Raw genomic sequence first — 72,089 nt, 5'->3', positions numbered from 1 at the left:
TTTGATATATTTTGTGAGTTTGTCCAAAATGGACCCCGAAGTCGAGTATAAATTCCACAGTGATTCCAAGTTAAATGACTCATGTTCCAAGTTTAAAATTCCACTTTCTTACATGTAATAATCACAAAAAATTAAAGACCGTCGCTTTATCCCAATTGGTCTCTCAAGTAGGTAATGTGGGCGGGGCACAAGATATCTTCCATAATGACAATACAAGGCTTTTTGACCAAACTACATATGGCTTGTATCTTTCAATAGCGTACGTGTAGTTATTCATACACCAAACTTGTCTGCAGAATTAATGAAATGACGACGTTCAATTCTAAGGTTGGTATGAACTTAAATCAACACTATGTGTGCTTACGTGTTTGACCGGTAACTAAAATTTAGAGTATATGCAAAACTGGTATATATTGTACCGCAAAGTTCGGAAACAAATGAATCTCTGATCAGGCTCGATCGAGTAGAAATTTGGTTCACGTGTTTGACAAACGCAATTGTTTTTAATAGAAATCGAACTCGAGTTGACGGGAATATATTTTTATGAAAGAATTAAGACTACAATATCAATAAAATGATAATAAGTTTAGATATGTGTACAAAGCCAATAATCCAAATGTTTGCTGTATATACATTACCCACCGTTTGTCCAAATGCATATAATCCTATTATCATGTGCAGCCTATCATTATTATTTAATATTATTTGATTTTATTTTTAGTAATAATATTATTAATTAAGAAGATATAAAAATAAAAGAGGTAGTAGCATGTGCCACTGGACACGGTCCATAGAAAGAAACAGACGCGAACAAGCAAGCTTCACAAAGCTTCGTGGAGTGGACACGTGTCATCTCACGAGCGGCTGTGCACATGGCTTAATACCTACCTTACCATGTGCCGCCGCGCAACAAATTAATATTTTAGTTTTCATGCATGCATTCTTGTGTATTATGTCCCATTAATTAATTCATTAATTAATTAACTTGATTTTTTTTTTTTATGGAGTGTGTGGGGGATGATCTTTTTCCATTCTAGGAGCGACTGGAAGATATATTCAAATTTTGTGTACAATATTTTTAAGGCACTAATATAATTTTAGGAGGTTTGTATAGTTTTATTTTCAATTTATGATTCTAATATTCCTTCGCGAAATATTGGCGTATTATTTATATTATTTAATTATTCGATTTTGGCTCTCAATAACAGTGAAATACAATTAAAGTTAGAAACATCCAGATGAGTTTTCTTATTTATCAAATCTTATCCTATTATTTTAATAATAATAAAATGTATTAGATATTTGTTATTTATATTATTTAATTATTCGATTTAAGGCAAAATTCCCACTGTCTTGTAACATAGACTCACATTTATTTGTGAAAAAAAAGTGTGGTATTGAAGCTATCCCTGCAAACAGTTAAAGTCGTTACCCGTTAGGGACGTTTAATTAAGTAGAAAATGGTACAGGTTTGCTTCTGCTTTTCCAGACCGTTGCGTCGTTGAGCTCAAAGGATCTTTAATGAATGCATTACATAATAAAGTATAATTATAAATGATAAAAGTTCAAAGGTAGGGGAGGGGGCCTATCGCTCCAATGCTACATAAAATCACATATTCTTTTTAATTATTTGCCTTTAGAGAATGCCCATTTTCCAATATAAAAGTGATTTTATCCAAAAAATTCCAACTTATTGATATTTTTTTGTTATGTTAGAACCCCGTTGTTATTTTTCGATCACGTGTCTGTAAACCACATCAATTAGATGAAATATATTGGACAAGTTCGCTCGAAATGGTGTTAATAAGAGAAATCGAACTTCCGGCCATTTACCGAATGTTAACCTACTCTATTAACTCGAATTTAAGTATTTTATTTAACTTTTAAATTTTTGGGAAAACTTTGGAGGTGGGGAATTATAATGCGTTTACTATGTATACGAGAATGTGCATATTTGGATGCGTCAACAGCGTATATATTGAGAAACAAAGCACGAGACTAGATACACTGTACACAGATAAACTAGTTTTTGTTAATTAAAATATGTATATTTAACTTTGTCCTCTTCTTAAATATATTTAATGTTCGTATATGTAATTAACAAATTAATTAAGCCTTGATATCCAACATTTCCTCATACGTATATGCCATCGAAACAATATTCGAACTGGCTTCGAAACGAACTTTTTATTTATTACGGTATATAATCGGTAACCTTATGCATTTTTGGTAAAAACTTGTGAGAGATGGTCTCACGAGTCGTATTTTGTGAGACATATCTCTTATTTGGATCATTGATGAAAAAATATTAATTTTTATGCTAAAAGTATTACTTTTTATTATGAATATCGATAGGGTTGACCCGTCTCACAGATAAAGATTCATGAGACCGTCTCATAAGATATCTACTCTACATTTTTTTGCCAAAAATGCATTATTAAATTATTTTTTAAAAGAAACAAGATAGTTAAAGGATAAGAATGATAAATTGGTGTTTTTTTTTAAACATTTTTGAATCGATACTTTCACAAAAATTATTTATGTATATGGACTTTTATTTCCAAGTTAATATCACATGTCGATGATTCACTTATTAACATTTCACCCTATCATAGTAAGAAATATTCGGGGCAAAAACTTGTATGAGACGGTCTCACGGGTATTATTTGTGAGACGGATCTCTTATTTGGGTCACCCATGAAAAAGTATCACTTTTTATGCTAAGAGTATTACTTTTTATTGTGATATATTCGGATAAAAGAGTCTCTTAAGTCAAAGATTTTAATTTGTAAATTTGGCGTCATATTATCATTAATTAATTCTGATGCAATAAATGCTAGGTTAAATTATTTTAATTATAATTATTTAATGGGACGGTTCATAATCTAAGGATGGGGCTTGTCGAGGATTAATAAATTTATATTGCTTTTATTTATTGGAAAACCTCATCCACGTTGTCTTGTCATATGTTGAAACAAATCAATCTGAGCCGAGTTGATATCGGGCTCGAATTTGACTCATTTAAGGTACATAGGAGTGAGCTCGGCTCGAGCTCAATTCGAGTTATTATCATGAGAATTGAGATCGGCTCGTTATAAAATTATTAAGCTCGTGAATATCTCAAGTACAGCTTGTTATAGTTCGTTTATCATGTGTTAACAAGTCTTACTCGAGCTCAACTCGTTAACGATCATTTTTTAACTTGTTTTCGAGCTCGTCCAATATTCTTAGCCAAAAGGTCAACTAAGATATAATACTTTAAGGCACCGTTTGGTTTGTGTGATAGGATAAGTAATTATATATAATAAGAGTGATTATAAAATTAAAAGTAAGGATAAACAACATTATGATAAATTATATGATGTTTAACATTATTTTAACTTGCTTGATTATTTTTGTTAATTATTTATTAAAATGCCCTCATCATATATTAATTAGTAATATATTCAATGATTGAATAATTAAATAAAATTTCTAGAATTAATTGATTTAAAAAATTATAAATAAAATTAAAATATTATATTAATATTAAATTTTCATTAATTCCAATTTTCGAAAAAAAAAACTAAAAAATCGATTAATATTATAGAAAATAATCACATTTTGATCATAACATAAATATGCATTATTGTGATAATTAAAATATTAATACAAATTTGAATAATAAATTTTAAACTTTATGATATTAAAATAAAATTTAAATTAATCAAACATCATCCCTTCTCTCCCAAAGGATTAATAATCACCAACAAGAGGATAATAATGTATACAGTGTGGCCGGGTGAGGGCTGAACGGACCTATCACAATCTTAATCATGCACACCAAACAAATGATAATTGAAGGATTAAAAATCAATCCTCCCTTATCATGCATACCAAACAATGCCTGAGTAACTAGACTTCTCATTTTATAGTCTTTCAATTGCTTCACTTACATTCAAATTTCAATATGATATAATGCAAGTTATTATTGTAAACTCAATGTCCAACAAACTAGTAGAGATCGATCTCGACATAAACAAGCCGAGCTCGAGCTCCCGAGCTTACGAACCAAATATCCGTAAGCTCGAGCCCGATTCGGTAAAATTGTATAACTCAAAATCGAGCTCGAACTCAGCTCGATAAGTTTAAAGAATGATCTCGAATAATTTTTCTACTGAGCCGAGCTCCAAATAGCTCGTCAGCGACTTGATTTTTTTACATCCCTGCGTACAATAATAATAGAGAAAAATTAAACTTTTGTTTACATATTGTTTTTTAAAAAAATTTAAAGTCGGGGGACTCAATTTACCTACTCTCTAGTCAATTAAACTTGATTAATTGATCTATCTCTGTGAATACCATGTCAATAATTCTAATTTTAATGCTTAAAACCATAGTCCAGTTGCCTAAATATATGGAATCAACTTACATAAATAAAATAAAAATAAACATAAAAGTCAACAAAAAGTGATCTTTTCGGATCCTGGTTTTTGTTGAGATTATTTTGTAGTGTTTTTAGGGATACATGGACATATAAATATTTTACCGTCGTTTTCATCATATAAAAAAGTATTATTTTATATTATAGAATTTATACGCGTTTATGATTTTTAAACGAGTCGAGAAAACGACATAAATTTTCTGTAGCTAAAAATTTTCTTTAAAGTTTTTAGTTACAGAAAATTTATATTTTTACATTTCAAGCATCAGCAGCTTAACCCAACATTATCTTTTAGTGTATCTTGAAAAAAAAGTGAAAAAATTATATTAATGTTTAGCTATAGCTATATATATATATATATATATATATATATATATATATATATATATATATATATATATATATATATATATATATATATATATATATATTAAGTGGAATAATTAATTGGACGGTGCCGATTATCAATATGTTAATTATGACAGGCGAAGGTGCTAACCTATTCTCCATGGCATCCCAAATCCAATCCAAAACGTTAAAAGGTGGTGCCACATGTTTGCATTTAAAGACAAATTTAAAAAGTAGACACAAAAAAATACACAAATTAGAAAGGAAAAGAAAACAAAAACAGAGAAATTATAAATATGATACATTCATTATCCACACCTATATATAAAGTATTTTATATAAATTACTTTTATTTATAATGTGCAAGAACGAGTGTTTGGCATTTTGTCGAAAATTATAGCTGATAGTAATTATGCAATTCAAATATTTTAAACTGTCAACAACCCAAGTATCACGTTTCGATTGCTCTACCTAATAAGGACAATCGATGAAAATCGAACATGTCACTTTATCTCTGATACCATTAAAGGATGGATCATTTGTCGTTTTATTAAAATATATAGTTGGTTATAACGGTAAAACCAAAGTGTAAATAATATCTTTGTCGCTTATCATATCATATATTTTAAATATGCATTTATAGATATCAATTTCATAGGTAAAAAATGCATTTTACTTATGCAATAAATGTTATCTGTGAAGCAATATCAAATATGTAAACAAAGTGATGAAATAAAATACATTTTTTTTTATTTATTTCAGAAGTAGTTCGATTTCGAACCGGTTTTGCCTCCTTGACCGGTCAAAGATTTTGATTTTTTATTGACCCCGACTTCAGTTTTAATACAAAGTAAAATATATATTTTTATTCTACGGAGTCTACTTTGTGTTGGAAATTTATAGAGTCTTCGGAACTATTCCGGCTATAAAAATTATTTTGATCAGATCAGAAGCACAGCGGAAACGATTACATAATTTCATAAATTATAATCAAACATATGAATATAAATTAATGATGAATTTAAATAAAATTAGTTTCTAGAAAAACTAATCTTTTTGTAGTTTTTCTTTCTTTTTGTGAATCCGAGATCTGTAGAAACCACAGTCTTCCAGTACAATCTTTTCTATCGATACGGTAGTGTGTGGACACTCAGAAATATACAAACTTAGAAATCAGATTTTATTATTCTCTCAGAGAATATATCATGCTCGAATATATTTTCATCAAATGAAAAAAAAATATATATATATATATATATATACTTTAAATGGCTTTTCTTCAATTGGTTTTTTTCTTTTCTCCGTATGAACCAATTTCATGAATTGTTCTATATATATAATTGTGATTCAGAAAACAATTCAACAATTAAAAACCAATTTTTATACGTAATTTAGATTGCATTGATTGAAAATATTTTACACATGTTAAATTCAACAATAATAATATACAAGTTATCAAATTTGATTTTTTTTATTCAATTGAGTTGATCAAATTTGAAAAAACGTGTATATTTTATGATATTATCATGATAATTAAATTTATAATTATATCATAATTATAATTTAAATATAATTAATAACTCATATTAATTATATTTATATCTAAACATTTGATGATATGGAAACAAATTTCCATTATCTCCAGTGATTTCTAAATTGCATTTCTTATCCGTCATTAATTTGAAAAACGTACTGGGGACCATGGACTCATAATTAGAAGCTCCAATAAATTAGATAAATAATTAAACTCTTTAAATAATTTACCCAACTTATTAATTCCATAATTACTCCACTAAAAATATGAAATTTCACTCTTCTTCATTATGAAATATTTACTCTACAAAACGAGTAGTCCATTGATATAATCATTACATATGAATTAATCCTCCATAGACAATTCATAATTGAAGCTAGGAATTTTCCGTTTACCTCTTCAATTACTTCTTATCCTCATTTACCATTAATTCACTAGTGAGTGGTTCAATCTATAATTCAATTATAAATTAATTGGGCCCACACTCAGTTCTAGAATTAACAAATGAGAGAATTATCTTTCTGCTTCTCGCAAGAAGGAATGGATTCCATGTCTGTGAATTCATATTCCCAGCCATTAATTTCAAATGTAAATCTAAAATGCAAGTATTGAGAATGCATAATTGCAAACTTTAAACAAGCAAATCAAGAATCACATTGAAATGAACAGGAGTCTATAATCACTTCAGGATTCAGATTTATTCATATATGATCATCTTTGTGATTTAATTTAAATTTCATAGTAACGGAATTTATTATGAAATGTTTAATTAAACCGGTCCAAGTCCTACATAATCTCATTATATATAAATGTCCCCATCTAGATGTCTCTACATCGACAGTCCGGATAAGACGGTCACATTCTTAATGTTCATGGGTCACATTAGTGATGCTTTAATTAAAGATCCCATAATTTAATTAATTTCATCACGGACTTAATTTAAGTTTATTATCCATAATTTTAATCCTCTTGTATATATAACTTTTATATATACTAAAATCATGGTTACATCCAATAAACTAGGGATTTTTCTATGATATTTAAGACAATAAATTTCATGTAAATATGTTCAATAATAAATGTCACTTTTATTAATAATATAAAAACATAGTCTAATAACAATGCTTTTAGGACATTATTCCAACAATCTCCCACTTGCCCTAAAGCATATGAGACATGTCTTTAAGTCCCATATTCATCATATGCCTCTTAAACACTTTTGCAGGAAGTGTCTTAGTGAATGGATCGGCGAGGTTGTCACCAGACGCAATCTTGAGAATGGAAACGTCACCTCTTTGTACTATCTCTCGGATCAAATGGTACTTTCTTTCTATATGCTTTGATCTCTTGTGACTGCGAGGTTCTTTTGAATTAGCCACCGCACCATTGTTATCACACCACAAAGTGAGTGGATTATCCATATTTGGAACAACTTCCAAATCATATAGGAACTTCTTAAGCCATACAGCCTCTTTAGCAGCTTCGGAAGCAGCTATGTATTCGGCCTCCATGGTCGAGTCGGCTGTGCTGGATTGTTTTATGCTTCTCCAGACTATGGCACTGTCACTAAGAGTAAACACTGATCCAGATATCGACTTTCGAGAATCTCTGTCTGATTGAAAATCAGAATCAGTGTAACCGTCTATTTTAAGGTCTCTACCCGAATAAACAAGCATGTAATTTCTCGTTCTCTGAAGATACTTGAGAATGTTCTTTACCGCTATCCAATGATCCATACCAGGATTTGATTGAAATCGACTGACTATCCCCACAGCATAACATATGTCTGGTCTAGTGCACATCATTGCGTACATAAGGCTGCCTACTGCAGAGGCATAGGGAATGCGTCTCATGTCCTCAACTTCTTGCGGTGTCTTAGGACACTGCTCCTTGGAGAGGATAATTCCATGTCGGGTTGGTAGATAACCTTTCTTGGAATCTTGCATTCTATAATGCAATAACATCTTATCAATATAAGAAGCTTGAGACAATGCCAACAATTTGTTCTTACGATCTCGAACAATTCGAATTCCAAGAACATAATTTGCTTCTCCCAAATCTTTCATTTGGAATTGCTTGGCTAGCCAATCCTTTACTTTAGACAATTATCTACATCATTCCCAATGAGCAGAATACCATCTACGTAAAGCACTATGAATACCACATTTCCATCTTTAATGTGCTTGTATACACAAGGCTTATCAACACTTTGATCAAAACCATAAGATTTAATTGTTGCATCAAATCTATGGTTCCAAGATCTTGAAGCTTGCTTTAGTCCATAAATGGATTTAAGTAATTTGCAAACTTTTTGCTCTTTACCTTGTGCTATAAAACCTTCTGGTTGCCTCATGTAGATTTCCTCATCTAGATGACCATTTAGAAAGGCTGTCTTGACGTCCATCTGCCATATCTCATAATCAAAATGAGCAGCAATTGAAAGTAAGATGCGGATAGATTTAAGCATGGCTACAGGAGAGAAAGTCTCTTCATAATCGACTCCTTCTCTTTGGGTATAACTCTTTGCAACCAATCTTGCTTTAAAAGTCTCTACTTTCCCATCTGCACCTCTCTTTCTCTTATAGATCCATTTACACCCAATAGGTCTAACCTCTTCAGGTGTATCTACAAGAACCCAGACAGAATTAGAGTACATCGACTCCATTTCTTGGTTCATAGCTTCAAGCCATTTTTTTTTGTCAGGATCTTCCATTGCATGTTGAAATGACAATGGATCATCTTCCACCCCATCAGTGACTGCAACATTTGCCTCTTCGTCTTGACGATAGCGGAGGGGTAGTCTCACTACTCTCCCACTGCGTCGAGGTGAGATTATATTTTGACTTGGTTTAGTGGTATCGTTAGTGGTTTCCTTAACAAAATTTTTTGTATGTGGAATGATCTCATCATTTAGTAACTCCTCGAGTACAATCTTACTTCGAGGTTTGAAATCGGTCATATAATCATTTTCAAGAAAAATGGCATTTGTCGATACAATTACCTTTTTTTCTTGAGGATCATAAAACCAACCTCCTCTCGTTCCCTTGGCGTATCCCACGAACAAACACACTTTTGAACGTGGATGCAATTTCCCAGTCTTTCCTTCAAGCACATGTGCTGGGCACCCCCATATGCGAAAATGAGATAAACTAGGTTTTTTCCCGTTCCACAACTCTAGAGGTGTCTTTTGGATTGACTTAGATGGCACTGCATTCAAAATGTAAGTGGTCGTCTCTATTGCATAACCCCAAAACGAGATTGGCAGTGAAGAGTAGCTCATCATAGATCTCACCATATCAAGCAAAGTGCGATTTCTCCTTTCAGCAACACCATTTTGCTGAGGGGTACCAGGTGCTGTGAGTTGGTATAAAATACCATGCTCTAGCAAATAATCTTTGAACTCAGTATCAAGATACTCTCCGCCTCGATCGGATCGAAGACATTTCAAATATTTTCCTAGTTGCCTTTCGGCTTCCACATGAAATTCTTTGAACTTTCCAAAAGTCTCAGATTTTCTATGCATGAGATAAATATATCCATACCTTGAGTAATCATCTATAAAAATGACAAAGTACTCATAACCACCTCTAGCTTGTGTAGTCATAGGACCACATATATCACTATGTATAAGCTCTAGTTGTTCTTTGGCCCTATTGCCCTTTACAGAGAAAGGTCTCTTAGTCATTTTTCCTTCTAGACAAGATTCACAAACAGGAAGAGTGTCTGTAGTAACCCGATTCCTAATTTGAGTTAATTATCGGATTAATTATATTTTCGGTGGGATCGGAAGGACCGAACAAGTTCGGATCGTCCGATGAGTTCGGATCGTCCGAGCCAGTGTCGGACCGTCCGAGACAGGTGGCTGGACACGTGGAAGGGTTCTAGACACGTGGTAAGGTTCGGATCATCCGATTGGGGTTCGGATCGTCCGAGACAGGTGGCTGTACTCGTGGAAGTCATGCAAGGATCGGATCGTCCGATCAGAGTTCGGACCGTCCGAAGTGTGCCGGATCGGAGCTTCCGAAATGGTTCGGATCGTCCGAACATTAGCTATAAATAGAGGCGCGAGGCTTCATTTGTGACTCGCCAATTCAGAGAGTTCCATAGCATTTCAGTCGTTTCTGTGAGATTCTAGTCTTTTTCCGAGGTTCGGGCACTAGCGGGGAGCTGCTGGTCTTGTAGCGGAGCTGTGCTCTAGTTGGGAGCTAGCGGCATCAGTGGGCTAGCGACGGACGAAGGTTTGGAATTGTATCAGTATTATCTCAGGATTATCTAGTTAAGTCTGGTAGATAAGTTTTAGTGATGGTTTTCACTTGATGAATAGGCTTGGACTAGACCTGTTGTCTGGTTATTCCAGTGGATTAAGATTGCTGTGATAGAGGTACGAAAGTACTATCCGAGATATCCTGGTTGAGTATACATTCTTATATGTGTTGCATGATTATGTGGTGCATTGATATATGTCATATGATGCATGCTATTATGTCACGTTTATTACTGCACGTTGCATTTCATGTTGAGCCGTATCTCCTTCGAGATAGCCTTTACTGTTGAGCTGTATCTCTTTCGAGATAAGCTATATATCTTGTGGGGCCGCTCAGCCCTGTCTTGTCTTGTGGACGCATGGACACCGAGAGTACACAGTGGCCGACGGGTCTGGAGGGCTTCGGTGATCCGGGACATTTTAGGTCCACGTCTGTTCTTGCAGTGGATGCAGTGACCCAGAGGTAGGACCGCGCGGCACTATCCACTTGGCGCCTCTAGACTGAGCATTTTGAGATCTTTTGTGATTCCTGTTTCTTGACTACCCTGGTATCATATCATAGCATGTGCATTTCATATAGGTTTGTATACTCATGCTTTTGTACTGGGCGTTCTTATCGCTCACGTCCTCGGTTTTGTTTATCTTGGACACCCCATTTCCACGGGGCAGGCCTCAGGTTGGATGGCTCAGGAGGAGGAGGAGGACGTTGAGTAGCCGGTGGAGTTATTTATTCAGTACTCTTTGATTCGATATGGTTGTACCGTATACTTTCTTTTCATTCTGAGTTGTTATGGATTTTCGATGGGGTTGTATAACTATCATTTGTTGACCTTTTCCGCTATTATCTCTGATTGTTATTAATTAAGTTAAGTTGCATGCTTAGTTCTTGATTAGTAGGTGATTCTGGAACGGGTCACTACATTTATGGTATCAGAGCATGCTTACGATTTTGGGATATAGATTCTGTTTTGGGATTTTCGTTGACCATTTTACCATTTTTCCCCATTCTATCTTGTAGCGATGGCTGACCACTTTGGTGATGAGAGTAGTCAGGGGAGTGTAGGTCGTTGGGGCGACCAGGATGATCATAGGCGTCATCGTGAGCATCGTCATCGTCGGGATGGTCCTAGGCGTTTTGATTTGCATCGTTTTATTCAGATGGGGCCTAAGCCTCTAGTCGGTGGAGAGACTCCCGATGATGCTGAGGACTGGTTAGAGCGCATGGAGAGTTGTTTCCGTGCATTTCAGTGCACCGAGGAGCAGAAGATAGAGACCCTTAGCTTTCTTCTCGAGGGCCGTGCGCGCAAGTGGTGGCGATCGACTTCTGCGCCGATAGTCCAGTCCCAGGGTAGGGTGACTTGGGCCGATTTCCGTGCAGCTTTCATGCAGCTGTATTTTCCTCCAGCCCTTCGCCAGGCGAAGACGATTGAGCTCCTGAATCTTAAGCAGGGGAGTATGTCTGTTGATGAGTATCAGCAGAAATTCTTCGAGTTGTTACCCTTCGCTCCTCATATCAGTGGCAGTTCTGAGGCCAAGTATGACCATTTTTTCCAGGGTCTTAACCAGGAGATCTTTGACCGAGTCACTGTCTGTGATAATCCTACTTCTTATGATGGGTTAGTGAACCGGTGTCGCCAGGCAGAGATCAGTCTCCAGCGTGGTAGGGCTATTCTTTCTTCTAGACCTCCGAGTACTTTGAGGCCTCGATCTCAGTCGTTCAAGAAATCTGGTTCGTCTTCTTCTGGATCTGGATCTCGATCTAGCGGTGTTTTCCGTTTTGGTAAGAAGAAGGAATCTTGTGCGCATTGTGGGAAGAACCATCCATCGGAGCAATGCCGAGCAGCCGCAGGAGCTTGTTATCAGTGCGGAGAGATGGGGCATATTAAGAAGAATTGTCCTCAGTTGCGAGGTGGAGCAGGATCCAGTTCTGGATCTCAGACGACTGTTCAGCAGAGGAGGCAGGGTCAGGCAGTGGGTAGTTCGAATCTTCGACCTCGTGCCCAAGGTCAGGTGTTTGCGCTGAACCAGGATCAGGCTGCAGATGAGACCGGGAGAGTCATAGCAGGTACTTTTTGTTTATGCGGTATTCCTGCTTTTGTTCTTATAGATACCGGAGCATCTCATTCATTCATTTCTGCACGATTTGTTAAGCGTCATAAGTTACCGTATGTTTCTCTAGACGTTATTCTTTCTGTTTCTACCCCGATGGGTCATTCGGTTTTAGCCAAGCGTCTAGTGATGGGTTGTCCTTTAGATTTCGAGGGTAACGAGTTGACTGCGAATCTTATGATTCTGGAGATGGAAGACTTTGATTGTATTTTGGGTATAGACATTTTGACTACCTACCGAGCTACTGTGGATTGTTACCAGAAGCTTGTTCAGTTCCGTACGACTGAGAGCTCTAGTTGGTTTTTCTATGGTGAGGGAGCGCGACCTCCGATGCCAGTGGTATCTGCTCTGAAAGCCTGTCGTGCTTTAGAGGCGGGCGGGGAAGGCTACCTCATCTATGCGATTGATACATCCACAGGTAGTGTTGGTATAGAGGATATTCCAGTGGTTTGTGAATTTCCTGATGTTTTTCCAGATGAGATTCCTGGTTTTCCTCCGGTTAGAGAGGTGGAATTTGGCATTGAGTTAATGCCAGGGACTGCACCGATTTCTCGTGCCCCCTATCGTCTTGCTCCGTCAGAGATGAGACAATTGAAGCAGCAATTACAGGATCTTCTTGATAAAGGTTATATTCGTCCGAGTGTTTCACCTTGGGGAGCTCCAGTTTTGTTTGTCAAGAAGAAGGATGGATCGATGCGATTGTGTATTGATTATCGCCAGCTGAATCGTGTGACGATCAAAAACAAGTATCCATTACCTCGTATCGATGACTTGTTCGATCAGCTTCAGGGTACCTCTGTTTACTCCAAGATTGACTTGCGATCGGGTTATCATCAGATGAGAGTCAGAGATGATGATATTTCCAAGACTGCATTTCGTACTCGATACGGGCATTACGAGTTTCTAGTTATGCCATTCGGATTGACGAATGCGCCAGCGCTGTTCATGGATCTGATAAACCGAGTCTTTCGTGATTTTCTAGATCAGTTCGTTGTGGTTTTCATCGACGATATCTTGATTTATTCTCACAGTGTGGAGGAGCATGTCCAGCACTTGAGGATTGTGTTGCAGATTCTTCGTGAGAAGCAATTGTATGCTAAGCTGAGTAAGTGCGAGTTCTGGATTGATCGTGTAGTATTCCTTGGTCATGTGATTTCCAAGGAAGGAATTTCTGTGGATCCCAACAAGATTGAAGCAGTGCTGAATTGGTCACGTCCTACGACGGTGGCCGAGATCCGTAGTTTTCTAGGTCTGGCCGGGTATTATCGTCGCTTCATCGTGAATTTCTCCCAGGTAGCTAGACCTTTGACGCAACTTACTCGGAAGGATGTTCCATTCGAGTGGTCATCTGAGTGCGAAGATAGTTTCAGAGAGCTTCGTCGACTTCTGACTTCTGCACCTGTTTTGGCGTTACCGTCAGGATCTGATGGTTTCAATGTTTACACCGATGCCTCTTTCCAAGGCTTAGGGTGTGTGTTGACACAGAATGGTCATGTGATCGCTTACGCTTCCAGGCAGCTGAAATCTCACGAGGAAAAGTACCCTATTCATGATCTAGAGTTGGCAGCTATAGTGTTCGCACTGAAGATCTGGCGTCATTACTTGTACGGGGTTAAGTTTGAAATCTTTACTGATCACAAGAGCCTGAAGTATCTGTTCACTCAGGCTGAGTTGAACATGAGACAACGTCGTTGGATGGATCTACTGAAAGATTATGACTGCGAGATCAAGTACCATCCAGGCTCTGCGAATCTCACAGCCGATGCTCTTAGTCGTAAGGTGAGAGCCTCTGCACTTCAGACCAGTGCTATGATTAGTACTATTCAGGATTGTTGTTCGTTGGGATTTAACTTCAAACATCGGAAAGGTATGGAGAGCATTCGTGTTGCTACCATTTTATCTGAGCCAGTTTTGTTCGCTCGGATTCGAGATGCTCAGATGTCTGATCTGAAGACTCAGAGATTAGCTCGGTTAGCGGGTGGAGATAGCGGTTTCCATTATCAGTCTAATGGTCTTCTATGTTTGTCTAATCGGGTTGTAGTACCAGAGGATGATAATTTGAGGGAAAAGATCTTGTCTCAGGCTCATCGAAGCAAGTTGAGTGTCCATCCAGGAAGCAATAAGATGTATAAAGACTTGAGGACACGATTTTGGTGGAAAGGGATGAAGCGCAGTGTTTATCAGTTTGTTTCCAAGTGTCTTGTTTGTCAGCAGGTTAAGGCAGAGCACCGTCGACCTGGAGGATTATTGTTGAATCTACCTATTCCTGAATGGAAGTGGGAGCATATCACGATGGATTTCATTACTCACTTGCCATTGTCTTCGAGGAATAGTGATGCTATTTGGGTAGTGGTGGATCGACTCACCAAGTCTGCTCATTTTCTGCCTTATAACCGTGACTTCACTTTCGATCGGATGGCTCGCTTGTACATTCAAGAGATTGTACGTTTGCATGGAGTGCCAGTCAGTATTGTTAGTGACAGGGATCCTCGTTTTACCTCACGATTTTGGGGTAGTTTCCAGTCAGCATTGGGCACTTCACTAAGTTTGAGTACGGCTTATCATCCAGAGACCGACGGTCAAACAGAGAGGACTATCCGTACACTTGAGGATATGTTGCGAGCTTGTGTTATGGATTTCGGACCCGCTTGGCAGGATCATTTGCCTTTGATTGAGTTCGCGTACAACAACAGCTATCATCGTAGTATTGGTATGGCACCATTTGAGGCGTTGTATGGGCGACGTTGTCGTACTCCATTATTCTGGGACGAAGTTGGGGAACGACATGTTGAGGGACCGGAGTTAGTCCAGCAGGCTATTGATAAAGTTGCAGTAATCAAGAAACGGATTAAGATCGCTCAGGATCGACAGGCTAGTTATGCGAACACCAAGCGGCGACCTCTTTATTTTCAGCCAGGTGAGAAAGTGTTTCTCCGAGTTTCGCCTTTTCGCAGGATTTTGAGATTTGGTCTCAAGGGTAAGCTATCTCCGAGATTTATTGGTCCTTTTGAGATTCTGGAATGTGTGGGAGATTTGGCTTACAGGTTAGCATTACCTCCGTATCTGTCTGGGATTCATGACGTGTTTCACGTATCCCTTTTGCGACGATATGTGGCAGATGAATCACATATTTTACATCCATCTGAAGTTCAACTTGAATCGGATTTGTCTTACGTGGAGCGACCAGTTCAGATTCTCGATCGCAAAGATAAGGTGTTGCGGAATAAGATCATTCCTCTTGTCTTAGTTCAGTGGTAGCGTAGAGGCACTGAAGAAGCCACTTGGGAGCTAGAGAGTCGTATGCGTTCGGAGCATCCAGAGCTCTTTTGAGTTGTACTGTAGTTGTACTATGGATGTAAGCATGTTTTCCGTTGTAATCCAATTATCAGTTGTGTTTGGCAACAATTGAGATGTAATAACAATGTTGTTATTTCAGTTTTGTTCATCCTATAAACTTGATTTCGAGGACGAAATCTTTTAAGGGGGGGAGAATGTAGTAACCCGATTCCTAATTTGAGTTAATTATCGGATTAATTATATTTTCGGTGGGATCGGAAGGACCGAACAAGTTCGGATCGTCCGATGAGTTCGGATCGTCCGAGCCAGTGTCGGACCGTCCGAGACAGGTGGCTGGACACGTGGAAGGGTTCTGGACACGTGGTAAGGTTCGGATCATCCGATTGGGGTTCGGATCGTCCGAGACAGGTGGCTGTACTCGTGGAAGTCATGCAAGGATCGGATCGTCCGATCAGAGTTCGGACCGTCCGAAGTGTGCCGGATCGGAGCTTCCGAAATGGTTCGGATCGTCCGAACATTAGCTATAAATAGAGGCGCGAGGCTTCATTTGTGACTCGCCAATTCAGAGAGTTCCATAGCATTTCAGTCGTTTCTGTGAGATTCTAGTCTTTTTCCGAGGTTCGGGCACTAGCGGGGAGCTGCTGGTCTTGTAGCGGAGCTGTGCTCTAGTTGGGAGCTAGCGGCATCAGTGGGCTAGCGACGGACGAAGGTTTGGAATTGTATCAGTATTATCTCAGGATTATCTAGTTAAGTCTGGTAGATAAGTTTTAGTGATGGTTTTCACTTGATGAATAGGCTTGGACTAGACCTGTTGTCTGGTTATTCCAGTGGATTAAGATTGCTGTGATAGAGGTACGAAAGTACTATCCGAGATATCCTGGTTGAGTATACATTCTTATATGTGTTGCATGATTATGTGGTGCATTGATATATGTCATATGATGCATGCTATTATATCACGTTTATTACTGCACGTTGCATTTCATGTTGAGCCGTATCTCCTTCGAGATAGCCTTTACTGTTGAGCTGTATCTCTTTCGAGATAAGCTATATATCTTGTGGGGCCGCTCAGCCCTGTCTTGTCTTGTGGACGCATGGACACCGAGAGTACACAGTGGCCGACAGGTCTGGAGGGCTTCGGTGATCCGGGACATTTTAGGTCCACGTCTGTTCTTGCAGTGGATGCAGTGACCCAGAGGTAGGACCGCGCGGCACTATCCACTTGGCGCCTCTAGACTGAGCATTTTGAGATCTTTTGTGATTCCTGTTTCTTGACTACCCTGGTATCATATCATAGCATGTGCATTTCATATAGGTTTGTATACTCATGCTTTTGTACTGGGCGTTCTTATCGCTCACGTCCTCGGTTTTGTTTATCTTGGACACCCCATTTCCACGGGGCAGGCCTCAGGTTGGATGGCTCAGGAGGAGGAGGAGGACGTTGAGTAGCCGGTGGAGTTATTTATTCAGTACTCTTTGATTCGATATGGTTGTACCGTATACTTTCTTTTCATTCTGAGTTGTTATGGATTTTCGATGGGGTTGTATAACTATCATTTGTTGACCTTTTCCGCTATTATCTCTGATTGTTATTAATTAAGTTAAGTTGCATGCTTAGTTCTTGATTAGTAGGTGATTCTGGAACGGGTCACTACAGTGTCAACATTTAACTCTTTTAAAGGACCATCCTTTACAAGTCTGTTTAATCTTTCTAAGGAAATATGTCCTAACCTTAGGTGCCATAAATATGTTTTATCTTCATGAGAAACCTTTTGCTTTTTAGTTTTAGGATGTTCTACTTTAAATATTTCAACATGAAGCAATGGTTGTTCATTTGGTCTTAGAATATATAACCCATTTTCCATTAATGCAGTACAAATCATACGTCCATTTCTTAAAATAACAATCTCATTATTATTAAAAGAAAGCGAATAAAATTGTTCATGCAATTTTGATACAGAAATCAAATTTCTCCGAAAACTAGGTATAAAATAAACATGGTTTAAAACCAAATATTTATTATTAAATCTGAGTTTAATAACTCCCACTGCTCTTGCTGAAACCACTGCACCATTGCCTACTCTCATCGTGAATGACCCATCGACTAGCTCTTCATAAGAACTAAGTATCTGCAAAGAAGAACAAACGTGATTAGTAGCACCCGAATCAACTATCCATATAGAAGAATCTATAGTTACTAAACAAGATTCTAGAACAAGTAAATCATATTTACCTTTCTTCTTCTCTTTTAGGTCAGCGAGATACTTGGGACAGTTTCTCTTCCAGTGACCATCAATCCCACAGTGAAAACATTTTCCTTTGGGCTTTGCAGTATTGCCTTTCTTTCTGTCATTGGAACTCTTCCAATTCTTTTGCTTTTTCTGAATTCCCTTTCCTTTCCATTTATTCTTCTTTTTCAAACTAGATTTGGAGGAAGATGGCTTATTCTCGACAACATTTGTCTCACCTTCTTGAACTTTTCCAATGGAAATAGCCTCAAAGGTTTGCAACTCGTTGAGCAATTGTGTCATGTTATAATTGAGCTTATTCATGACATAGTTGCTCTTAAATTGCAGGAAAGTAGGAGGCAATGATTCTAAAATCATACTCACTTGTGTACCATCATCTATGGTAGCACCATGAGTTTCAGCTTCAGTGAAGTAATTAACCATGTTCAAAACATGCGCACCAACTGATTGCCCTTTTTTTCATTTTAGCATTCATAGCATTCTTAATGGCCTCATGCTTAGATTGACTAGATCGCTGGCCAAATATTGCTTGTAGAGAATCCATTATCCGATAAGCATTATCTACATGCTCGTGCTTTAACCTAAGCACGTCATTCATTCCAGCTAATAAGTAGCCTTTTGCTTTATTGTTTGCCGCGATCCATCGATCATAAATTTCTCGTATACTACGAGAAGCGTTCAAAGAGGGCTCAGGAGGACATTCCTCTGTTAAGACAAACTTGAGGTTCTCACAGACGAGGGCAATATTAATGTTACTCTTCCATTTTAAAAAATTTTCGCCAGTCAACTTGTCATTAAGTAAAGCAAGAACGGGACCGGAAGACATGATTGCTGAAATATAAAAGTGACATTTAATCAATTGAACAAATATCATAAATATGGGAAAAATAAATATGATGTACGATACAATATATTTATTTCACCAATTCCGAGGAAATTTAATCTCGCATTTAACAAGTAGCCTTTGGGTCATACAAATTAAATGATGATTAAATTGAGACTATCTCTATTAATAAATAAAACACTAAGATATCTCATATCTTCACTTTTATTTATTAATTACCATTTAATTTAGTCTAGATACATTTAAACAATTTAATTGCATCTTTATGAGTGTAACCCACAATTTCAGATTTTAAAACTCAATTCATAATTGCCACCTTAGGGTAGGTAAAATATGAATTTAATTAAAAATCTTATCCTTTCGGAAACTAAGCCTTGAATTTTGATTTAAATGAAAACCTTCTTTAGGGAGGACGTCTTATGCATCACTAGGCGCCATTTAAATCTCACTGTTGCTTTTGTTAATAGTGGAGGCCGTAGAATTTATTGTCATATATTCTTCTCCCACTCATTATAATAATTAAAGTTTCTCAAACTTTAAATTATTTAATTAATTAAATCATCTAATGATTTAATTATAAAAATTACAATCTTATTGTTTTTTTTTTAATAAATACGTTGCATCATCTTTCTTCTTCCTCAAGCAGCTATACTGCCATTAAAATATTTTTTTTTTTTTTTTTTGCAGCAACTCATTTTGCAATATGGAACATAGGTTCCATCTTTCTCAAGAATTCCATCAAATTTTATGATTCGAACAAGTCAAGCTTTTTACAAAGAAGAACTATTCTTTCTTCTCTTGTACAAAATAAGAATTGTACTTCCATCTCATGAAGGACACGATTCATATTTTATATGTAAAATTACCATTTGTTATCATAATTAAGATAATCAAATATCCTCGGCAATCAAAATTTTAACAACTAAACTTATTTGCTTCAATAATAACTCATTATCATAAATTTAAATTCTCGTGATTTATATTCATATGAAAACAATGGTTCTGATTTCATTTGTTGGAAATTTATAGAGTCTTCGGAACTATTCCGGCTATAAAAATTATTTTGATCAGATCAGAAGCACAGCGGAAACGATTACATAATTTCATAAATTATAATCAAACATATGAATATAAATTAATGATGAATTTAAATAAAATTAGTTTCTAGAAAAACTAACCTTTTTGTAGTTTTTCTTTCTTTTTGTGAATCCGAGATCTGTAGAAACCACAGCCTTCCAGTACAATCTTTTCTATCGATACGGTAGTGTGTGGACACTCAGAAATATACAAACTTAGAAATCAGATTTTATTATTCTCTCAGAGAATATATCATGCTCGAATATATTTTCATCAAATGAAAATATATATATATATATACTTTAAATGGCTTTTCTTCAATTGGTTTTTTTCTTTTCTCCGTATGAACCAATTTCATGAATTGTTCTATATATATAATTGTGATTCAGAAAACAATTCAACAATTAAAAACCAATTTTTATACGTAATTTAGATTGCATTGATTGAAAATATTTTACACATGTTAAATTCAACAATAATAATATACAAGTTATCAAATTTGATTTTTTTTATTCAATTGAGTTGATCAAATTTGAAAAAACGTGTATATTTTATGATATTATCACGATAATTAAATTTATAATTATATCATAATTATAATTTAAATATAATTAATAACTCATATTAATTATATTTATATCTAAACATTTGATGATATGGAAACAAATTTCCATTATCTCCAGTGATTTCTAAATTGCATTTCTTATCCGTCATTAATTTGAAAAACGTACTGGGGACCATGGACTCATAATTAGAAGCTCCAATAAATTAGATAAATAATTAAACTCTTTAAATAATTTACCCAACTTATTAATTCCATAATTACTCCACTAAAAATATGAAATTTCACTCTTCTTCATTATGAAATATTTACTCTACAAAACGAGTAGTCCATTGATATAATCATTACATATGAATTAATCCTCCATAGACAATTCATAATTGAAGCTAGGAATTTTCCGTTTACCTCTTCAATTACTTCTTATCCTCATTTACCATTAATTCACTAGTGAGTGGTTCAATCTATAATTCAATTATAAATTAATTGGGCCCACACTCAGTTCTAGAATTAACAAATGAGAGAATTATATTTCTGCTTTTCGCAAGAAGGAATGGATTCCATGTCTGTGAATTCATATTCCCAGCCATTAATTTCAAATGTAAATCTAAAATGCAAGTATTGAGAATGCATAATTGCAAACTTTAAACAAGCAAATCAAGAATCACATTGAAATGAACAGGAGTCTATAATCACTTCAGGATTCAGATTTATTCATATATGATCATCTTTGTGATTTAATTTAAATTTCATAGTAACGGAATTTATTATGAAATGTTTAATTAAACCGGTCCAAGTCCTACATAATCTCATTATATATAAATGTCCCCATCTAGATGTCTCTACATCGACAGTCCGGATAAGACGGTCACATTCTTAATGTTCATGGGTCACATTAGTGATGCTTTAATTAAAGATCCCATAATTTAATTAATTTCATCACGGACTTAATTTAAGTTTATTATCCATAATTTTAATCCTCTTGTATATATAACTTTTATATATACTAAAATCATGGTTACATCCAATAAACTAGGGATTTTTCTATGATATTTAAGACAATAAATTTCATGTAAATATGTTCAATAATAAATGTCACTTTTATTAATAATATAAAAACATAGTCTAATAACAATGCTTTTAGGACATTATTCCAACACTTTGATCATTATATGCGTATAATTTCATTTAATGTATGATGTATACAACCTAATTTCTACTAGTGGTGTAACATATATATATTTTTTATTCAAAACAAGTTCAGGTTCCCGAACGAGGATCCTTATTTGTTCTCATACTAAAGATTTACAGAAACAGTCATGGATCGATCCGATTCTGATTCAAATCAAACAAATTTCCATGTTTCGAAGCAAGCGTAGATAAAATTTGCAAGAACAAAAAAAATTACAAATCACAGAAATTTTGTTTTCACTTTGTCTTTTACAGAAATTAAGTGCCAACTTTGTCTTCTGTATTATTAATTTAATTTTGAGGGATAAATGCATCCAGGTTTTCACAATTTGTGTAACATTTCCAAAAATTAACTTACGTTATTTTCCCCTTCAATGAAAACATTAAACCGCAGAAACTTATTTATTTAAAACCCAATTTACCTTACTCAAGAATCCAATTTCAAATCCGCACTTGTTTAGGACACAATAATTGGAAAAGCTAATGTCAAGGTAATAATTAAGGAAAATCTAGTTGGATTTAGCCATTCACTAAGACGGAGATATTTATTTTAAATACTACATTGAAATGTAAACTATATTTTTAAAATAAAAAAAATCGCAAAAACTCTTGTTAGACGGTCTCACGGATCAATTACGTGGGTCAAATATCTTATTTGGGTCATCAATGAAAAATTATTACTTTTTATGCTAAAAGTATTATTTTTTATTGTGAATATCGATAGGGTTGACTGGTCTCACAGATAAAAATTCGTAAGACTGTCTCACAAGAAACTTACTCAAAAAAATTTTGTTACCGAACCATATTTACGAGTTTAAGCTTCCAAAAATATTGGCATATAAGTTGCTATTGAACCAAAGCAATGAATTTTAAAATAAGTAAACCCAATCTCTTCTATATTTAATTTAAGTTGATATTGGATTCTTATTTTTAAATTTTGATTGTTTCATTCCCCATCAACGGTATGTGTTTGTTTACCTTAATTAAAAAGTACGAGCCTATGCTTTCATATTTTTCATTTATATGTGACAAAAAATATATTTATTAATTTTAATTTATACATATCCATTCACGTATGCATGCATAATTATTATTGACCGTATGTACATATTATTTTGTTCATTACAGGTTATATTATATAATAAAATATAGAATATATATAATTCTGCAATAAATTGATAAATAAAATATCGAATAATAATTCTACAATAAATTGATCTAAGTAGTAACAGAAGACAAGGTTCCTAAAACGAGGGAAACTTCAATTTTTTCCTTGGCAATTTAAAGGAAAGTGAGCGATGGGGTTTCCATTATTTATTTTAGAAACTTCCCAAGATTCCGTATCAGTTTTTTCTTTTTTCTTTTTTCTTTTTTCTATGCGGGAAAATGTAAAATATTCAAATGTGAAATGGCTTGTTTTGTGGCTTCTTGCGATAAATTATTTTAATTTTATCATATTTTAAAAAGCCATTGTTTTATTATAAGTTTGCTGATTCTTTGTCTTTTAGTAAACTTTCCATTCTATATAAGCCTCAAATTCTTCTCGCTCATACTGTTAGTCAAGAACATATCATTTCACAAAGAAATGGCGATGGGGGATATGGCAAATTTATGGGGATACGAAGAGGTGAACCCCTGAAAGCTATGCTTCGTTTCTTGATTTTTTTTGGTCACTTTTTGTCTTGAATTGAGTCCCATTTCTAAGTTATGGTTATTGTGTTTTGTGCTAAGTGACATTTAGTTTCAGATTTCTGTGTCTTTGATGGCATTTTAATGCCCAAAGATGTTTAGAATTGGCTTTAATTCAACAATCCTCTTGAGTCCCATTTTAATTGAAACTTAGTTGAGTTGTGTTTGGAGGAGGAAACCACCCCTGTATCCTTTGTGTGTGTAAGTGCAGATCTTGTGCAAGTATTTCTATTTATGTGAAGCTTTGAATGTTTTTTGAAAAATTTGTCGATGATTGACTGAACAAAACTTGTTCTCCGTCTTTCATATAGGAATCAACGTTCTTTTCTTCTGTTTAAAAATAACCACTCTTCTTTATGCAGTATCATGAAGCAGAGCAACTGGGGCACAAGCTTCTTGTAACGTCCCTCGAAATCGAAAAGTTGAAGGCCGAAGCGAAGGAGGAAGTGAGGAAGAACAAGGAGTTAATCTACCTACTAAAATTTACCTTAAGAGAAAGGGATGAAGCCAAAAATCAACTCCAAAACCTGCTCAACACCACTGAAAAGAACCTACCCTCCATTCCCCATTTCCACGTCGATAGCCCTATCCCAAAACCTGCAGCAAAGGCCAATTCAAGCGTAACAGAATCCAATAGTCTCTCAGAAACATACAACTACCACTCACACGGGTCCTCCCCTGTGGACTGCTTTTTTGATTCTGTCCCGTCACCTGAATTCACAAACATCAACTTTGTTGTCAGCAACAACCCTTTGGTCCAAGAACCAAGGTGTACTATTCCTAACAGCCGTGTCACGTCCGAGGTTATGCCAAGGTTCGACGAAGGCTCGTTTGTGATAGACAATCTTGTGAGGGGGAGACCATTGCCTCAACAAGGGAGGTTTCTGCAGGCTGTTCTTGATGCCGGGCCACTTGTTCACACGCTTTTCATGGCTGGGCCGCTGCCTAGGTGGCGGAATCCTCCACAGCTTCAGCCGGCTCAGATTCCTCCAGTGTCGATCAAAGGATGTGACACCGATATTTTCGCTCAGAAACCGCCAGCTAATTCAGGACTTTTGCCTCAAAGATTACTAAATCTTCAGCCTTTCCCACAGATGTCTTGTGGGTCGTCCCAAGTTTTTTCAGCACCTATGTTGAGTTTCTCTAACGTGGCGTCCGGATCATGTCTGAATAATAGTTCTGCGATGCCTTCTGGGTTAAATGTTAGTTCCTGTGTCCCTTTTGGTAAGAGACAGAGGCTATGCTAAATCGATAGTCAAATTGTTCCAACAATTTTTGTACATTTCAGTGGGGATTGGTGTAAATGATGTAGTTTTATTCTGGTCTCACGTAGATTAGGGTTTGAATTCTGTTAAATGTAGTTGATTTGAATGTTTGGCAAGTTAAGATTAACTTTTCTTCATCGTATCCTCCTTAGTTTAGTTATCGTATATTTGAAAATCTGTATGGATAAATACTATGGTAAATAAACTACATGTACCAGTAGAATAAATGGAGAATCTCCATGACTGGTAGACGGCCTAGATTCAATATCATTTGGGATTTTGGTATTTGAGCCATTGGATATCTATGCTTGGGACCCATTTTTTTTCTTTTAAAACATACTGGGCCAGCCCGTATATGCGAACAAGCCTTGTTACTATGAGTTGGGTTAAGTCTTTTTGAATTCCCTCTCGTATCATTGGGCTTAATTCCAACCAATTGCTCATAACTATGGTCCATGAACTTTTTATTGTTCAAAAAAAGATTATGTATTACACACAAGTATATATAATTCGTAATCCAAAGATGGAAGAATCGGGAGAAATTTGGATTTTATAAACTTGTTCAAACATTATTCAAAAAACAGTAAAATCAATTTAAAGTTTAGATCTCTAAAAGACGACAAATGATTTGGGCTCTGCACTGACGTACGCGAGAGAACATCTTGACCAATCAATCTTATACTTTCATAAAGTATAACAGCACTTCTATATCACCTTAATATAATTTTCCTATCTGGGACAAATCCATCGTTTCCAATTCCATTCACACATATGAAAAACCCATTAATACACACAAACCTATATATATATATATATATATATATATATATATATATATATATCACCTTAATATAATTTTCCTATCTGGGACAAATCCATCGTTTCCAATTTCATTCACACATATGAAAAACCCATTAATACACACAAACCCATATATATATATATATATATATATATATATATATATATATATATATATATATATATATATATATATATATATATATATATATATATATATATATATATCACCTTAGGCCCTGTTTGGTAAGTGTGATTAAGTAAGGATTATTAAATAGTCTTCTGTTTGGTTCCATTTACAAATCTGACATTGATTAAATGTAGGACAATTTATACTGTTTCACTTGGAAAATGGATCCATGCATTCTCGGTGGATTATTTGTATCCGCATGGACTGAAAAATAAAATGACTATAATAGCCCTTACTGAGAAATATAATAATGCAAGTGGGTGAGTAGACGCTGTTGTCTACTATTTATTCTGAAGAAAAAATCGCTGCACATGAAGCTACTGTAATGCATTCTTCTTCCCAAATTTTCTCTATAATCTCAATGCATTCTTTCTTCCCAATAATCACACTTTCAGAGTGATTAATCAATAATTGATCAATGGCTGTTGTTCGGAAGCTTGTGGTTGAAGTTGTTGATGCAAGAAACCTTCTTCCAAAAGATGGCCATGGAGCTTCAAGTCCCTATGTGGTTCTTGATTTTCATGGGCAGCGGAGGAAGACGAGGGCCATGATTCGGGACCTGAATCCTGTGTGGAACGAAACCCTTGAGTTCAATGTTGTTAAAGCCTCCGAGTTATTTGGTGATATGCTGGAACTCGATGTTTTTCATGATCGAATTTTGGGGCCGACAACGAGGAATAATTTTCTGGGCAGGGTGAAGCTGAGTTCCAGGCAGTTTGTGAAGAAAGGTGAGGAGGCCTTGATTTATTATCCCCTGGAGAAGAAGAATTGGTTCAGTTGGATTCAGGGGGAAATTGGATTGAGAATTTACTTTGTTGACGAGATTGCGACTCCTCCTCCCCCTCCACCTCCTCCGGCGGCACCAACTCCACCACCTGAGGAGGTTAAGCCTGATCAAACTTCAGCTATGTCGGACGACAAATCACCTCCTGCAGAGACAGATGTAGCAGCAGCACCTCCACCTTCAGAAGCGGAAACCAATGAATCTCCACCGGCGCCGCCATCGGAGCCACCACCTGCGCCACCAACAGAAAGTGCGGCACAACCGTCTCCGGAAAATCCCATTCCACAAGCTGAAAACCGAGCTTCACCAGGAGACATCAATAACAGGAAACTCACCTTGGCTTCCTATCTTCAAGAACAAAGCAACTGGAGAGGGTTCCCAAATCTCCCATGGCGTGTGTTCGATTTTGTTGGCAAAGAACGAGTAGGTTGGGGAAAAAGTAAACAGTGATGGGAAATACTTTTAAATAAAAGTGTAAGGATAGTTTGGTCAAATTCAGTTTTATCACCATTTTATCACTCATCTTAATTTCACACCACACATGATATTAGATATCTCTTTTTACATATATTATCCTATCAAACATTTATCAATCAAATTATCAATCATTCAATTATCACATCCTAAAAACCAAGCGAGCCCTTAATATAATTTTCCTATCTGGGACAAATCCATCGTTTCCAATTCCATTCACACATATGAAAAACCCATTAATACACACAAACCAATATATATATATATATATATATATATATATATATATATACATATATATAATCCAACACGTAATCCTTGTAGAAAACAAAAAACAAAATCTTTCTGTTAAGATTATAATATTATCCGCAGAATCTGAATTTGACTAGGACTTAATCGCCAATTCGTTCTATCCCCCTCTATAAATAGCAACCCATACCCATACTACAATCCACGTTAAGAAAAGAATACAGCTTAGATTTCATTTGTTCTCTGCTTTCCAAAAACAAAGAAGATCATATGGAGATTGATTTGTCACCAAAGTTGGCGAAGAAGGTGTACGGCGGAGATGGCGGCGCTTACTATGCGTGGTGCCCCGACGAGCTGCCGATGCTGCGTGAGGGAAACATTGGCGCTGCCAAGCTTGCTCTTGAGAAGAATGGATTCTCTATGCCTCGCTATTCCGACTCTGCTAAGGTTGCTTATGTTCTTCAAGGTATCATTCGAAAACTTTCGTTTAATTAAGACGTGGGTTTAATTTGCTTTTGCATGCATCATATATATGTTATTGTTACGTGAATGAAATCACACCGTTTCCAATTGAATTTAAAGAATACAAGCAATAATCATGCGAAAACAATTCTTCAATTCAACCGACAGGCGACAATTCCATATATATGTTAGGCAAAAATTTGTGTGAGACGGTTTACGGTCATATTTTGTGAGACGGTCTTTTATTTGGGTCATTCATAAAAAAATATTACTTTTTACACTAAAATATTACTTTTTATTGTAAATATCGGTAGGATTGACTCGTCTCACAAATAAAGATCCGTTAGACCAGAGAGAATTACTCTATATGTTATTGTTATGTGAATGAAATCACACATTCAATTTACTTTACAAATTTATTTTTTTTCCTAAACTAAATCTTATTATATATAATAAGTCGATGTATCCATCATCCTTCGTGGCATTTTAATTAATTCAAAATTTTGTCTTTGAACATATTGCTAGTAATATTTTATCTTTACTTAAAATCATTCGATTTTCACTCTTAGTTTTTGCTTTATTATTATTTGAAAATACAATTCTAGTAGATCTCAGTGTTGTTGGCTACTAATATTTTCAAATCCAAATTCTATATTTTTCCCCGCTGCCAAAACAGATAATAAATGTTTAGTTTTCAACTTGTCCAATTTATGCGAATGTTAAATTCATTTTTTTTAATATCTTGTCCTATGAAATCTCGATCGTGAATAAGTTTAGTCTAAACCGTTTTTCCCCTCTGAATTGTGTTATGTAAGGTAGTGGAGTCGCCGGAATTGTCCTCCCCGAAAAAGAAGAGAAAGTTCTCGCAATCAAGAAAGGCGACGCCTTAGCCCTCCCGTTTGGCGTGGTCACATGGTGGTACAACAAACAAGACCCCGAGCTCGTAATTCTCTTCCTCGGAGACACCTCGACCGCCCACAAGTCAGGCTCCTTCACCGACTTCTTCCTTACCGGCCCCAACGGCATCTTCACTGGGTTCTCCACCGAGTTCGTGGGCCGTGCATGGGACTTGGATGAAGCCACCGTCAAAACCTTAGTAAGCACGCAATCTGGTAATGGCATAGTAAAGCTCAACCCCGGATTCAAGATGCCCGAACCAAAGAAAGAACACTACAAGGGCATGGCTTTGAACTGCGAGGAAGCTCCATTGGATGTCGATATCAAGAACGGAGGAAAAGTGGTGGTTCTTAACACGAAGAACCTGCCGTTGGTCGGGGAAGTCGGGCTCGGCGCGGACCTTGTTCGGCTTAATGGCAATGCAATGTGTTCCCCAGGGTTTTCCTGTGATTCTGCGTTGCAGGTTACCTACATTGTGAGGGGAAGTGGCAGGGTTCAGGTGGTTGGAGTTGATGGGAAGAGGGTTTTGGAGACAACAATTAAAGCTGGCAATCTTTTCATCGTTCCTAGGTTCTTTGTGGTGTCCAAGATTTCTGATCCCGAGGGCATGGATTGGTTCTCTATCATAACAACTCCCAAGTAAGTGTCTGTTGAATTTTTTTAGTTTACTGCCACTCGCCTTTCGACTCAAGTGGCACCAAATGTGTCAAATAGTGAGTGATAGATACATTATCTTGATTTGTAGAAAATTCATGTGATTGTGTGTTTGAAATTGCAGCCCAATATTCACTCATCTGGCTGGAAGGACCTCAGTTTGGAAGGCGCTGTCTCCTCAAGTGTTGCAGGCATCTTTCAATGTACCTGCGGATGTGGAGCAAAAGTTTACCTCCAAGAGAAAGGCTGAAGAGATCTTCTTCCCTCCGCCAAATTAAATTCGCCAATCATTAATCTCTTCCCATTTTGTTTAATTCAGTAATAATTTTGTTTAGCAATAATCGTTAGGCATTGGTACACTTTATTATTTTGTTTCTTTTATTTTCAGTTTAGATTATTAAGCTTTCTCATTTTCATTTTTAAATGGATGCTAGCTTTTAAATTATTTTATCATAGTTTTTTCGGGATGTTCGAAAGTTTGAAATAATAATAATTATTTCTTTCCACCATTATTTTTTTGCACCGTCGCCGTGGATACTATATGTTTCGTGTGGTTATTAATTTATAAAATTAATTATGTGAAGCCATCGATCTCTGGTAAAACTCAAGTATGAGTGCTTTTCTTGCATGATTAACGATGATCACCAACTGATCAGGATCCACTGGTCCACAAAGCTGATATTTTTTTAACCTTCAGTAATTTCGTTGTATTCTGCTGCATAGTTTTGCCTGCAAGCTGCGTCAAATGTTGCCAAAAAATATTCGGGCATGGTCGTGTACTTTGGCTCTGACAACTCCGTCTCACCAAAAAGAATGGCATAGCTTCTCAATCAGTCTTTCAATCCTGTTAATTCAGAGATTAAAAATGTAATTTTTCAGGTTTGTTTTGCTATCTCTTTCTTTACATCCGTTGTTTTTCCAAACAATTATTATAAGGAAATCAAATAAATTTCTGATTCAGTCATCTAGATGCCCATTGCTCTGGATTTATCGTTTTAAAAAAATTCTGCAGTTGTCTTTCCATTCATTTGACAACAGCATATGACTCAGTTGATACTTGACAGTGAATCAAGTTTATATCCAGAGTCTAGACACAATCATGTTTGCAGAGAGTAGACTCCATATAACATGTCACAGGAAAAACCAATAACTATTTCTAATTTCATATCTTTAATACTTTTGCAGGTTAACCAAATTCTTGAACGGCAATGAGCAGCATAGTGCATTACTCTGTATTTGACATCTATACTCTACTGGATCTGCTTCATCAGTTGTTGCATGATTGGAAATCTCAGGTTTTCATGATGCAACATCGTTTTTTTTTTATTTTTTTACATATTCTTATGTTTTAATCTCCTTATTTTTTAGCCTCTGGAATATGATTTCGTTGTATGTATCAAAAAAATTCATTCACATGTGTTGCCAAGTCAGGATGCTTATAATTGATTCACTTTCATCACTTATATCCCCAGTTGTTGGAGTGCACACGGTATATGTTCCATAAACACAATTGAGGCGCAAAGGAAATTTTCATATGGGTAAAATTTTGCCTAAAAGGACTTTTGTGTTGTGGGTTTTATACAGGGCATGCCATAATGGTTTCTGCTGGATTCTTGTTAAAGGAGCTAGCACTTGAGCATAACCTTTCTGTATTGCTAACTATGTATTGTAGTTATATTTCTCTTTTGCTTCGCACTGTTGTGTTTTTTTTTCTTGCTCGAAGTTTTCCTATTTCAATGATACTACAAATCCTATCTACCTGTTGAAGCTGACTATTGTAATTTGAATAGAAATAAAATTTTATACAATTCACAGAAGAATCAACCTTCTGTTGAACGAGCTGCCTCTAAATGCGCTGTTAATGTGTACATTTGCTTGTTTATATGTTGCCTTTGACTAATTTTGAGTCAGTTCTAATACCTATTAATTTTGAAAATATGTTCATGAATTATTTTTGTATGTCAAAATAATTAACAAAAGAAATGACCACTTGCCAAAAGAGAATGTTATTCGATTTCTAACCTGCAGTGAAAGTATATATGTTTTGATAAAAAACAGTCTCGTATAAATTTTTATGTAATGGAAAATGATTAGAAAGGTAACTGTAGTCGAAGCCATTCCTTATGAGTTACTAATTAGTTACTAATTATATTACTCTCGTATAATATTTTTTTATAATTCATTTGGTTTATATTTTAATGAAGATCAAAATGTAATTATAAAAAATAGTGAATGATTATACTGCAATTTTGATATATGAATTAAAAAAATAAATAAATAAAGAAAAATACCTAAATAGAAACTATGTCCATTGAACTACATATGACTTATATTAAAATTTTAACACTTTATTAATATATATATAATATATTAAAATAGATTATGACATTAAAAAATAGTTATTTTAAATATCTTAAAATTAATAATATGTTATAAATATAATGAATTTAAAAATGGAATTGATTGTTGAGCCCTTGCTACCAGTTTGATGAGTACTTTATTTTCTTTTTCTTGTTTTTAATAGTGTTTGGTCATGAGTTGCACTCTATTATTCATTTATTCTACCATTTTATGTTGCTGGCAATACTCCATTGGGTTGGATATGAGATCTAACCACTTACAAATTAATGTCATTTTCTTATTAATTTTTATACATTTTATTCCATGCAATTTCTTATTATCAATTTATCTTTTGTCTATGTATTTCATAATAAATTATGATAACCCAAAAATAGGAACAAAGTTCTATTAAATTGCTTCGTTTGATGCAGACTGAATAATATAATAATGTTTGTTTTTAAATTGAGATTCGACTAGCAGATGCTGAACCAATTGATTTATATTGTCTATGTTACATCACAATATATAATAATTTATTTATATGTTTACTTGGTATAAACAATATATTATTTTATACATTAAAAAAATACGTGTATATGTTATGTGTAAATAAATACGTCATATGTCACCGCTCATTTCGTGACTGGTGAAGTGATACAATCCTTTCCCATTGAAACAGAGACGGACTCAAACCGTGAAAACAAAAACATGTATGTCTTAAGTTCTAATGAATAAATGTATAATCATAGCAATTTTTATAATAAACTTGTTTGAGAAATGATTAGGGTTTTGTACGCTTAAACATGCTTATTAATCTCAATTAAGTGTTCCGTCTTTAGTTTCGACATTAATTCACCAGCTTCATTTATTTTAAGGCTAATCGCTTGCCATTTTAACAAAAGTTAGAGTAGATGGTAATAGTATTGTACGTGCTACTCATATCTTTTAAATTATCGCTACAAAAAAAATGGCAAAAGACAAGGTCAAATAAAACGTTGTTAAAGACCGTGTGATTAAAGGGTGCGCTCAAAGACAACGGTGAAAAACCGTTGTCGTAGGTATTGTAAAATCGTTGCTAAAGGTCATGTGGTTAAAGGGTTCGCTCAAAGACAACGGTGAAAAACCGTTGTCGTAGACGTCTAAAGAAGACGGTGAAAAACCGTTGTCATAGCATTGAAAAATCGTTGTAAAACTAAATTTTGCGACAATTTTTTCTAAAAAAAACCGTCGATATGAGCGACGGTTTGTCATATGAATTCCGTCGCTAATTACCAACGGTTTTTAATATGATTTCCGTCTCTGATTAGCGACGGTTTGTCATATGATTTTCGTCGCTAATTACTGACGGTTTCTGATTAACAACGGTTTTTAATGATTTCTGTCTCTCATTAGCTACGGTTATTCATATGATTTCCGTTGCTATTGTTTTACGTAAAATAAAATAAAATTTACTGTATAATTTAATAAACCTAACAAGAAAAACCTTACAATCTTACTAAATTATTAATATTTATAATCTTTAACACTTAAAATTGAAGTGAAATGAAAATCGTGGAAGAGCGAAAAATTTGGTAAGTGAAATGAAAATCGTGGAAAAGAGAAGACTTTGGTGTGGGAAGAAAAAGACGAAGGATGCGAATATTTGTATTAGCGACGACTGTAATAAAATCATCGCTATTAGCGACTGTTTTTTAAATAACCGTCGCAAATATTCACTTAGCAACGGTTGTTTCGTCGCTAATTTAAAACGTCACGAATTTAACAATGCGACGGTTTTATGCACCGTCGCTAATTTAAATTTGCGACGGTTTTAAGGAAACCGTCGCGAACTTTAGCTAACCGTCACTAAATATTAACCGATTTTTTTTAAAAAAAAAATTAGAAACTACGACAACATTTTTTCAAAAACCGTTGTCGTTAACCAAATAAAACACTAAAAACGACAACGTTTTAAAAAACCGTTGTCGTATTTAAAAAATCATCCGAAAGACAACGGTTTACATAAACCGTTGTATTTGACCCTTAACATAATCTTATATAGACAACGATTTTGGAAAAAAACGTTGTTGTAGCCCAAAAAAACCATCTTAAAGACAACGGTTTTTAAAAACCGTTGTTGTAGCTTAAAAAAAACGCTCAGAGACAAAGATTGTTAAAATCGTTGTAAAAAAATGCTCTTAGACAACAGTTTTTAAAAACCGTTGTTGTAGCAAAAAAACGCTAATAGACACATCAAAGACAACAGTTTGTTAAAATCGTTGTTAAATGAAAAAAGACAACGATTTTAATAAAAATCGTTGTCATATGAGTGTTGTTGATTTGTATACATCAACTCGAACATTATTTTTTGACTGTTCTATCTAGTAGAGACATTATTACATCCAACAATCTATCTTCTAATAATAGCAATTGTTACAATCAATTGAAATTGAACATGTGACATAAACTCTGATAACAGTTGTAGATCGAGTGTTTGCCGCTTTAGAAATAATTATAGTTAGTAATAAGAGTACATCTCAAATCTTTACAATTCAAGCATCATGTTATGTATTACTCAAAAAAGACAATTATTGCAACAAACATTTATGTTTTGGAATAAAAAATGGCTATTCACACACATCTGAAAAACAACCTCAAAACTATCCAAAATTTATACTCACGAATTTTTTTTGAGGTTTAAAACTAAAATTTTAACATAGTTTATAATGAAAAATATATTGCAATTTTTGTAAAAATAACACGCTTATGTATACTATATTCATATATATACTATAAGTGTACTCGTACACTTACTATTTATTTGAAACATAAAGTTTATTTTATCAAAGATTTTATATTGCAAGAAAAGTCAACTTTGGACAAGGCTCTCGATATGAGCAATTTGTTTTTGCTTTTTTCGAGCAATTAATTATATTATATCATATATATAGTGAGTAGGTATTAAAAACTACAGCAAACCGGTAGTTAGGGTTTGTTCTCCCCACCCATCGTGTAGTTGTAAGAATTTGCATTATTTGGATCACGTGATTAACAATTAATTTGGATCACGTGATGCAACAAGCTAGATACATTCCTTTTTTCACGTTTAATACAAAGTAATTGTAGCATATGCACTTGTTTTGTGACCTACATGAGATTTTAGAACTATTGGTAATCATTTTTTTTATTTTTTATTTTTTTTCCCAAACATAACAATATCATCCAGATATCTTTAACTAACATTTTATCATTTCCCCCAATTTTTTGGAGGTAAATTAACATCTTAATTCATATTTTTATTAAAAAAATTCGATAATATTAACATTATCTTTCTCATTCAATTTGTTTGTAATGAGAACTCAAGTTACCGATATTTGATAAAATCATCAAGTTACTAATTGTTTCTCCTCCAATTATTTTAATTTTTTCACTAAAATATATATCAATATCTAGAAAAGTAAATTCATTTAATCTTTAAAATTATTGGGATCATATATTCATATAGGGTAATACATATTTTTTTGTCCATTTCTTTGAAGCACCACTAGATATAAACAATTATTTGGGACCCAATTACCAAAAATAAAAGATAAAAAAAATAGATTGTATTAGAACTAAGAATTTAGAGATTTTTTTTAGTTTTCTTGTAACTGAATGAAATAATTATTCGAATAATACTATTTTTTTGTATTTTTAAATTGTGTAGTAATTTGTGATATTTTCTGGATTTATTCGAAGTTAGTGAAGTTTATAATTTTCATGATTCATGCTCACAAAAATCCGAGGATTGATATTTATTAACAAAATAAGAGTACCTTCAAAACACTTTTTCCTAAAAAAAAATCAAGTTTCTTACTATTTATTAATGACAATCATATAATGCAGACATACAAAAATTATTGGATTTAATTAATATTACACGTGCTGGCTTCGCCACCGTTCGTGCCACCAACCACACACATGGACTTGGTGATTATGAGTGTATAAAAATGACAACGCAACAGAGTCTTTGCTATGAAAAACAATGGATTTTACCCAAATCGGTGGTGTAGTAATCTTCTTCGCATCCACACTGTTAATCCTCAGTATTTACAAACAAAGAAGAAGCCATCTCCCCTCTCCTCCGGGGCCATTCGCCCTCCCAGTTATCGGCCATTTACATCTCCTAGGCCCAAGAATCCACCACACTTTCCATGATCTTTCGCAGCGCTACGGTCCCTTGTTCCAGATCCGCCTCGGTTCTGTACGCTGTGTGGTGGTCTCAACACCTGAACTCGCTAAAGAATTCCTCAAAACTCACGAGCTTGTCTTCTCTGCACGCAAGCACACGACAGCCATCGACATAGTCACCTACGATTCTTCGTTTGCTTTCTCCCCTTACGGACCTTACTGGAAGTATATCAAGAAACTCTGCACCTATGAACTGCTCGGTGCGAGGAATCTCTCCAACTTTGAGCCCATAAGGAAGTTTGAAGTAAAAGATTTCTTGAGAGTTTTGTCCAACAAGGCAAAAACAGGAGAAATTATTAATGTCACAGAAGAGCTAGTGAAGCTCACGAGCAATGTGATATCTCACATGATGCTGGGTCTCCGGTGTTCGGAGACGGAGGGGGAAGCGGAGGCGGCGAGGAATGTGATTCGGGATGTGACGCAGATTTTCGGGGAGTTCGATGTATCGGATATCATATGGTTTTGCAAGAACTTTGATTTGCAAGGGATAAGGAGGAGATCGGAGGACATACAGAAGAGGTACGACACTTTGCTGGAGAAAATCATTACGGACAGAGAGAAAAAGCGCGGCGGCGGCGGTAGTGGTAGCGGCGGAGATGCGAAGGATTTTCTTGACATGTTACTTGACGTCATGGAGAGTAAGAATTCGGATGTCAAATTCACCAGAGAACACCTTAAAGCTTTGATTCTGGTAAGAGATCAGATTCAAGTCAATTTAATTTTTCATACAATTTCCACTTTTTATGTTTGATTAATATCTAAACGGGACATTCACTAGCTACTTTAAAAAAAAAAAAAAAAAAAAAAAGTGGGCTCAAAACTATATTGAAAAGTAGATCTCCGAAAAGGTGTAAGACGAGATGTCATTTATGTGGGCATTATATTTAACGAGTAAGATCTTGTCACACAAATAATTTTAAAAAAAAAGTGGGTTCTATATATGAATAGGTAAATCTTGACCATTTTATCATGAGTATAATGTTTAAATGAGTAGGATGAAATAAACCTATGAAAGAATGAAATTATTCTATATTAGTTTCATGTAATAAATGATATATTAATCAAATAATACTAGCAATAAGATGAATTAAGGATCTCTCCAAAAATACAGTAATGTTACAAAATATTAATTGCTTATATTTTGAGCTTGTAATTATTTTTATTTGGCCGAAATAGTATTATATTGGATACTTTTTTTTTTTGATATATCGAATACAATATACTTTAAATTTTATTAATTTTTTGTATATTAAATTTTAATATTATCTCTAAGAGATATTTTATATTTAACATATCATACATAAAATATTGATGAAAAGTCGATATGAGGACGCGTCCCAACTTGAAAAGCAAGTGGTCTAGGTGTGGGTATGACCTGAAACACTACACGTTAAAATTTTGAGAGACAGAGATCCAAATTGAACGGTTGAACTCGCAAGACTTGTCAAACATTTATATTTATATTATATAATATAAGGTTGACATATTTAATTATTTACTAGCTAATCTGCACACGCGGTGCGTTTGTGTACAATTTTTTTTATAATTATTTATGGATTAAAATGAAATTTGACAAATTATCGAGGTACTAAAGTGCTATTTGAATAATTGTAATAAAAAAAATAAAAACAAAAATGTTTTTTGAAATTAAAAAAAAAACAAAAATGTAATTTTGATATCAAATAGGGGCAAAATAGGAAAACCAAAAAAACAGAACAAAGACACCAAAAACAGTTATTCTAATATGCTTCAACTTAATAAATAGTAAAAAAGTAAAAGATAGTAAAAGATTAAATTTAATAAATAGTAAAAGATATATTAATATTGGTTATTAATTAATCCCCTCGGTCTTGATTATTCGATGGTTTCACCGCTAAATTTTGCCTCCATGTGTACTTGAATTGGCAAGGATTTCTTCACTGCTGGCACGGACACAACTGCCATTGCAGTGGAATGGTCGATTGCAGAACTCCTCCGCAACCCAAAGGTACTCGAAAAGGCTCAGGAAGAGATCGACAACGTTGTAGGTTCGGGAAGGCTTTTGCAAGAATCCGACGCCTCAAAACTTCCCTACATCATGGCAATAATCAAAGAAACATTCCGTCTGCACCCCCCGATTCCTATGATCTCAAGAAAGTCTGTTTCCGACTGCGCGATCAACGGGTACATGATCCATGCTCAAACTCTCTTATTTGTTAACATTTGGTCCATTGGCCGGAATCCCAAGTACTGGGAGAGCCCGATGGAGTTCCGTCCAGAGAGATTTCTGGAACCGGGGTTTGGTTCAATTGATGTTAAAGGGCAGAATTTCGAGTTGATGCCGTTTGGGACAGGTAGAAGGGGCTGTCCAGGGATGCTGCTAGCAATGCAGGAGTTGGTTTCAATATTGGGGGCTTTGGTGCAGTGCTTCCATTTGGAGCTTCCCGATGGTTCGCAGAATGTCGATATGACGGAAAGGCCGGGGTTAACCGCACCTCGGGCATATGACCTGGTCTGCCGTGTGGTGCCAAGGGTTGATGTCGCGCTGGTTTCGGGCGATTGATCGATGCCTAAGATTAGGTATTGTCAGTATATTTGCATAATTTCTTGTGATTATGCTCCCTAGTTATTACTTGTTTGTGTGCATTGATATTCACGGCTTGGAATAAGCACGAAAGCCTAATCCTAAAGGATTTTTTATTTTTTATTTTTTAACTCTTGTCACAACTATTTTTGTCAAGAAAATGATCTCTAAAAAAAAGTTAATAAGTTTACAAATTTTTCCTCAAATCAACTGGTCATATCCATGTTTTAAAATAAAAAGTCTATTTTTTCAATTTTGCCCCAACAATAAACATGATAAATAAATACCATATTTTCTAATCTATTTATATTTTATTTAAGATGTAAATAATTATTTTACAAGTAATGAATATTATTAGTAAAATATATTATTTATGTATATATATATATAATGTGTTTATATATATTTTATAATTTATTTAGTTTGTGTTTATATTAAAGTCATACTGTAATTTTGGAAATAGTGAGATATTAAATTGTAATTTTGATAAAATTTATGGAAAAAACCTAAAAATAGAAGTGGACAAGGAGGTTAGGACCTTGAACTTCAAGTTTACAAAATATATCCTGTGTAGCTTAACTAATAATTTGTCATTTTGTTAACTATGATTAATTACAAAAATAGAGTATTGACCTTCTGTCTTTTAATTCTATGACAGGAAACTTAATGAATACTAACAATAAAAATTCGACAACTAGAGCAAAGAAAAGGGCCATAGCCTACACTAAATGGTTTTCTTTATTTATTTATTTATTATTATTGTAGTAGGAATAGCAAGGATAAAATACACTTTTAATTCTTATATTTTCTTACTAAAAAATTTTAGTCCCTAGATATTTTAACTCAGCACTCTCTTCCCTAAACTTTTAAAATGTAACAAAATTAGTCTCCACCATTAATTTTATGGTGAAATATAATGGTAAGATAAAATTGTGATATTTATTATATTCTTAGGGAAAAAATGAAACAAAAATGTTCAAAACTAAAATTATGATGAAGATAAAGACGGTAAACAATCATATATCTATGTTATAAATATACTATTATATATAAACAAAATTTAATAATAATCAAAATTTAATAATAATTGTTTTAATAATTACTAGCTAGGGAAAAAAAGCAGTCAAAATGATCATAATTGATATAAATTTTAGTTGCAAACTTATATAATAAATAAGTATATAAATATGGAAATTATAAATTACGGATTATTTTTTACAAAAATAATTTCATAGATATAAATTTTGTTAGTTGACATATTAAATTTCATCGACTCTTCCATAAATACAAATATAATTTTTTAAATATTAATTTAAGAGTATTAAAATTGTCAAATGTATTAAAATTAAAAATTGATGTAAGAATTCTATAATGTTGAAATCAAGTAATAAGCCAATTTTTTGAATAAAATATTAGTAATTTTTTGTTATTTGATTATTGATATTAAATAAAAAGTAAAAATGTAAGTATTAATTTTTTTCACCGTAAGCATTCTTTTATTTTTTGAAATTTATCACCAACATTTTTCATTTATACACATAATTATATATACTAAAGATTTAAAAATTAAATAAATTTGATGTCGATCCCGTTGGTTAGTATCAAATATATTGAATATATTATTTTTTATTTATATTTTATGCAAGAAACTATTGGAAAATTCATTAAAAATATGCAAATTAAAATTTATTTTTTATGTAAAAAATTACAAAAGTAGATAGTTTTTTATATAAAAAAAATATTAATGGTTTTTTTAAAATATATTTATAATATTAACAAAAAATGATAGATATGTGATTATTTACCTTCTTGATCTTTTCATAATATTTTTAATTACTAATTTTTCATTTGTTATCCCTAGAATTTAATAAATATCATAAAGTAGTCCCTACAGGCTACAATTACATTTAACCATAAAATTGACGATGAAGACTAATTTATTTTTATTAAATACCAAAAGTATATTTTCCCCGAATATTAAGAGAAACAACTTTAAGAAGCTAATATTAATGGTTAGTTGGCCACAAACAAAGAGTATGTCCCAGTACTCTGTTACATTTTTAGGCCGAGGAAACCGCATTCGGAACGGTCATGGTGAACTCTGTGCAGTGAAGCTCACTTTTTCATTAATATTTTTAAATATGGACGGCTAGATTTCTACGACGTTGTAGATCAGACATCACCATGAGATGAAGTTATTTCATTTTACCACTGCGGAACCATGAGAATGATTTTATCAACGCTGACATGACCATGAGATGGAGTTACTTTTACCGACACTTTTTGCACGAGCATGGTTTGTATATCTGCATCTCTTAGCTGCTACCCTAGCTTAGGCGCGGTAGTAGCACTTGGGCTCTGGCCGGCATCCCCTGCCTTGGCATTGGAGGATTTTCCCTCGGTGTCATCACTAGCGTAGATATTGTATGCACCCTCGCTCATTCTTCAATTCAGCGACGGTGTTTTTCTTATTTTTCGGTATATATATAAGTGAGAGCAAATATACAACATGTAATATTATTTTAAAAATTTATGCCCCACAGCATATAGAATCCAATATTATTATGAAAATGATTAATTAATTCAGTGCTTAGAGAAGCTAATTAGGTAAAAGTTAATTTTCAGGTAAATATCTGTAGTTGGAGCAGTTGGATGGAACTAATCCGACATCGATAATTTGAAAATTGGAAGAAATATGATGTTGCGTATGGATTGATTAGTTTAATTTAAACTACAATTATTATTATTAAAATTACACCTTCACATTAAGAGAATTTAGAATTCGATTCAATTTTATTTATCCAAACAAGTCGAGGAATTTGAAACTAATGAATTTAAAATTCATCGTCCCAAAATCATCGATCTAAGCACGACATAAGACGATTGTGAGTGGGAAGAATTTATGGTTGAGTATTTTGCCAAATTTGAATATGGACCAAGTAACTGATGAACTTATTAATCTATAATAAATTATTTCCATTTAAAATTGGCGTCATAAAATCTGATATGTATTTTCATCGTCTTTCTATTTGTAATGAGATTGAATTTATAATTAGACATATAAAAGTTGTTTGTATAATCTATAATAGGTAAATTACATATCCAATATACTTGTTAATTTAACAAATGTAATAGTAATGAAAATGAATTTGAAATCCATCTGAAAATCAGCATTATTTCAAATCCAAACTAGAAATTGATTCTCAAACCAAATCTTGCACGAGCTTGTTGTATATTTAAGAGAAGTTTACCCAATCGCACTGAAGATACCGATTGTGAGTTTTATAATCATAAATTTTAAAAAAAAATTGATTTAAGTTAGGCAAAAACTTGTGTGAGACGCTCTCACGGGTCGTATTTTGTGAGACGGGTCTTTATTTGGGTCATCCATGAAAAAGTATTACTTTTTATGCTAAGAGTATAACTTTTTATTGTTAATATCGATAGGGTCGACTCGTCTCACAAATTAAGATCCGTGAGACGGTCTCACATGAGACCCATCTAAGTTATAAGGAATTGAGAGATAAATGAAAATGCACAATAGAATAAAAAGTGTTCGAGTCACATTAATTAAACTATTTTCATGATATTTTCTAAAAAAATTCTAATAATAATCAACTCAAGATTATTTATATCGTCAAAAAAAAAAAAAACTCGAGATTATTTGGGGTATTTTTTAAAAATGTTTATGCTTGAAAGATGATATTGGACAAATCTTTTGAAAGATAAAAGACTAATTTGGGAACACCCAAAGGAAAAGATCGAATCGGAGTTTTGTTAAAAATTAAATATTAAATTGAGTTTTTACCCTAGGTATATAGATTTTTATCTTGTACCGTTGCATAAGAATAAAATCCAAGCTAACTCGCTTCAATTATTGGGTCCTCTTGAATTCCAAGTCACCTTCCTCGTTAAATTTGTGGACGAAAAAATAAAAAATAAACCTTTTGTAAGAAGATCTCATGAATATTTATCTGTGAAACGAGTCAATCTTACCGATATTCGTAATAAAAAATAATACTCTGAGCATAAAAAGTAATATTTTTTCATGGATGACCTAAGTACTCTGAGATCGTCTCACAAAAATTTTTGTGAAAAATAAAAAGTTGATCAAAAGGTAATGAATTTATCAATAGACACAATAAATAAATAAATAACAAAAAAAAAATATCTTTTTTTATGGCATTTTCTTGTGGACCTGTGTAAGGATTAGAATGCGGTCATACTTTCGAGTAAAGTAAGAAAGATCAAATTCTTGGTGTGTGAGATATCTCAAATTTCAAGAACAAAATCAGCAGTTCACGGTTTGCAAAAGTTCAAATGGGATGCATCTTGATTCACTTCTTTTCCGCGGCATCTACCATCAACTTATAGAGGGCAAATCCTCCTTGGTGACATCCAGGCATTTTAGACGAAATCTCAGCCACATCATTCTGACAACAAAAACATAGCGAATGATATTTTAACAGGAAGCCGGAGCAAAAATGATCGCCGCAAAAATGTTCTAATTTTATCATTATGATGACGTGAATGCAAAGATGGTTCAAATGGTTCTTCTCTGTGATCCAGTGGAAAGAGATTCTTTTCTGATGGAAGAAACTGGAGGCCTATTAACTTGACGTCTTTTATACAAGATTTTGATTAGATCATTCATGGTGTAGCATAAATAAGGACAAAGATCTATCTTCTTTCTAGTCAATGGAAGGTAACATGTCGTCAAAAGATATAGTTCAGAGAATGTAATGAACTCCAAAGTCAGAGAGTCAAGAGGAAATTATACTAACCATTGACATAGTACACAGCTGAGTAGATTCAAAGCTGTCTTGCGCGTTATAATATAGGTGCTGAATCTCTTTCGACTGGAGACTGCATTTGATGAAGAAAAATGCTGTTGGCCGAACGTTCAACACCCTCTGGGAGACACCAATAAAGACAGGATTTCCCTGCATTATAAGGAAAAATGTTGAGAAACCATTATCCTTTTCTCATGACAAATGTGAATATAACCTTGAAAAGATAAAACTTTAGGAAACCAAATTGATACTTAGCACGAATACAACAAGTTCCAGAACTGTTTGTAATGGCCTGTACCAAGCTAACTTATATGTACTACCACACCCATTACAGAAGAAAAGGTGCAAATAAAGACAGTTCGTTGTACAAGAGTTTCACAGGTGTTGGAAATTGATGGAAGAAATAAAACATACAAGTGAATAAGCTGCTAATTATCACCAGTCATGTCTGGGTTTAGAACTATTAATATTGCGGACTATCAAGCTGAGACGTTAATTCTAGAGTTTTATTAAAAGCATTTGTTGCTTCTCAATCCCACACTCGCCGCAAACAAGCATGGCAGCATATAGAAACTAAACATTGCCACAAACAAGCATGGCAACATATAGAAATTTAACATTTGAATTCTCCCATGTAAGTATTTCAGGCTGATTAATCTGCTGATAAAAATAGGCACAAATAAACAGTCAAAGCAGTACCCTGTAATTTATATTAGATAAGGGACAAATATTCAAGCCGCTTGCAAAAAGCAAAATACACTGCCTAAACACTTGAAAAAGAAATTTAAAAGGTGGAAAAGAAAAATTAGTTGAACGTTAAGACTTAAACATGGAAGCATATTCAATACATCATGTGGGGCATTGAGCACAAATCCAGGCACCTCTAAAATACAAACTGCAGAAAATAGTTGCTACTCACTAGGGTAGCAGCTGGAACTCCAATTTCTTCAACTACTTCCCGGATGATGCTGTCAAACATTTCACGAGAAACCATGTCATTGACCATCTGATGGCTTAATTCGAAGTTACGGTGATGACTTGTTATTCCAACTTCTTGGGGCTGTAAAAAAATACATATGGTTGTATTTTTTTATGGGTAGGATATTAAATTCAAAATTGAGAATAGCTGACTCATGATAAAGTACTAGGAAAGATAAACTTTTGATAAATAATAGAACTATCGTTGTAGGTAGAAAAACTAGAACTTCTAATATGGCTGGTCTCTAGCAGAATATATTAATATAGATTGTATGTGAAGTTTCGAACAAATTATATCCCTTAACAGTGCTTGCCTTTTGTGGAAAAGAGCTAGGAAGTGAAATCTATGAGCATGCATGTAGTGACTATACCTCTGGATGGCCACCAGGGAAAACAAAATGTCCAGGAAATTCACCTACATTAGTACTTCTTTGAAGCACGACTATATCATTTTCAGTAGTCTCTACGATTGCCCCATTGCCAAGAGGATTAGAGGTATGTTGGCACCGTCTCCAATCATCTAGAAATAAAACCTATTAATAAAGCTGTCTCAAATATAAATATAACAGTATGTAAATATGCCAAATGGCTATTTTGCCACATTCAAAAAAAAGAAAATGGGCTATTTTGTCAATTATACTCGAGATATTTCTTTGGCTGTCAGAATTTCGGGAGCATTTCCCCTTACAGAAATAGAGTGATCTATGTTATTTCCTGCCAATATACTACCCTAATTTCATTACCACAATTTGTAGAATTTATTGCACCAAAGAAACCACCGAGCATGTATGTATATACGTGTGTGTGTGTATATATATATATCTCCAAAAGTACTAACCAGCAAACTTCGAAAAGCATCATGCAAAAGGTAATAAAACTTGTGTTTGTGTGTTCTCACAGTTTCTTTCTTTTTTAATGAAGTACGTTCTCTCTGTTTCACCTAGCAGAACATCAGAATTTCATACCTTCAGATGGAAAAAGAAATCTTTCCCACAGAGGATTCAAGTTTGTTCCCACAAATGTCCTGAGCATGAAAAAGAGTTGGTATCACACTGAAGCTTTTGCAAACATTATTCTAAAAAAAAAAAACTTTTGCAAACACTAATGAGCCATACAAATTTTGCGATTTATGCTGGTAACGTCTTCCACGTGACTCAATGAAAACTAAGAAACTACATCTAGTTCAAAAGATTCGACGAGAACTTTCTTCCTCATATTATCATACCTTTGACTTCATTTGAGCAACTCCTATCGTACTTGTAAGCAATAAGTAGCACATAATAAGCAGAGAAAGAGAGAACCTGTAATCAGTCAAACCAAGATGAAGGCACACATCATGCTCCTGAGAGGAATCAGCCCCACCACTAATGTTGTTTCCTCCATACTGTCAAGTTATCAACTGAATAAATAATATAGCGTAACCCTGTAAAGAAACTATAAATGGCATGATAATATCGACAACATAAATAGCGCAACCTGAATCTCAAATTTGTTAAAATCAAAGAAATTATGCAACTCTTAGTACCCTTTCATGATATAATAAAAGAAACTATAAAAATTGTATCTTGGGTGATCCCATTTAGCACACCAACAGAAAAATCCACTCGGAGTCGGAGAAGACATAATCCCCATGTAACACGATGCATCATTCTAAGATTTTGAAGGGTAGCGTGAAGTTCAAGCAAAAATAAACCATGACTATAATTAGATTAAATGAATCCTCCACATACCCTGAATTTCAGCCCATTGAACAAAGATGGGTTCTGCTGAACTCTGCGATCCCATATCTGTCAATTGAATAAAGATTTCAACCAAACATCACAAACGCATCCAACAGCCAAAAAAAAAAACGCCGTTTCAAAGAAGCAGTGTCTTACATTTTTCAACACGATTCGACAAATACCGGGAAATTTTAGTTTACAACATTCAGATTACGAGATAAAACAAGCTATACTCTCCACAGTAATATATACCTCTGAAATGGAATTTTCCAAGCTGGTATCGGGATGATGGATTCTATCATAGGCTGGATCAAACACCACTGATAACTGGACACAAATAGCAGTCACAAAAATACAGCTCACGTCTCAAGCGAGAAAAAAAGGTAAGAAGTTAAGAAATTCACCTGAGATGGTGAGAGACCAGAGGGACACGAGACAAGAAGCTTGAATGCGGGAGGGCAGGGATATTCCGCTTCAAAACGACTCTCCTCCATAGCTTCCCAGCTGCGCACCACCTGGTCGATGAATTAACCGGGCCGAACGTCTATTCTGATTCCCCGTAACTTCGCACCTTTACCACGGGCAAGAATCACAATTCACAAGAAAAAAATAATTCTGTCCAACATAATTCTTGAATCCAAAACTATCTTGAAATATCATTTAATTTCATTTATGATAACCAAAGAAATTATCTTACATCCAATTAACTTGATAATTCTGATCGACTTTTTTTTTCCTTTTATAAATATAATTTGGTTCCCAACAAAATTATCAGAGATGATTTTATTGATCAATTTTGTAACATAGATATTTTATTTGGGAAATTCATGAAAAAAATATTAATTTTTTTATAAATATGAGTAGATATAATATGTTTCATAAATAAAAATTCGTTAGCGGTAGTTAGTTAGATCAATTACAATTAAATTATTTCATTCCTTGGGGATAAATAATAATTGTCATCCCAACATATTTTGTTAACAAATAAAAGAAACACACCCAACATTCCATTTATCATTATATTAGATAATTTTTTTATATATAATAATGCGATAAGCAGGGAAATGTAATAATTAACATATGAAATAATTAATTTTTTTTTTAAATTTTAAATAATGAGAAGGATTTTTCATAATTTCAATATTTGGCATATTATTATAATTTAAAACGAAAGGAAAGAAAAATTGAGGTATGACAATAACAATTCTCCATGTTCAAACTCGAAGGCAACTATCTCGAGGAGGATATGGCATATATAGATTAAATATATTTTTACTAAAATAAGTTTATATTTTTTTATTAAATAAAATAGTTTTTTTTTTTTTTGTAATTAGACAAAAAAATAGTATTTTTAATTTATAATAAAATATATCATTAACAATAAAACTATTAGTTATTATAAGTATAACCTTAAGCCCTTAACTTTAATAATATAAAAAATAAATATAAACACAACTCGAATATCCTTGAAATCAATGCCAATATTCAAATATATCTACATGGAACTATTTGGTGTGAGTATCGCGAACGTAATGAATCGATGATTTCAAATTCATTTTTTTAAAATCTAACATGTCTTAAATAATACGTAATACTCTCACTAATTTACTCGATATTCAGCTACGCACAAGCAGCAATCTTTCTATATGTATTCTTAAAATATTGTTACTAAATCTGGAGACACTCCACTTTAAGGAACAAAATATATATACACAAAGAAAAAAGAGAAGAAATGAATTAGCTAGTGTCTTAACGTGGCCCGTTTCCAATCCTCAATCATGTTGGAGTGCCAATCCCGCGTGCACCACTTGATTTCACGTCTTACATCATAGTCACAACGTGTCCCTCTCCATTTCCCATCTCTGTTTTAATCATGTGTCTGTGGTCCAAATAAAAATATTTCACAGCTTTTACGCATAAATTTTCTAAAAATTTACATTTTTTTACTTTCGAGATTTTGTATAATACTTTTTACTACTGTTGAAACCGACGACTAGTACCCCAAGACCGCTGGAACTCTAAATAAATATGAACCGAGTTGGGAAAATTTTAATTCAAAAAAAGAGGTAACTGCTCATCTGGAAAGGAAGCAGACAAAATGATATATTCAGACAACACACATGCATGAATCTGCAAAGAAGGGACTTTCAAAATAAAAGAGACATAATTGGGACGTGCAAAAGGCCAGCCAGGGGTGGTAGTCTGTTCCCAAGAAATTATCATATGTTAAGCAATTTAAAAGATAAAAAGTTTCTGCAACATACAATACAACCATACAAAAGCTTAGAAACCCAAGAATTTAACGTTTTACAATTCTGACATTCACAAAAAAAGTCGTGCATCAACTAATACTCTTATATTATATTTGACGAGGTATATGTCAAATTAAATCACCAATAAAACATACGTCGCATATGTCTCCCAAAGACATTGCATCTTTTTTTTTTTGTCTATTTCGACAAATATTTACGAATAGAAACTCGATTGTTTTAGCATGATAAGATAAACCGAATCACCTTATCGAAATACGCTACTAGTGAGAGCGAGTCTTGGAGACTGCGGAGATGGAGATGGCCATAATTGTGCATTTTTCACCTTGGAAATACTTGCAAGCACACCTAGGGGTGTCACGTCCCCGATTACAGTCACTTTTTTTGTCGGTAAATCGATGATAAATGATGCGACTCCTGAAATATATATATATATATATATATATATATATATATATATATATATATATATAACTAAATTGTTAAAAAAAATTAAAAGAATTTGGATATAATAACGATTGATGTCGTTTTATTGTGTCTTGCCTTCCATCTTGGAGATGTGTTTTCTCAGTTTTCCTTCACACCCCTTGCAATGAATTGACACCATCAATTCCACAACCTGCGACAAATCAAAGCTAACATTTTAATAAACTCGAACAAATATTGAAAATTTTCTGTTGAGTTTGAAATATGCAGCAAACAAGAAAATTTGGCTCCGTGCTGCTGACGAAGTATAGAGTTATAGTAATAAAATCCTAAAAACAAAAATTAACACAGGAAAACAAACAAATTAAAGAGCCAAAAATTGTGGGAATGCTGCCAGAAAAGTAATCCAGAAGGAAAATAAAAGAAAGGATCAAACCTGATGATTTGATGGGAGTACTGGTGGAGAATCAAGAACATTCATTCGACCGGTCAACTTCAAATCCAAATTCTTCTGAGGCGAAGCAGCATGTGAACTTGCAGTTGATGAAGGTCTAAAGACTGGAGATTCAGTAGAGCGGCTGGAGAAAGATCTGAAACCCGAATAACCATCCGAGTTCAACCTCTTATATTTAATATTGCAAAGATTTTCATCTCTCCGGAGCTGCCTGGAAACCATCGCACGATCCGATTCTGGTATAAAATCCAAGAAAGGTTTTTCGCTCAACAAATATCTGGAAGAGCTGGAAAGATCAGTGGCGTCCGCCGAGCTTTTTCTGCGTAAGATTTTGTCAGTTTTCTTGGCAGAACAGGAAGAAGAAGATGTGCTCTTTCTTTCGTAAAATGGTTTGATGGGATCAAGCGGTAAACGAGATGAACATGGAGCTTCATTTTTTGGAGGCTTGTGTAAGTTATTGAATCGATTCAGGTGACGATCTTTTCTTCGCAAATCTTGAGGGAGAATTGCTCTCGAGTCAGTGTTTGAACATATGGCTGTGGAAGTTGGAGAGGCACAGAAAATGTTTATCGATTTCATTTTTCACAGAGATTTTTTTGCCAAATAATGGAGCTTTGGAAGAATATTAAGGATATTTAAGGGGGAATGGAGAAGGATCTTCGCAAGGAGCCAAGTCTCCAACTCAAGAAAGTTTTTGAATTAATTTTTACTATATCATTAAAATAGAATATTTAGTACGTATATTGTGAAATGTTTTATCCGTAAGACATGTCAATCTTGTCTATATTTATAATAATAAGTAGTATTTTTGACATAAAAAATAATATTTTTCAAGATTACCCAAATAGTACACTTGTCTGACAAATTGACTCGTAACATCGTTAAAAAAAATTATGTAGATTTTTTGAGTGATCGGATTACTGTGGAGTCTCCATGTAATCAGTTTAAAAAATGGATGAGTTAAAAACTATTTTTATGATATTGTCCCGAGTATGTATTCAATTATTCATCTTTACTTATGTGGGGTTTATGATATTTGTAAATACAAATACCATTTTTTAAATAATACCTTAAATAGCATCTCATTATCAAAATGAATTCCAAATTTTTTTATGGTTAGTTGGATATCTTAGGTATGAAATTGTTGTACAAACATATATCGATTTCTAAGTTGGTAATCGATAAATTTGACTGTTCTAAATGTAAAATATATTCATTCATATATTGGTAAGATTTTGTTGATGCTTTCGTTATATTTAGATAGTGGTATTTTATCCTTTTAAAGAATCAATATTGCTAATTATTCTACAGTATACACACACACACTAACTATATTGTAACACACAATATCTATTTTCTCCGACTTCAATATTACCCAAATTTATTTATATTTAATCGCACATATTATATCATTCATTTGTGTTAACCTATTTATATTTGTATTAATCATTATTTAAATTGTATAATTCAAAAGATATTCTGAAAAATAAACACACACATGTATGGAAGATAGCCAGTTATTGTCTTTCTCTCTCTCTCTCTCTCTCTCTCTATATATATATATATATATATATATATATATATATATATATATATATATATATATATATATATATATATATATATAGATCATATATTAAAGTGTATAAAACATTTTGTTAGAGTTGTGTTTTCTTTTTCGCAAAAACTTGTGTGAGATAGTTTCACGGATCTTATTTTGTGAGACAGATCTTTTATTTAAGTCATCCATGAAAAAGTATTATTTTTTATGCTAAGAGTATTACTTTTTATTGTGAATATCGATAAAATTGACCCGTTTCAGTGATAAAAATTTGTGAGACGGCCTCACAAAGAGCCTACTCTTTCTTTTTTATGACATTTTTCTGGTGTCGAGGGAGATTAAAACAAGTCACGAATCTGCCTTTTTCCCCTGACTTTAGATGACATATGATTACCGCCACTATTAACATAAAAATTTGGTTAAAATTTTCAAACTTCGTGCTTACTTTATCGTATTATTATTGGCATATCATTTCTTAATATATACATATATATTAATTAGTTATTTAGGGCAGAGCCCACAAGAATTGACTTACAGCCGAAAGTAATCCTTTTAAGACTGCTTGTGACTTTGTTCTTTGGCCAGAGCGGAAGTATATTGTTTTGAGGAAAAGTTTTATAATTTCGGTAATGTATTTTTTGTTTTTATCATTTCGATTATTTATGTCGTCAATTTTCAGTTTCCATAGAATATATTCATTTTTTGATAATTTTAATAATTTTTTTGCAAGAGTCCTAGTGTAACACTTTAAATATCACCATTTTTGTGTCACGTTAGCGTCATACTAGAAAAAAAATTAAAAATTGAAAAAGATTCAGAGAGAGCAACGGACAAAGACTAAAAATTTGTCAAATATAATAAATATAAAGTAATAAAATTATTAAATACTGGTTTGGAGTGCACCGAGGAGGGATCATATAAGAGTCGACGTGGATGCATGTCTCAATACGACTATGAACTTATGTAGCATTGGAGCAGTTATTCGAGACAACTCAGGAACCGTGGTAGATGTTAAGTAATTTTTTATTTTTTTTAAATGAACTATAATAACATTAATTCGGGAAGTCTCGAGATACAATGTTTATAAACCACGTAGGTAGATTGTCATTAACACAACCAGAGACGGATTTATTCTAGTGCTGTACTGGGCTGTAGCTCAGCCCACTTTTTTTAGCGACGGTTGCTCAGCAACCGTCGCTAATATTTGCGACGGTTTTAGTAAAACCGTCGCCGATGTGGATCGGCGACGATTTTAATTCAAACAGTCACTATTAGCGACTGTTTTTTGAAAAACCGTTGCTAATAGCGACGGTTGTTTCAAAAACCGTCGTACATCAATGTCTTAGTCCAATCAAGTTCCGTCCATTTACAAGGATGAGACCAAATTCATCCCATATCCTCTGATCCGCCCCACCTCAATTCTACAAAATTTCTCTCCCAAGTCCCAAGCCCTTTAGCGACAGAATAGAATTGCGGACTCCCGAAGAAATCGAATTGCTCATCGGAAAGGCAACAATCCAGGTAAGAATCGGCTATACATTTTTTATTTTGTTTTTTATAGCTTCTCTGTGCGTGATTTGTGGTTTCTTGATTGTTTGTTGTTGAGTTGTTGATTGACTATTATTTGTTTATTTGTTTGATAATTATTTTATTCTTGTTTATGATTATAACTTGAACTATTTCAAAATGGAACATCAATAGAACATCATTACTGTGGGGACCCAGACGCTAATCATGTTCTTAATCATCATTGGGACTAATTAATCAATTATAAAAACAGGATCTAATTTTTTTTTTTAAATTACACAGCGGAAACGTAATGTAATTTACTCAAATTACATATTAAACATGAACATACAAATCTTGCGTTATCTACAAGAATTCAACTAGGTTCAACTACATATCAGTGCTGAATCCTATGTTGCTTCGAAGCCCGGATCTCCACGCTATCTAATCTTCTCTCATCCTCTTCTTGACCCTGATCCAGCCCCACCTGTTGTCATGCACACATACAAAACAAGACAACAGCCGGATAACTCCGGTGAGATATAAATATCCCAGTATAAACAATATAAACATACAGTCATATAAAAGCATATACGAAAGCATATAAGAATTATTCATAACATGTCTCAAATCAGAAACATAAATCCATATCAATCATTCAATCATCATGAATGGTATAAACAATGTAAATCAACATGTCATATCAAACTCAACTCAACTCAACCGACGCGTCGTCTCAGACTCGACTCAACTCTATCCTAGGGATCCCGATGTCTGGATATAGGTAATTATATCGAATCTCAGTCGATAGGAATGAATCAATCCCTAAACGGCATCGATATAATTCATATATCAGTGTCTGGGCGAATCAGCCACAGAATTGACGAATCAGTCAAGAATTAGGCGAATCAGCCAATAACCAGACGAATCAGCCTGTAATTAAGCGAATCAGCTCAAGTTTAGACGAATCAGTCAATCACCTGACGAATCAGCCGGTGACTAGGCGAATCAGCCTATAATAAGACGAATCAGTCAATAACCCGACGAATCAGCCGGTGACTAGGCGAATCAGCAGTCGTTACATGCAGTGGCTATAAATCAATAGACTACAATCATCAATCTCATCAATTACAAGAATCAATGTAATAAACTAAGTATGTGATTTAGGGAAACTCGAGTCAAACCTCACTCGAGTTGTGCAATCCCAACTCAACATTAATTTATACCTTTATCTTCCCGCTCTGACGAAGACGAAGTCTTGTATTCTGATCTGTCCATACCCAGTCTGGTAATGACAATCACATAAATACGATATCAGTATATATCTTAATTCAAAACCTGTTCTGATCAATACTCAACTCAGTATATAATCTGATCCATATCTGAACAAGGTACAATCTAATTCATATCAACAATGTCACGTTGCAATCGAAATCATTACTGAATCTGATCAATCTAATCAACTGATGTTTTAACGGCATAACAATACACTCTTGATACCCCGTCAATCTCAACATCACAGATATACTACCAGAATTCATAATCAATATCAGTACAATTCATAATCTCAATATTTGTACACTCAAAATCAATATCAACATCATTCTGATATCAAATCTCCATCAATTTCACTCTGGAATTCATAACAATTGCATAATCCGTCTATTCTTAAATCTGACTTCAATTATACAATGTCTATGGTAGCAGAAACACCATATCTGGTTTCTATTCAATTCTTACAATATCATAAATTTAAATCATGTCTAAACGTAATAAAACTTACGTCCAGATGAAGCCTGCGTTGCTAGGAACACAGTACTGAAGTCGGATTCAAGATCAGACGGACGAATTTCTCACAAAAGGCGTAAGGATTTTCTATACTCTTCCTCAGCCCTTTTCTCGATTTCTGCTCGGTTCGTTTAAAGATTAGTATGTATATATATATATATATATATATATATATATATATATATATATATTTATACAAACGTTGCATGCATTTGAGACGTGTCTCATTTTCTTGCATCTTGGTCGGCGCTCGAGCGGTAATAAATTACCGCTCGGGCGCGACCCTTTCTGCCCAAGCCTATCGAAATGTACCCTTGGCGCTCGGGCGGTCAAAAACTACCGCCCGGGCGCCAACTCTTCTGCCCGCAACGATTATTCGATAAATACCGGCGCTCGGGCGGTGTTTTTCTACCGCTCGGGCGTCACATATTCTGCCAAAAATCTTGGCTCACAATGCGACGACGCCCGGCTTCTTCATTCAAGTCCGTATAACCTCAATCATGTCAATTATCCACAAATCGTGTCCGATTAGAATAATCATCGTCAAATCATTTTGGATTAACATGATAAATTTCTCGGGCCTTACAATTACCACTTTGATGTTTTTAATGCAACAATAGATTTCATTTTGATGGAGTTAAATACTCGGTTCAATGAGTTATCGGTGGAACTTCTTTCTCTTAGTACAACTTTAGATCCTAAAAATTCATTTGACTCATTTAACAGTGATGATATTTGCAAGCTTGCGAAGAAGTTTTATCCTGGAGATTTCACAGCTCAAGAAATTGTTGCTTTAGAGCATGAATTGATACATTATAAACTTGATGTGATGCAGAATTTAAAGGTTTCTACACTTGTTGAGTTGTGTCAGCAATTGACCGAGAGTGGACGGTCAAGTGTTTATGTTATGTTGACTAGATTGATTCATCTTGTTTTGACATTACCTGTGTCTACTGCCACTACTGAGCGGGTTTTTCAGCAATGAAGCATGTGAAGACGGCTCTTCGCAATAAAATGGAGGATGACTTTCTTGGCGATTGTTTGACACTCTATATTGAACGAGATTTAGCTAAACATATTGATGTAAAATCTATTATTGATGAATTTTATGTTTTAAAATCTGATAAGGCACAACTTCGTTGAACGATATAATGTAAATTTTTTTTAATAATATATAACTTATCATATTGAGTTCAAGCCCCCCAACTTTTATTCCTGGATCCGTCCCTGAACACAACTAATTGAACTATTACAAGACAAAGCTTTGCGAGCTAAAATGTGAGCCACTTCGAGGTTCTTTTTTCGTACAAGTTGGATGGAATGAAAATTTGGAAGTTCTAACATTGATTGGATTTCCAAGACAAGAATCTCAGCAGATCCAAGATCTTCTACGTGGGAAAGTATATTTGGGGCGGAGTAATTGTTTTGATATTTTCAAAATGTGAGTCGCTAAAAAATTTCCAATGATATTTTCCATCTGTGTAATAGTAAAAATATAGTTTTACAGATGATCTATGACTATATATATACACACGATTTATAACTACTTTGTTTTTTGGGGTATATTTATTAAATTGTGACCAATGTTTCCAAAGGCAAAATTTAACCCTCCCACAGAATATATTTATTATACGAGGTGCTTGAAACGATCTTTTATTTTATAGGAGGGCTTATTCTAATTGTTTATTTTTTAAAAAAAAATCTATTAATAATAAAAACAATCACGCGTTTAAAGCAGTGGGGCATTAATTAATGGATAATCCTGAGGAACTACTTTCGCTAATCTCCAACTTTGTTTCGTATTTATTATTTATATTTTTGCTTTAACCTTTTTTATTGTACTTTATTTATTCCACCGGAAACTTTTCGTTAATATATTAGCTCTGATCATGTAAATGGATCTTCTTTCAGGTTCCTTTTACTTCTTTAATTTTTTTTTTTAGAATTTAGAACTTTAGTTTAAATTAAAATGCTTGGGTATAAATTATTGGTGCCGATATTATAATATAATGGGACGTTAATTTGAATGCTACGAAGATCTTATTGCTTGATGTTGACCATAAAATAAACTTTGTTATTTAGTTATGTGTGACCAAACACATGAATAATTATTTTTATTATTGGATCAAATATAGAGTACCAATAAATATTTTTTTAAAAAAAGCTATATTGATCAATATAAATTCTTTGGATAAGACTATGTTTAATCATGTTTTCAAGTTGAACAAAGCATGTATGATACGTTATCTCAGCTCCTAATTGATCATGAATTTACTCTTTGGATAAGATTTTTTTTAATTTTTTTGAAAAATGAGCATACGTTACTTGTGTAACTTTATATGGATGATATCATTTTTTGATCTACTAACTCTCGATTGTGTTATAAATCTGTCAAGTTGATGTATGATAAATTTAATCTAAGCATAATGACATAATTAACATTCTTCTTAGGTTTGTAAGTTAAACAAATTGAATCTGGATTCTTCACAATTTAAGTGAAAATATATACAAAAGAATTGCTGAAAAGTTTGGCATTAAAACATCATATGCTTCAACAACTCTCATGAGTTCATCACATAAATTAAACATGGATGAAGGAGGAATTTTCAGTAGAAGTAACATGTATCGATGTCAGGTTGGTTCACTATCATATCTAATTGTCGATAGATCTGATATTATATTTGTTTTATATACTTATAGAATCAGGAATAAAAAATTAGCCAAACATTGCTAAGTTTACAATCTCCATAACAAAAATAAAGAAACGAAGAATACTAGAATTATTGAGAAATTTGGAGATAAAATCTCACGCCTCCTTTTGCTTGTTATCACATGTAGATGGATGGTGGAATGATATCGAGTGCATCTATCTCTTCTTCTTGTGAATAATTGGGTCCAAAGAAAAATTTCATCAACTAAAAGAAAATCTAATGTTAAAAAGATATATAATATGTATATATATATATATATATATATATATATATATATATATATATATATATATTATATATAGTTTTTTTTAAAGAATTTTTTTTATATAGAGTAAAGCTCTATCTATTATTTATTTCTCTCAATAACAAATTATTTCTCCAAAAATTTTTCATAAGTTAAGCACCATAATTAGGACTCTAAATCTGGCATAATCTTCACGAATTTCGAATTTCACTCCTTGATATTCTTGTCAGATTCATTTGCCACAGACAACTGAGGAACTGTCACAAGGTGTGACCACGTCTTGTTCCAAGACTTCTTTTTGTTTTTGTCTTTCTTTCACATTAGCTCTATCTCGACAACTTTAAATGTGATAAAAATCACATTTTAAACTTAAATTTGCTCCAAGTTCATAAAATTTCCTTCTACAACAAAATAACATAAAAGTATATCACATGTCGGAAGTGAAAACAATAGAAAGTGTGATAACAAAAAATACAAACTATGAGTTACAATATAATTGAAAAAAGAAAGGGAATATTGTCCAAATGAACTATATATGTATCTATCTGTCGGGATTCTTTCCCAACCTAATGTAATGAAATTAATTTGTAGCTTCTAAGAATATTGTTTTATAATGTGTTTAAAACATAAAATATCATTTTAAATCATATCAACCATTCGACCAACAATCAAGTTGGTATGCAATTTGCTAACAGCCTATGTCGTTTTGCATCCCTTTTATCGATGATACTGTACCAGTTTGGTGTTTTGGACGTAGAGAAAATATTTAGTCTGGAAACAATCCATCGATTGAGTGTGCTTTCGAAGTGCTATTATTTGAATAAACTACATTTGAAAAAGAAACTCGAAGTGTTTTATTTGAAGAGAGGAAGAAGAAGTTTTGAATGTACATATAAAAAATAGTTTTATGTTTAGATTGAGTAATGGAAATAAATTATATCGTACTCCCTTTAATCATCTCACGACCATTAGTTTTTTTTTTTTTTTTTAAAAATAAAGTCCGTTATTATCACAAGTTTACAATATTTCACACATTGTTTATTTTTTCAACTTTATTTGAAACAACATATAATTTAGAATAATACAACAATTTTTTAATAGGGTAACTACTAAGTAGTCCTTGTTTAAAAAAAATGGGAAATTAAATCCGAGAAAGATGGCTCAATAATTGTGTCCGTCCCTATCCATGATTGGTGGGTATCGCATGCGATCGAGTGGCGAAGGCCGAAGGCTACCCATCATTTGCCACAGTGGAGTGGACCACAAATCCAATGCATGAAAACAAATGAGGATGTATAATTCGGGCTGGTTCGACTTCATCGGTGGGTGTGGACTCAATCACCATAAAAATACTATTTGGAAATAGGTTCAATCATGATAAAAACAAGTCACGTCATTTTTTTAATGTAATACAAGACATTAATTTACGTAGAAAAACAGATGCAACAATTTATAATTATTACATCATTTAACAAGATTATAACTTATCCTTTTATTTCGAATTTAATCTATTATTAAATCAAACAAAATATTATTTATCAATAAAATCAAATGTCCTTGTTCTTCACTGTCATTTTCACAAATTTTCTCTTTAATGTTTATGCAAGTGGAAGAAACTGGACGTTAAAAATGAATGGTTCTGAATCATCTAGGCCTCCATCTCCATTACGGTATTCTAGTGTCTCCTCTTCTTCAACGCCGTCTCGCAGCCGCCAAAGCTTCTCGGAGACGCTAATGGAGGAGGAGGAGGAGATAAACAATGCCGAAGCCATAATCAATAAAGTGAATTTGGATTTCAGCGACAACGATTATTTCTTATCGCTATTTGTGGGGGACGACAGGAAAGATGCGACCATGTTTCTTGAAGCCGTGAACAGTTTGCAGAATACGATGCATTATTATTTGAAGCAGTGTTCAAGCTCCGAGAAACTCGTTAGAGCTCAAAGCATAATGCTGGCCGCCGTGAAAAGATTGGAGAAGGAATTTTATATGATTCTGTCGGCGAATAGGAAAGTTCTGGATAAGGATTCTATTCTGGGTTCGTCGTCCCCGCTGGTTTCACCTACGTCCAGCTCCAGCACTTCGGGATTTACCAAAGATGATAGAGTTCCCGGGAATTTCATCTCGACTTCTGGGATTGCTATGGCGGATTTGAAGAACATCGCAGATACAATGATTGGTTCTGGTTATGGAAAAGAATGCGTCCGCGTATACAAAATTAGCAGAAAATCGATCATTGATGAGACTTTGTACCATTTAGGGGTTCAAAATCTAAACGATTCTCAAATACAGAAAATGGATTGGAAAATAGTTGACTCGAAGATCAAGAACTGGTTGCACGCAGTTACTATCGCCGTAAAAACTCTCTTTTACGGTGAAAGAATCCTCTGTGATTACGTTTTCTCTTCCTCCGAAAGTATCGCGGAGTCATGCTTCACCGAGATTTCTAAAGACGCGGCTGTAAATTTATTTAGTTTTCCTGAATTTGTAGCGAAAAGCAAGAAAAATCTGTCACCGGAGAAAATATTCCGGGCTCTGGATCTTTACGAGGCTGTCTCCAAGCTGTGGCCGGAGACCGAATCAATTTTCTCCTACGGCTCTCTGTCTCCGGTGCGGTCTCAGGCGGTGGCCGCGCAGGTGAAACTCGGCGAAGCTGTGAGAATAATGTTGAACCAATTCGAGACGGCGATCCAAAAGGACTCCTCGAAATCAGCTTCAGGAGGTGGCGTACATCCGCTTACCCGGTACGTGATGAATTTCCTCGTATTCATCGGCGATTACAGCGGCGCAGTCGCTGACATAGTGGCGGACTGGCCTGTGAACATCCCGACTCAGTTGCCGGAATCTTATTTCTCCATCACCACCGCATCCGAGAACCCATCATCGGCGGCAATTACCCAACGCCTCGCGTGGCTCATACTCGTCCTCCTCTGCAAGCTCGACACAAAGGCGGCACTGTACAATGAAGTCGCATTATCGTAGTTGTTCCTTGCGAACAACTTAAACTACGTCGTTTCGAAGGTCCGGAACTCCAATCTGGGGGTCTTGATGGGACACGAATGGATCTCGAACAACGGGTCGAAAGTGAAACAGTACGTAGCTAACTACGAGAAAATGGCGTGGAGTAAAGTAACATCGGCTTTGCCCGAAGATCCTACGGCTGAGATTCCTCCAGAGGAAGCCGTCGAATGCTTCAGAAGATTCAATCTGGGCTTCGAAGAGGAATGTATGAAGCAGAAATCGTGGGTCGTACCCGACCCGGAAATCCGAGAAGACGTCCGGATCTCACTAACGAGAAAGATTGTCCCCGCTTATCACGTGATGTACTACAAACATAGAGGGGGCTACGAAATGGAGTCAATTATCAGATTTGTCCCTGAAGATTTGGATAATTGCTTGTCGAATCTCTTTTCAGCTACTCCAGAGTCCAGATAGTAGCAATACGTCGTCGTACGATGAGTCTGCCGGTCGTCACCTCACCGTTGATAGCCAATGCGGGCATTATTGATCTCCTATTATTTTATTTTTTGTTGTTGATTAAAAATTAGAATAACGCATATAATAATTAATTAAGACTAGTTAGAATTATTTCTTCCTATTTATTTTTATCTGCAGAATAATTGAATTACTAATTTCATTAATATATTAACACACCGCTTGATGTTGACGATTAACACTGACCGATTAATATTTTTGTTTTGTTCAATATTTAATATTATTCATCATTATCTTATTAAAATATATTTCATAACTATATCTTAATATATGGAAAAAATTCAATATTCCGTTCATTATATTCTAAAGTTCATTATCACTTTTTTTACGGATTTTTATCCGTAAGATGTGTCAACTCTGCTTATATTTATGGCAAAAAGTAATTCTGTTGAAATAAAAAATAATATTTTCATATGGACTTAAATAAAATATTTGTCTGATAAAATTGACCAATAAAATCGTATGACACTAATTTTTATGTTTTTATTTACTAGAAGATGTATCTAAACATGACTCACAATGTATATGTGTACGCAACATAAGCCATTGATATGTTTTGTGGCATCCATGTGGCTTTAGTGGCTCCATTCTCTGAACCACTACTATTTTTTTTCCTTCCATATGTTAACGAAGTTCTTAAATCCCTATTTTCCTCTCTTTTAATGCCAACTAAATATTACTATTTTTCTTGATCCTCTTGATTGACATAAAAAAGACTTTTGGTTTTTAAAAGAGGGAGGACAAAATGTTCCTCTTTCTTGGCGAACCAACGTAAGTTTTTTTTCTTTTACTGATTCCCCTTCCAATAATTGTATTTTCGTTGGTAAAATAAGATGGCATCCACGTTGATGCATTGAAGAGAAATTTGGATTCAGCAAAATGAATGGAACATGTTCTTGATGGGTCCTGTTGAGATGATTATTATAAATATCTCAAGGGGACAAAAAACAAATGTGTTGTGTTAGTTTAAGAACCTTGATGTTTGGGACCAATTGTTGAACTGTTTTATTGTTCTGGGCAGGTGATATAATTGACTTCAACCGACAAGAATGTATAATTTTCAATGTTTTGTTCAAGTTCCCTACGTTGATGAAAGAAATAGGTGGTAGAATGCATGTGTTGATTTGGGTATTTGAGGGGAGGAAGAAAAGGCTTTTAAGTTCTTGATTAGCGTCAGTTTCTTGTCTGAGAGGACAATTCTCAGGCTACAGTACTCTATAAAATGGAGGCATCATCGGCTGCACAGCCGCCTACGACGCCCCGCAAGAAGATGGTGAAACAATTGACAGGAAAACGAGACGATACAGCTTTGCATTCTGCTGCTAGATCCGGGAATATTGTTGCCATTATAGAAATAATCGATGAATCTGGAGAAGATGAATTGGCAGACTTGTTGTCCAAAGAGAATTCGGCTGGGGAAACAGCTTTATATATAGCTGCAGAATATGGCTATTTCGAGGTGGTGAGGGAAATGATCAAGCATTATGATTTGGCGACTGCTGGATTAAAGCAAAGAATGGTTTTGATGCGCTTCATATTGCGGCGAAACAGGGGGATTTGGGTATTTTTCTTTATACAAACTCGTTTTCTTGGCTGTTTATTTTACTATTCTTTGTCATGCTCACCGAAGCATAACTATATAGCTAACCAGTACAGAAAGAGGTTGGAGATCGGTTCGAAGTTGAACTTGAATAGTTATGTTTAAACTTGCTCCATGGAGTAAAGATCAAGCTATGATTTGATCTTGAGACCTTGCTTAAGTTCAAGTTATAAATTTATAAAATAATAATGTGTGCGTTAAGGCTTGTAAGCAGTTCCCAAGTTAATGAATAAACTAGCTAATTTTGATTCAAGTTCAGCTCAAATTGTTTATGTTAGTGATTCCACAAAACGGCTACCTGTTTGCACCTCTGCACTCAGTCCTTGAATTTAAGGAGATCTATTTTTTATTCTCCAGAAGTCGTGAAGGTGCTAATGGAAGCCCATCCAGAGCTTACAATGACTGTAGATGCATCAAACACCACAGCTCTTCATACAGCAGCCACTCAAGGACATATAGAGGTCGTGAACTATCTTCTGGAGGCAGAGAGCAGCCTGGCCACCATTGCAAAGAGTAATGGAAAAACAGCCCTCCATTCTGCAGCAAGAAATGGACATTTAAAAGTTTTGAAAGCCCTTTTGAATAATGACCCGCAGATTGGGTTTCGTTCGGATAAAAAGGGGCAAACAGCTCTTCACATGGCTGTTAAAGGCCAAAACCTTGAGGCGGTTGAAGAATTAATCAGAATGGATCCTTCGACGATTAACATTGTGGATACTAAGGGCAACACTGCACTGCATATTGCAACCCGAAAAGGCAGGTCTCAGGTGAAGTTATTTTCATTCTTGATATTCATAAATGAATTTAGATTCTTATAGGGACTGTTAGACACATGAAGTCCGTTTTTTGCAGATTGTAAAGATGCTGCTAGGCCAAAATGTATTGGATACAACAGTCGTAAACCGGTCTAATGAAACAGCCTTGGACACTGCCGAAAAAATGGTGCATTCTGATATTACAGCCATTTTGCAAGAACATGGAGTTCCAAGTGCCAGAGAAATCAAACCTCATTTAAGCAATCCAGCTCGGGAGCTAAAACAAACTGTGAGCGACATAAAACACGAGGTTCACCACCAATTAGAACATACACGCCAAACAAGAGAGCGTGTCCATGGCATTGCCAAGCGTCTTAACAAAATGCACGCTGAGGGGCTCAACAACGCAATCAATTCCTCGACAGTCGTGGCTGTTCTAATCGCCACTGTAGCGTTTGCAGCTATTTTCACAGTTCCTGGACAGTATGTGGACGACCCTCAGAATATACCACCTGGGATGTCTTTGGGAGAAGCAAGAATAGCACCAAAGATCCCGTTTCTAATATTCTTTGTCTTTGACTCAATCGCCCTGTTCATTTCCTTGGCAGTCGTGGTCGTGCAAACCTCAGTTGTTGTTATAGAAAGGAAGGCAAAGAAACAGTTGATGGCTATAATAAACAAGCTGATGTGGCTGGCTTGTGTTCTCGTCTCGGTGGCCTATTTAGCCCTGGCTTTCGTTGTCGTAGGCAAGCAAGAGATGTGGATGGCGATTTGTGTGACAATCATAGGAACCACAATATTATCGACAACAATTGGTACAATGTGTTATTGGGTAATTAAGCATCGAATCGAGTCCAAGAACAATAGTAACATCAGCAAGAATTCATTGGCAAGTAGATCAAGATCATGGTCAGTCTCAGTACTATCAGATGCAGAGGTTTTGAACGCCGACTTCAAGAAAATGTACGCAATATGAAAGATGAAACAACCAAAGGTGAATCCTGCCAGGCTGATCATCCCCTCGAATAACTTTAATAAACTTACGTCAGACTTCTCTAAAAAACTGAAGTTTAGTTGTTCGTTCTCTCCCGAATTCCGGGATCCTGGAGAAAGTTACCCTCAATCGAGCCAAATGAAACCATTGTACATGTTCCATAGCCCCACAAACCACGCTCCAGACAAATTCTCTCTTTTTTTTGGGTTTGGGACGGGTAAATCCAAGAAAACTTGAAGTGCGCAGTTTTTTCAAGTTTTGCCAACCTGCGCTACATGTTCAGTTTCTTGATCAATTGACACAAAACAAGTAAATATAGAATCTTTCTTGGTTATTTTCCTTCTTGTAATATATAAATCATATTATTTAATCTAGACAACTGCCTTTAGTTGGCCATATTGAGCAAGCCAACAAAATGCCAAACGTGATCAAATGTATTTTTCCACCTTTCAAGGAGCCTATCATACAAATGATTTCCTCTCCAGAAAACTTCAAGCATACGCGACAACAAAAGAATGTCATACCAGTAAGTATATCATACACCTTTTGCAGAGTTTATAATGAAAAAGATATTGAATTTCACCTGTAACTTTTCATAAATTACAAGCAATGTTAAGGATCTTTCCTCAACTAAACAAAATTGCATCCTATTACACATTGAAGAAAAAAGACTTCTAATAAAAATGTAGCCTAATAGGTCTCTTGTGAGATGATCTTACGAATCTTTATACATGTTAATCTTACAAATATTCACAATAAAAAGTAATACTCTCAGCATACAAAGAAATATTTTTTCATGGACGACACAAATAAGAGATCCGTCTCACAAAATACGACCAATGAGACTATCTCACACAAGTTTTTGCCAAGAGTAATTGGTATACTGTCGTATCTCCTGTCCCCGACTATTTGAGCCCGAAGGAGGGCAAACGTTGCCCGCTTGACACAAGGCAGTATTCCCAGTCAGTCTGCAAAATTTAGGGAACAAATCAGCAAACTTATGTGATATATCTAATCTAATCTAAATTTTCTATATAAAATCATGAATAAGAATATCAATTGTGTATTTATTTTGTACCCTTGATATTTTAAAATTTATGATATTGTTCATTGATAATTGGTATTTTGTCATTTGGTATTCCCATAATTTTTATGGCTTATTTTGAGTTCATTGATTATTTGTATTATGTACATTGGTATTCCGTCTTTTGGTATTCCAGATAACTTCAATGGTTTAACCATAGTATTATAATTATTATTAACTATTATTTAATATTCAAAATTGTATTACTATTTTAATTATCATAATAAATGCATATTTATGTTATTATCAAATTTTAATTATTTTTTATAATATTAATCGACTTTTTTAGTTGTTTTCGGAAATTGAAATTAATGAAAATTTAATAATTAATAAAATATTTTAATTTTATTTATAATTTTTTAAATAAATTAATACTAAAAATTTTATTTATTTATTCAATCATTTAAAATGTATTACTAATTAATATATGATGAGAACATTTCAGTAATCATAATATAATTAACAAAAATAATCAAACAAGTTAAAATTGTGTCAAACACCATATAATTTATCATAATGTGTTATTTATCCTTAATTTTTATTTTATAATCACTCTTATTATATATCATTTAATTATCCTATCACACGAACCAAACGATGCCTAAATATGCTCATCACATACGACATCGAGCCATTGGATTAATCTTTTTGAGTACATGGTGTGTGAAATTTTGATTGTTTAAGACTAGAAAAAATAAATCGGAAAAAGGTGAAAGTTTTTGGTAGTTTATTTTGTTTTTTGACATTGGCATATATTTTAGGTTTCGATTAACGATAGAAATAATAATAATCAAAACTATTTAGTAAATTTATAATGGTCAGACACCATTTTTGAATTGTTCAAGAAACGGATACAAATTAAAATAATTTGAGATAAATAGGTTGAAAAATTAATTTCATGTCTTAAAATTTTAGAACATAGAGGTCACATGATGATGAATATGGTTGGTGGACAATATAGCAAAATTTATCAAACTGGCCTAGATTGGGTCATGTGAACCGAAAAAATTGGTCTGTTAATCAACCCAGGTCCAGATGCAGCCGGATCAAAGAACCCGAGTAAATCGGGCCGGGTTTCGAATGAATGAGTTTTAAAATTTTGCACGATTGGTTGGAAAGGATGAAAATTAGTAAAACTGTGCTCCTAATGCTACACGAATCAATCATTTAACCCAATAAAATCGGGTTTAAAAATTCACTCATTATCTAAATAATAATTAAAAATTATATAAAAATAATCACAATTTTCAGCCTAAGTATTCATATATGTAACTAAGAGCCCGTTTGGTATCAAAAGTTTTTTGATTAAAAAAGTGATTTTTTAAGTTGGCTTTTAAAAGTGCTTTTTTAAGTAAAAGTTGTGTTAATATTGTGTTTGAATGAATAGATAAAAAGCACTTTTTAAATTAATAAATATGTTTGGATCATAGTTCTTCTGAAATTTATTCCAACAAACTGATGAGAATCATCAAGAGAAACAAACTTGGACAGTGTATAATTGCCTTCTTTATTAATCTTGCCTACATCAAATTTCGCATCTCAAGAAACGACCTCTCCAGTAGTTTAGATAATCCAGTTTTCACAATCTCCATGAGGTCAAACAATGCTGATTGCAACTAGTGCTTTGTTAGCCAACAAAGCAATTAATTCACACCATAGACATAGAAGTTCAACAAAAAATTTTCGAGTTTTAATCCTTTCTAGGACATCCGATGGATACAGAAAAATATTGTGCAATGAATTTTAATGAAAACAGGAATCCATTTTACTTTTGCGCCATAAACACCCATGAAATTTATGTGAATATGCATTGTGTAAAGTATAAACAGGATGTCACTGTTATCTGGATTTGGTTTTTATGACATTCTTAAACAGCTAGTGCAGTTCTGTGAGTATAGATTCTGCAGCGAAAAAAAAAGCAAAAAAACATGAACGAACAAAAACCTCGACGGAAAAAAAAATTGTATCTTGTAGAAGAATGGAGAAAATATTGAGAGGAGGCTACTAGTGTGGATGTTTTTTTCAGGTTATGAAAAAAGCTAGTGAAAAAAGCTCTAAAATAGGACTTTTAAAAAAGCTCTAATTTCAACTTAAATAAGTGCTTTTTTAAGCACTAAAAGCCCACCCAAACAAGTTAAAAATTAAAAAAGCACTTTTTTTTAAAAAAAAAAACATTTTTTTAATTGTAGCTTCTTATACCAAACGGGCTCTAAATCTTTAAAATAATTACCCATACATAACCAAATGTGCACAAACTCACGCGTATATCTATCAAGTGTAAAATCCTTGTGGCGTTGTTAGACCAATTAAAGTTAACAAAATTGTCATAACAACTTAGAAAATTAATATTTTTCATTAATAAAAATAACATAAAAGCTTATTATATATTATTCACTTTAATCTAAGTCATATAATATTAAAATTTTAAATTATTATAAAAATATATATACTTCATCTCACATTATAAGACAATATCAGATCGGAGATTGACTTACATAGATGAATAAACGATCTCAACAAATTCGCAAATTAATCTGGTGGGTTAGCAACGGTGATTTGTAATTCTTATCGGTTGAGCATCATTAAACCAGTAATTGGGTACTGCACGTAAATAGACTCGCTGAATTACTTGAACAACATAAAGACAATGCTAAATAACATTTAGACTACTATTGGTAAGTACACAGAACAATTGTTTATAGATGTTCCGAGATTTGAACAACGGTTATATCACCACTTATTTTACTCAGCAATATTTCACTAGTAGACCCTTTAACATGAATTTCTCACCCTCCCACTATATCTTCTTCAGTTCAAGGCAAGCTAGACTAAATCTCATTATATTGTTATCATCAATCATAACAAACTAGTTGATACCTAGCATGAGAGTCATCAAGAATTTAACTAAAAGTAAATTTAGCAGAAGCATAGTTCAGAAGACCTTCCACGCTTATTTCAGAAGACAACTTCTCAGTTCTATAGGTCTACCAATTTCGATTTAAGAAGCCTTCGCTGCTGAACTTTGAACTTTTTCATATTTAGAAAAACTAGACCATCAGCAAATCATACAACTGAGAGAATGTTTTGAGCATAAATACAAATTTATTATGATTGTTTTATATCAGTACTCCAGTTATTTATTGTCATATTCTATTTTTGGAAAAATACAAATGCCACTTGGATTTTAGTATTATTTTTGGTATGGTTACCAACACGGCCGATTTTATCTATTTAAATCTAAACGTTTCAATTTCTCTAGGTGTGAGTGTTTGTAGCTGACAGAAATAATATTTTTGTACAAATTTTATTCAATTGTGTTTAAGTTGTGTACTGAGAATATTAATAAGGCAGATGATAAGTCCTACTAAAGTGGGTAGTTGCAATTTTTGTAATTATCGAAGTATTTTAGTTGTTAGCATTCTATTCATCTACTGATTTTTGGTCCGTTGATTTTGACAAAGCTTTTGGTTCGCTGAGCCTGGTGGACAATTTTCACACTTTATTTGATAAGTTGTCGGCTGATATCGGTAGTTCGTGATTTGATCTTGACTGCAAAAAACGGTTGTGATATCTGAAGATTTATAAGAAGAAAATTGTCCAAGGTGTTTACTCGCCCCCTCTAAATACCTCCACCGATCCTAACATATGGATTATATGCAGTGTGTTGATGCAAAAAAAAAAAAGAGAAGAGAAGATCAAAGAAAAATAGATGAAGATCATAGAAGAAGAGCAACAGAAGAGGTGGGAAGAAGGCAAAAGGAAGAAAGTCCATGAACACTATAAAAATAGAGGTAGTTGGTGGAGGCAAAGCAGTGGAAGTGGATCTTATCAGCCCTCAGTCCCTATCCCTCGCATACTCAACATAAGAGATTTAGACAGGGAAACAAGTGTACTATGATTTTATTTTATGTTAATCTTTGTTATTATGTAATTTTATTTTCTTAATGAAATACATTATTTTTTTATAAATTTTGTTGAGTTGTATTTTCATAATTCTTTGAGTTTTATCAGCTTAGTTTTGTTATCATAAAAAATAGAGAAATTATTATATTGAACATTCTTAAGGTTCGTTGATAGCAAACATTATTGTTTTTATGTCGATTATCAGTACAAGTTGAACTTTGAAACAAAAGTTAACATTGGAAAGAACTCAACTATTTAAAACATTATTCAAGACTGAAGATATTACGAAAGCTTTTATAATATGCTTCTATCAAGATCTCAAATATTCTTAATATTTCTATCATCAAGTTTATCATCTTATACAATGATTACTTCGTGCTTCTATATCAACTCAAGATGTTCAAGCTATTTGTCGGATAATTGTTTTATGTTGTTTGGACTTAGGGTTCTAAAAGAAGCTCACTTGTATTTGTTGTTGAGAAGTGTACTAGAAGTTTCAGTTTAGGCACCGGATAAGTCTTAATTGAAGTAGGTTGTTGCAAGTTGTTTTAAAATCAAAGTTTTCCAGTAAATTTCTTCCTTAAGTGGACTGGATAAGTTTTAATTGAATTAGGTTGTTACAAGTTGTTGTAAAATCAAATTTTTCCAATGAATTCCTTTTTGAATGGAAGAATGAGATATGTAGAAGGATTGTGTTTTCGAACTTCTATATATCTCATGTTAACTTATGAATAATTTTATTTGTCTACTTTGGTTCATTAATCTATTTTAATTTTTTTAAAATCATCTAAGTGAATATACAATAGCTCACTAATTCATTCGACCCCTTTCATACTTTGAAAAACCATTTTCTTCTGACTAATTGTGTGTAGCTTGTTGAGAAACAAACATTAAGGGCAAACAACTATTAATAAAAGCTTTAGTTTAATAGAATTTTTTAAAAATATTTTATTCACCATCTCTAAATCGTGAGTTATGATATGTTGCATACTTATGTGAGCACCGATGATGTGTCATTCAACCATTGGATGCACAATTTTTCTATATTTCATCACATTCAATGGGTGAGTGACACCTCATCGGTGATCACATAAATATGCACGGTAGGTGTGCAGCATGTGGATTGATTCATCATTATTTAATTTAATCCTGTATGATATGACATTATTTAAGTGTCAATTTTAAGATAATCCGAGTGGCTACATAAATCTCACAGGTTATTAATAGGTGTAAGGAAAAATATGTCATTAATTATTAAAAAGGTTTGATCATGATGTTTTATATAAGGTTTGATTATGATTTTATTGGGTCAATTTCATATTTTCAAGCTATCATAATTTATTGATTAATTGCCCGAATTCTTTCATAAACCTTTGATGGCAGTGATGTTTTTCAATCTTTCACTTGCTTTATCGAACATCGTGAGTTAAATAAATATTCAACTCGAAGGTTTATATTTTGATTTGGTCAAATATGAAAATAATTACCCGTTGAAACAGATTATTTATTTATTTATTTTTTTATTATTATTATTATTATTGGTGTGTTGTTTTAACTTTTATTAGACTGTTCTTGGGGGATAGTGTTTTGATTCTGGCATTATTAAATAATAATTATTTCTCAACTAAGTATATTATTAATAGTCATGAATATTCTATAAAAAAAATATAATAAAACTATGAAACCATTTCCATGTTTCCATGTTTAAGAATATTTTTTAAACATTTTATAAAAATATCTGCAAGTGATTGGTACTAAGGAATTTTATCCCATATGCCGATCTAAAAATATTTTGAACGGAACAAAAATGATTGACAGATCATCTTATATATGAGTCAGTCTCATGTGAGATCGTCTCACGGATCTTAATCTGTGAGATGGGTCAACCCTACTCATACTCACAATAAAAAGTAATACTCTGCATAAAAATTAATATTTTTTCATGGATGACCCAAATAAGAGATCTGTCTAACAAATACGACCCGTGAGATCGTCTCACACAAGTTTTTGTCCTTAGACCATCTCCAATCATGGCACCACAATGGTGTGGCATCATTGTGGTGCCATGATTTTTGGCTCCAATCCAGCACCAAAACTGGCGCTGGATTGGAGCAGCACTAGAAAATGCTCCACATGTGGCGCAGCAATTTTGCTGCGCCACAATTTTCTTTTTATTTTTTTTTTGTTTTTTTTAGTTTTTAATTTGATTAATTTAATATAATTGTTTAATATTTAATTAATTAATTTTTTTTTGAAATTTTAATTATAAAATTTTTAATATTCTGATTAGAAATTAATTAAGTGTAAAAATAAAAAATAAAAAAATAGATTAAATTAATAATGCGTTAAAATGGTACAAATTACGAACAAAAAACAACAAAAATTACGAACAATAAACAAACTACGACAACTAACAAATCATAAATTTATGAAACAGTATAGTAATTCGAATATTTAATATTGTATTTTTGTTGTATTGTTAATTTAATATCAAATGAACGAGTTTTTTTCAATGATATTTTGATTTTATTAAAATATAATTTGTATTAAATAATTATACGTAAATCAAATAATTATTTTGTTAATATGAAATAATTAATTCAAATTTCAATATATAATTTAAAATATTTAAATATATAAATTATAATATTTAATTATCATTATATTATCAAATTATAAATGATTAACATAAAATAAAAATATTAATATTGAAAAAAAAAATATTCTTGGAATATTCTATTGTAGTGTAAAATGTAGTGCAATGTGGTTGGAGATGATTTTAGTGTAACACCAATGTAGTGTAGAATGTAGTGCAGAATGTAGTGCGGTGGATTGGAGATGGCCTTAAATAAATACACCAGAAGTAGTTGACATAGACTCACCCGTAATCATGATATGTGGTCTTCTTTCCAGTATTTTGAAAATATGTTATGTTTAAATGAAATATATAATAATTTTAGTATAGTTTTCACACTGATACGAAGATATTCAAATTGTATTTGGAAAGATGGATTTGAAATACAATTAACTAATTTTGATTTTATATATGTATTGATATTTAATTAGTTTACATATTTACTGCATTATTATTATTTCCCCCCAAATTATATGTGCCTGTGAAATTATCTTTATACCCTTTTGTTTATTAAAAAAAAATTAACTGAAACTAGATGAGGGACGTACCGTTTAAGCCATTAATACAAATTAATGCATCAATATACCAATTAATGTATAGTTTATGTTCTTTTACACCTTTTAAATTAATATATATCCTCTCTTGTACACCTATTTCAATTACTTTGCCAGCGAAACTAAAACGTATTTTTAATTTGAG

General features: G+C 33.7%; 8 protein-coding genes and 1 pseudogene across 9 annotated transcripts; 6 read left to right on the top strand and 3 right to left on the bottom strand.

Annotated features, from left to right (window-relative positions):
- Window positions 1-18,005: 18,005 nt before the first annotated feature.
- LOC140810951 (uncharacterized) lies at window positions 18,006-18,754 on the bottom strand. Its single transcript, XM_073168880.1, has 2 exons — window positions 18,209-18,754; window positions 18,006-18,104 (listed from the first exon to the last, which is right to left on the bottom strand). The coding sequence occupies exons 1-2, from the start codon at window positions 18,645-18,647 to the stop codon at window positions 18,097-18,099; spliced, it is 447 nt and encodes a 148-aa protein (XP_073024981.1). The 5' UTR covers window positions 18,648-18,754; the 3' UTR covers window positions 18,006-18,096.
- A 4,667-nt stretch (window positions 18,755-23,421) lies between these two features.
- LOC140809597 (uncharacterized) lies at window positions 23,422-24,980 on the top strand. The gene is made up of 2 exons (XM_073167285.1): window positions 23,422-23,522; window positions 23,947-24,980. Exons 1-2 carry the CDS (start codon window positions 23,481-23,483, stop codon window positions 24,829-24,831), a joined length of 927 nt encoding a protein of 308 aa, XP_073023386.1. The 5' UTR covers window positions 23,422-23,480; the 3' UTR covers window positions 24,832-24,980.
- Window positions 24,981-27,562: 2,582 nt separating this feature from the next.
- On the top strand, window positions 27,563-29,869 carry LOC140809739 (glutelin type-A 2-like). Its single transcript, XM_073167454.1, has 3 exons — window positions 27,563-27,813; window positions 28,625-29,345; window positions 29,485-29,869. The coding sequence occupies exons 1-3, from the start codon at window positions 27,618-27,620 to the stop codon at window positions 29,636-29,638; spliced, it is 1,071 nt and encodes a 356-aa protein (XP_073023555.1). The 5' UTR covers window positions 27,563-27,617; the 3' UTR covers window positions 29,639-29,869.
- A 32-nt stretch (window positions 29,870-29,901) lies between these two features.
- Window positions 29,902-31,256, top strand: LOC140810451 (DNA repair protein RAD51 homolog 4). The gene is made up of 7 exons (XM_073168304.1): window positions 29,902-29,913; window positions 30,084-30,176; window positions 30,399-30,472; window positions 30,574-30,663; window positions 30,783-30,841; window positions 30,930-31,057; window positions 31,176-31,256. Exons 1-7 carry the CDS (start codon window positions 29,902-29,904, stop codon window positions 31,254-31,256), a joined length of 537 nt encoding a protein of 178 aa, XP_073024405.1.
- A 4,417-nt stretch (window positions 31,257-35,673) lies between these two features.
- Window positions 35,674-38,595, top strand: LOC140809461 (cytochrome P450 93B2-like). The gene is made up of 2 exons (XM_073167095.1): window positions 35,674-36,600; window positions 37,819-38,595. Exons 1-2 carry the CDS (start codon window positions 35,704-35,706, stop codon window positions 38,449-38,451), a joined length of 1,530 nt encoding a protein of 509 aa, XP_073023196.1. The 5' UTR covers window positions 35,674-35,703; the 3' UTR covers window positions 38,452-38,595.
- A 3,983-nt stretch (window positions 38,596-42,578) lies between these two features.
- Window positions 42,579-46,657, bottom strand: LOC140810154 (nudix hydrolase 9). The gene is made up of 9 exons (XM_073168000.1): window positions 46,369-46,657; window positions 46,217-46,291; window positions 45,974-46,030; window positions 45,545-45,627; window positions 45,209-45,267; window positions 44,615-44,763; window positions 44,185-44,325; window positions 43,257-43,415; window positions 42,579-42,905 (listed from the first exon to the last, which is right to left on the bottom strand). The coding sequence occupies exons 1-9, from the start codon at window positions 46,456-46,458 to the stop codon at window positions 42,810-42,812; spliced, it is 909 nt and encodes a 302-aa protein (XP_073024101.1). The 5' UTR covers window positions 46,459-46,657; the 3' UTR covers window positions 42,579-42,809.
- A 903-nt stretch (window positions 46,658-47,560) lies between these two features.
- LOC140809269 (uncharacterized) lies at window positions 47,561-49,802 on the bottom strand. Of its 2 annotated transcripts, XM_073166839.1 has the most exons (4): window positions 49,097-49,802; window positions 48,778-48,853; window positions 48,481-48,651; window positions 47,561-47,843 (listed from the first exon to the last, which is right to left on the bottom strand). In XM_073166839.1, the coding sequence occupies exons 1-3, from the start codon at window positions 49,691-49,693 to the stop codon at window positions 48,482-48,484; spliced, it is 843 nt and encodes a 280-aa protein (XP_073022940.1). In that variant the 5' UTR covers window positions 49,694-49,802; the 3' UTR covers window positions 47,561-47,843; window position 48,481. The 2 variants fall into 2 exon arrangements, with proteins under 2 accessions (XP_073022940.1, XP_073022941.1); XM_073166840.1 differs by lacking the exon at window positions 47,561-47,843 and having other exon boundaries at window positions 48,425-48,651.
- Window positions 49,803-58,489: 8,687 nt separating this feature from the next.
- Window positions 58,490-60,512, top strand: LOC140810732 (exocyst complex component EXO70H1-like; annotated as a pseudogene).
- A 722-nt stretch (window positions 60,513-61,234) lies between these two features.
- Window positions 61,235-64,164, top strand: LOC140810748 (ankyrin repeat-containing protein At5g02620). The gene is given in 4 exon segments (XM_073168634.1): window positions 61,235-61,921; window positions 61,924-61,980; window positions 62,377-62,786; window positions 62,872-64,164. Coding segments are annotated over 4 exon segments (1,626 nt in total). The 5' UTR covers window positions 61,235-61,641; the 3' UTR covers window positions 63,751-64,164.
- The last annotated feature ends 7,925 nt before the right edge of the window (window positions 64,165-72,089 follow it).

The sequence above is a fragment of the Primulina eburnea genome, chromosome 13, assembly GCF_022965805.1.
Source record: "Primulina eburnea isolate SZY01 chromosome 13, ASM2296580v1, whole genome shotgun sequence".
NCBI classification, from domain to species: domain Eukaryota; kingdom Viridiplantae; phylum Streptophyta; class Magnoliopsida; order Lamiales; family Gesneriaceae; genus Primulina; species Primulina eburnea.
Note: the sequence above shows the minus strand (reverse complement) of the source record. Positions and strands in the feature narration are given on the sequence as shown.

Excerpts from the sequence above, each read along its gene's own strand:
- LOC140810951 (XM_073168880.1), bottom strand. The coding sequence starts at position 18,647 with ATGGTTAATTACTTCACTGAAGCTGAAACTCATGGTGCTACCATAGAT.
- LOC140809597 (XM_073167285.1), top strand. The coding sequence starts at position 23,481 with ATGGCGATGGGGGATATGGCAAATTTATGGGGATACGAAGAG. Across the intron at positions 23,523-23,946 it reads ATTTATGGGGATACGAAGAG|TATCATGAAGCAGAGCAACT; the intron begins GTGAACCCCTGA and ends TTCTTTATGCAG.
- LOC140809739 (XM_073167454.1), top strand. The coding sequence starts at position 27,618 with ATGGAGATTGATTTGTCACCAAAGTTGGCGAAGAAGGTGTACGGCGGA. Across the intron at positions 27,814-28,624 it reads GGTTGCTTATGTTCTTCAAG|GTAGTGGAGTCGCCGGAATT; the intron begins GTATCATTCGAA and ends GTGTTATGTAAG. Across the intron at positions 29,346-29,484 it reads TCTATCATAACAACTCCCAA|CCCAATATTCACTCATCTGG; the intron begins GTAAGTGTCTGT and ends TTGAAATTGCAG.
- LOC140810451 (XM_073168304.1), top strand. Across the intron at positions 30,664-30,782 it reads TGGAAATCTCAGGTTTTCAT|CCAAGTCAGGATGCTTATAA; the intron begins GATGCAACATCG and ends TCACATGTGTTG. Across the intron at positions 31,058-31,175 it reads TTTCTCTTTTGCTTCGCACT|AAGAATCAACCTTCTGTTGA; the intron begins GTTGTGTTTTTT and ends TACAATTCACAG.
- LOC140809461 (XM_073167095.1), top strand. The coding sequence starts at position 35,704 with ATGGATTTTACCCAAATCGGTGGTGTAGTAATCTTCTTCGCATCCACA. Across the intron at positions 36,601-37,818 it reads ACCTTAAAGCTTTGATTCTG|GATTTCTTCACTGCTGGCAC; the intron begins GTAAGAGATCAG and ends TGAATTGGCAAG.
- LOC140810154 (XM_073168000.1), bottom strand. The coding sequence starts at position 46,458 with ATGGAGGAGAGTCGTTTTGAAGCGGAATATCCCTGCCCTCCCGCATTC. Across the intron at positions 46,292-46,368 it reads CTGGTCTCTCACCATCTCAG|TTATCAGTGGTGTTTGATCC; the intron begins GTGAATTTCTTA and ends ATTTGTGTCCAG. Across the intron at positions 46,031-46,216 it reads TGGAAAATTCCATTTCAGAG|ATATGGGATCGCAGAGTTCA; the intron begins GTATATATTACT and ends TTCAATTGACAG.
- LOC140809269 (XM_073166839.1), bottom strand. The coding sequence starts at position 49,693 with ATGAAATCGATAAACATTTTCTGTGCCTCTCCAACTTCCACAGCCATA. Across the intron at positions 48,854-49,096 it reads TACTCCCATCAAATCATCAG|GTTGTGGAATTGATGGTGTC; the intron begins GTTTGATCCTTT and ends GATTTGTCGCAG. Across the intron at positions 48,652-48,777 it reads ACACATCTCCAAGATGGAAG|GAGTCGCATCATTTATCATC; the intron begins GCAAGACACAAT and ends TATATATTTCAG.